At 44.6% G+C, this 56,053-nt stretch overlaps 2 protein-coding genes and 1 non-coding gene across 3 annotated transcripts in view; 2 read left to right on the plus strand and 1 right to left on the minus strand.

The window, feature by feature from the left end:
- Window positions 1-648: 648 nt before the first annotated feature.
- On the plus strand, window positions 649-25,070 carry ATP6V1B2 (ATPase H+ transporting V1 subunit B2). The gene is made up of 14 exons (XM_032143378.2): window positions 649-819; window positions 8,160-8,215; window positions 12,970-13,068; window positions 13,827-13,920; window positions 14,050-14,127; window positions 14,659-14,798; window positions 15,132-15,233; window positions 15,583-15,680; window positions 16,257-16,380; window positions 18,276-18,426; window positions 19,873-19,955; window positions 20,683-20,787; window positions 21,615-21,744; window positions 24,796-25,070. The coding sequence occupies exons 1-14, from the start codon at window positions 684-686 to the stop codon at window positions 24,933-24,935; spliced, it is 1,536 nt and encodes a 511-aa protein (XP_031999269.1). The 5' UTR covers window positions 649-683; the 3' UTR covers window positions 24,936-25,070.
- Window positions 25,071-34,604: 9,534 nt separating this feature from the next.
- Window positions 34,605-34,708, plus strand: LOC116462207 (U6 spliceosomal RNA). The gene has a single exon (XR_004246295.1). It is a non-coding gene; the product is annotated as a U6 spliceosomal RNA (small nuclear RNA).
- A 16,352-nt stretch (window positions 34,709-51,060) lies between these two features.
- The window catches only part of LZTS1 (leucine zipper tumor suppressor 1), a 58,610-nt gene continuing 53,617 nt past the window's right edge, over window positions 51,061-56,053 (minus strand). Inside the window, exon 4 of the mRNA XM_032143734.2 lies at window positions 51,061-55,269. Within this exon, the coding sequence (XP_031999625.1) occupies window positions 54,628-55,269 (642 nt within the window). The 3' untranslated portion in view covers window positions 51,061-54,627. The remainder of the gene's footprint in view (window positions 55,270-56,053) is intronic.

Consider the following 56,053-nt stretch of genomic DNA (forward strand, 5'->3'; position numbering starts at 1 on the left):
CATCATCATCATCATCATCATCATCATCATCATCATCATCATCCATTCCGTTGCTCCGGCCTCCAGCCTGGGCTGTCATCCTACACCAGTCCCACCCCTTAGACAGCTTCCAGATCTGCTCCTATTTTTCACACCGCTACGCACATCCTATAACAAGCCAATATATGTTTGTTGAATGGATACATGCGTGAACGAATTGGGTAGGGAATAAAGTGAACTAAATGATGCCACGTGTTAATAATCACTGAAACATGTTTTCCATTGCTTCTGTTTTTCAAAGCGGTTTTCACAGCTTGAGTTCTCTCCATTCAGCGTCATGAAAGCCCATTCGAAATGGATATCAGCTGACGTTGGCCTGCACGCGTTTGCCTTCCTCCCCTCACCCCGCTCGTGCGCCTCTCTTTCGGCTGGTTTTCCTGTCTCCTTCCATCTCCTCTCTTTCGCTTCCCTTCCCTCTGCGCCCGCGCCCGCCTCCCAGCACGCTGGTCAGCTCCTCTTGCTCGCAAGCCCGCCTGGCCCAAGCGGCGCGAAGTCACGAGGCTGGGGGCGGCCGGGCGCGAAGGGGGCGGGGCGAGGCCGGGGCGCCGCAGCGCGCATGGGCGGAGCCTCGGGTCCCGGGCCGCCTTGGTATATCTGCGCGTGCGCGGCGTCTCTGCTGGGCCAGTCGGGACCGAGGAGACAAGATGGCGCTGCGGGCGATGCGGGGGATTGTCAACGGGGCCGCACCCGAGCTACCCGTGCCCACCGGTGGGCCGGCGGTGGGAGCTCGGGAGCAGGCGCTGGCAGTCAGTCGGAACTACCTCTCCCAGCCTCGCCTCAGTGAGTATCAGAGAGTAATACGTCTCCGGTCTTTGCTCCGTAGCCTAGCCCTTTGCTCCCAGTCACCTGCTTAGCCAGCGGGTAGGGGGTAGGATTTGTTTTTCCCTCCCGCGTCTCCCCTCCGACCCTGACCCACTTGTCTCTTTAGAAGGAGATTTGCCTGTACCTAATATTTCCAGGAGATGGGCTGAGGGCAAGAGCACCAGCGGGAACTTTATCCTGGGGTTGGTGGGCTCCTGGCTATTGCCCTACCCCCTCCCCTCCCCAGCTTCCCTAGGCTGGAGCCTTCTTAGGCACTTGCTTCCCGTCTCCGAGGGCCACTTCTTGTCACTCCGATCTTAATCTTCCCCTGACTTCATTTGGATATCTAGGGGTCGAGGGAACGCCCCTTCTTCTCCCCTCCCCCTGGTGAGGACCTCAATGGGCTCTTCAACTCCTGCGGAGGGCAGACAGTAGAGCCATCGCTGACGTGGTCAGGCCTTTCGTGGATGGAGGTCAGGCCAGTAGCCAGGGGGAGATGTGGCTTGGTGTTTGGTGGAGGGGCTGCTCCACAGAAGGACACCTAGATATCAGAGAACGCTAGAGCTGAAAAGTACCTTGCAGGTCATCCAGTCCAACTTTATCATTTTACAGGTGAGAAGCCTAAGGTTCTGGAAGGGGTAGGATTTGCCATGCTTCAGACACTTAATTATTGACAGAGCAGGGACTAAAAATCCAGGTTCTTAAATTCCCACTGGGCCTTTTTCTACAGTTGCCTCTTCATTTACTGACCAGTTAACCAAACTTGGTTGAGTGCAGGGTTCTTTGGGGAAGCCAAGTGGCTTTGCCCATAGGTGGTGTGTGTGCATAGGCTTGTTTAAGTGTTGTGATTGTTTAAATAAAAAGGCCTTAATGAACTAGATTTAAGTGGATAGCTCAGCAATTCCAAAAGAAATGGTTCTCGATTACTAGAGAATGCAGTTGTGTAGCATCTAACTTCTTCACAGCTTTCTTGGGAACTGGCAATGAGCCCTCGAAATAGACTTTTTAAAAAACTGGGAAAAGCACATGATGTTTCCCCGGGTGGTGAGACTGCATTTTCACTGGTTAATTGCCAGAGTGTCTGTCTCTAGGTGGCCGACTGGTTAAAAAGAATTTCAGATGAAGGGTGTTAGTCTGGGCGATCTGAAGCCTGACTAATCCACATCCTGATCTGTCACTGGGTCATGTGATAGCACTGCAGTGTGAAGAAAAAGGAAAACATTTGATTCGGTGGATTGCTGAGATGTGCCTTTTACACTGGGAATTGTTCGAATTAGAAAATGTATGTTGGGGCGTAGCTGAAGTAGCTACTTCAGGAAATCGGCAGATGTTGCATTCTTATGCAAACCTTGGCAATAAATTTATACCTATGAATTACAAATTCTCTTATTAATTGCGTTTGTATGTATTGCCTTTCTTTGGGTAGAACAGATAGACATTAGTGGTGCCTCTCAAAAAAGGTTATAAAGGTGCAGTAGTCAGTTTCCATATAATTAATCATTCAGTCTCAATTCAGAGAATGTCAACTGAAATAATGTTGTTTAAAGAGTACTCCATGATTAAGATTGTAAACCTTTAAGAGAGATGAATATGATTTCTCCATGGTTTGTACCTACTTAGCCAGTTGCTGAAGGATTTTTCCAGACGTTATTCTTGACAAAACTGTTGTAGCATAGGGCTTCACACCGAACTGTTAGAGGTCAGGGATCCTTTTTGTGTCCCCACTGCCTAGCACAGTGCCTGACGCATAGAATGTGTCTTGTAATTGTGTAACTTGCATTTAAACTCCTTGCTCGAATAATTCAGTGGATAGATTGTGAAAATGGATGGAATCCGAGCAGGGACTTGAAATGCCCGGTTGAGTTGAGTTTCACTTATATATCCGTGTTATTCTAAAAAGCATAAATGATATCATACTTAGGCTAACAACTAACAGCATTTGAGTGTCTTCTTATTTTGCCATATTTTTTATTTTACCCAAAATTTTTAATTGCTTCTGAGTAAATATTGATTAACCTCTTAATTTTTGTGGGTTTTTTTTTTTTTTTGGAAGGTTGAGGTGGGGTTTTTGTTCTGTCACCCAGGCTGGAGTGCAGAGTGGCGCGATCTAGGTTCGCTGCAACCTCCGCCTTCCAGATTCAAGCAATTCTCCTGCCTCAGCCTTCCGAGTAGCTGGGACTACAGGCGCACGCCGCCATGCCCGGCTAATTTTTTGTATTTTAGTAGAGACGGGGTTTCACCGTGTTGCCCAGGCTGGTGGTGAACTCCTGAGCTCAGGCAATCCGCCTACCTAGGCCTCCCAAAGTGCTGGGATAACAGGCATGAGCCACCGCGCCCAGCCAACCTCTGAATTTTTGTAAATTGATTGTAAATTTTTGTAAATTGATTGATGTTATCATTTAAGGAGATATGTAATTATAGTTATTTTGTGTGTGTGTGTGTGTGTGTGTGTGTGTGTGTTGAGACAGGGTCTCACTCTGTTGCCTAGGCTGGAGTGCAGTGGTGTGAGCTCAGGTCACTGCAACCTCCATATCCCAGGCTCAAGCGATCCTCCCACCTCAGCCTCTCGAGTATCTGGGACTACAGATGGACACCACTACCTCCATCTAGTTTTTTTTTAATTTTTATTTTTTATTTTTGGTAGAGATGGGATTTCCCCATGTTGCCCAGGCTGGTCTGCAACTCCTGAGCTCAAGAGATCTGCCTGCTGTGGCCTCTCAAAGTGCTGGGATTACAGGTGTGAGCTACTGTGCCCAGCCTAAAGCTTCACACTGAACCTTTAGAAGTCAGAGATCCTTTTTGTGTCCCCACTGCCTAGCACAGTGCCTGACACGTAGAATGTGCCTTGTAATTGTGTAACTTGCATTTAAACTCAAAAAGTTGTGTTTTTTTGAATGAAGAAATGGAGTAGTGTTGACAGTTCCACTGTACAAATTAGATCCTTTTTAAAAATAGCTTCAAGATTATAGGACTTTTAAAAGAAATGGAAAACATACTCAGGCTTGAAATTAGGAAATTATCTTGAGCATTTTAGTTGAATTTTTGAAGTCACAAGGAATGAAAACGTGATTTTCTCTTAAAAGAAAAGATTCAACAACGTACATAGAGCTTTCAGGTGCTATATATTTTGAATTTGGTTGTCTCCATTTTTCTTGAGACCCTAGATCAACTGGCCTTAAGTTTCTTATATCATAAAGCAGAGCTAGCCCTGCAAAAAGTCAAAATAGGAATCTTCTCTTGCTTTTTTCCTAGAACCTCTTCTTCAGGTGCTCACTGCTCATCATGTAGATCTCTACTCTTCTTGTACAAGAGAAGATGATTGCTCTGGGTTTTTGTTTTGCTAATAAGGCAGAGGCTAAAAGGCTAGGACACTTATTATGCAATGGCTGTCAACTTTTTTTCTGAGTATTTCATAATCATTAAATGGTGTTAGTAGTGTTGAGCAAGCTCCTATCCTGCAGGAGGAAGAGGACATCGTCTGATAAAATATGTGCTCCTTAAAACCTGTGTAGATTTTGGGTTTTAGGTGTTACTTCATAAATACTTGTCTGGCTCATATGATAGTTCAGAATCAAAGCCAAGACATTTTGGTTGTAAAATATGTTAAGAAGGTAATATAAGCATGTATCTTCTGTGTTGTCAGAAGTTCTGATTATCCCCCATTCACACATCTACGGACTCAAATTCTTGTTCATTTGGAGAGGAGTGGTCAATATGTAGATAAATAGAAATATTTAGGTAATTTGCAAATGAGTTTTTGCCTTTTTTGAAGGGCAACTTAATGTCTTTGACAGCCATACTTTAAACTGGTATCTCTGTTTTGGGCTGTTAATGGTAATGGTGAGGAAGGCTAGATAAATCTAGAGATAAAAGGTAGTGTTTGTTATCATTCTGCTTGGTTTTCTTTGCAGATAGTTTCAGTACCGTGGAAAAGAGCTGTAGTTTTATACAAATTGTCTTTTTGTCCCCACTTGTAGTCCAAGTGCTAGAAGCTGTATGATCTCCATACTCTTTAATTGTACTGAAGACTAAGGCCAGAAATATTATAAGGGTCATAGAGTACCAATCCTAAGATTAAAGAAAAACAAAACAGTTAGAAGCCTGGCTCCCCCATTTAAAAACCAACTTATCAGGGCCTTAGTTTCCTTAGGGTGCATCAGCCTTGCCTACTGTGTTAGCGATTTTCTGCTCCTTTTAACAGAAAACCTGAAACTGGGTAATTTATAAAGAAAGGGAATTTATTTCTTAAAGTTCTGGAGTCTGGGAAGTCCAAAGTGGAGGGGCCGCATCTGGTGAGAGCCTTCTTTCTGGTGGGACTTGAAAGAGTCCCAGGGTGGTTCAGGGCATGACATGGTGAGGGGGCTGAGAATGCGGGGGCACTAGCTCAGGTCTCTCTTCCTTTTGTAAAGCCACCAGTTCCCTTCACACGATAATTCATTAACCCATGAATGGATTAATCCATTTATGAGAGCAGAGCCCTCATGACCCAGTCCCCTCTTAGAGGCCTCACCTGTCAGTACTGCCACATCGGGGATGAAGTTTCAACTTGTTTTGGAGTTTCTGAGGGGATGTTCAAACCCTAGCACCCACCTCGTTGTGTTCTGTGAAGATGAAATCAGATAGGCTATCAGAAGATGCTCTGTAAAAGCATGAAGCTCTTTCCAGCTATAAAGCTGGGTCCCATTTTTATCTTATTTGGACTATAACATGTCTTAGCTTAGTTTTTATGTCAGTTGAATTTAAACCAAGCATGTTTAACCTCTGGTTTGTATTGGAAGTGTCTCCTCATTGCCTCATGTTTTTCATGATTTTCAATGCAGGAAAACCGCTGAAACACCTCCACCAGATACTCCATTCTCTACTTAAACTCTTCCAGTAGCTGCGACTCCATTGGAAAAAGATTGTTTTGCGATAATGACAAAACATAGACACACGGAAATATTGCCTGGTGCATTAAACAGTAAAAACCTGTTTTGCATAGCTAAAATTGCAGGCTTGTGAAATTGTTTTGGGTGGTATCGCTTCATAATTCTTACAAGATACCATACCACAAAAAATGAACCAGTTCAGTTTTAGAATTTGGGCTGTAGTAGAATCAAAGAATAAGTGGCTTTGGAGCTAGAGTGTACACATTCAGATCCTTGGGCTGGTTACTTGTGTCCTTGGGCAAGATACAATAATTTCTCTGAGAATAATTTTCCGTTCTAAAACTTAGAATAATGATAGCTAACTCATATGTCTGTTACAGAGATTAAATGAGAATTCCTGAAAAGTACTTACTAAATGTATGTTGGTGTTATCAATTAACTTGCAAGGTTACTTACTGACTTTTTAAAAGGCTGGTTACGTTGTTGCAAATTTAGAGACTTTTGATGAAGTAGAATCTTGCCTTCTGTAGTAGAAGTCAACTGGATTCACTGTTTCCAGGAAAAGCTATGACTAGTGTTTCTTTTTCTTGGTCATACTTTTGCTCGTGACTGGCAAAATTTCATAGTTTGGAATGAGCTTGAATTTTAAACATGAGATTCTAAAGCATTATTGTTGTAGAAATTAGACGTATAAAGGAGATACAATCTTGTTGAAAAAATAAAGAGAATTTTAAGAACCTGATGTATTTTACTGATGTTGCATTTTATTCAAAACAGTTTATCATAAATCTCATTACCATATCCCCTCCCTCTCACCCCAGCTGTTTGGGAAAGGTTTTGGAAAGGTCTACGTTTCTGCATTTCTGAAAACTGGTTTCAAGAAAACATTTCTAATGTAGCTCACTTTCCATTTCCACTTGGCAATTTTAGAAAGCCATTGAAAAAAAATGCTGGGAGTCTTTTTAAAATGAGAACAACGAAGAAATCTTTTAAAGGGTTGGAACTATGTTTTTTAAGAGTATTCAATCATTTTAAAACAGTAGGGATAGTTTTCATAAAAGTGGTAGAAAAATGTGGCAAATGGGGTCTTTCTAGTAATCTAGTGGAATGATTAATCCTTTCGCATGACCATCCATCCAAGTAGCTTGCTTTTTATCTAAAGTGGAAAAAAAAATACACTTCATTTGGGGGGCCTCTGTTGAGACAGTTACAGTACAATTACTGAGGTATTCAAGCAAATATGTGATGTCTGGATTTAAATGTCCTGTTAGCAGGAAAGATGGAAGCCCTGACAGCGCTGTCTGCTCTGTCCCAGCATTTGTACTAGGGCTCTGGCTTCCCCGCCTCAGGCTGAAGGACGCCTGAGGCTGAAGGAATTGTAATTTTAAATTCCAAAGCCCCTTGAGTGGACAGACTGGTTAGTAAGTGGTTTCCTCATTCTTGGGAGTCCACATCTGTGCCAGGAATCTCTGTGCAAGCTCATTATAAGACCTGAAAAGAAATCAAGCAAGTGAAAAATTCCCAGTTGTTAGACAGCTTCATGTTAATTATTTTAGGCCTTATAGTAAATTTTCTTCAAAACTTTAGTTCATGTATTTTTTTTCAGTTGTTCTGCTTATGAAATTTAGTGAATTTTATAGGTGTCTGGTAGAATTACTCTCCCCTGAGTGTTCTTATACCTGATCCCCATTTCTCTTGCCATGCAGGTGTGATAGGTGAGGGCTTTGGGTAGGACCTGCTGGGGTAGAGTAGCAGTTTATTCCTAGGGCGCACTTTGTAGTGGAAAACAACAGTCTTTAACCTGGCAGTAACGTTTGACTTTTTTTAAAAGGATACTTTTCTTATCTTATTTGACCTCCTGGCCTTTCTTTCCATTGCCTACTCCCTCCTTCAAAAGCTCTTTTCACCTAGTTTTTATGACACCATTTAATTGTGGCGTTTTACCTTGCAGGCTATACAATTTCTTTTGTGACTTTTGTCACTTCTGCTTAACATTAAGGATTCCCTTTCCTCATCGACTTAGCTAAATGCAGCCTCCTTTATAAAGTTTTTACTTTTCTCCCTGAGGTGAGAACTATTCCCCTGTTTCTGCTGTACAGGCCATAGTTAGAGCCCTTATCTCATCACATTCTAACTCCACCCCCTCACATAAGACTGAACTTTTGAAGACAAGCAGAGTCTGCCCCTCTGTGTCTTGTTTTTGTATGCTGGGTTCTTACAACAATGACTTACTAAGGATTCAAAATATTTTTGGTTGGATGACAGTGGATTATGAAAAGTTGTATAGGCACAGACGTATTTTATAAATGCATTGAAAAATTTTGTAGCTATTTGAATGTACCGTATTCTAATAGATATGATAACGTAGAAAGGATTTTTGGTAATGCCAGAGAGCTAATTTAAGCTTTTGTGCTATTTGACTAAAACCGACTCTTCTGTATTTCTTTCCAGCATACAAGACAGTATCTGGAGTCAATGGTCCACTAGTGATCTTAGATCATGTTAAGGTAATACCACTATCTGTTTTGGTCTATTTATGTAGTTAAAAATGTGGCATTAAGTCCTATTTAGTATACTTTAAATTTTTGTTATGATTTTTAAGCCATACTTTAGACTGAGTGTCAGTCAGTCTAAAGCCCAGATACCCTGATACCCTGGGCTATCAGATACCCTGGGCTAAGCTTACCTGAGCTGTTTGACCAAAATATCATCCAAGAAAACAATTTCCATAATATGTTTTCTAGAACAGTAATTGTACATTGGTTAAGGGGGTGGGTCAGGGAGAGGCATACAATTACTAGTTTGTTGAGAGAGGTTAATGATGCATTTGTGCTTGGCATGTGACCCCTCTGGAAGCAGAAAATACATTGAGAAACATTTCTTAAAAGAAAGGGCAAAGTGCATTGCCTCTTCTGCTTTATCACTAAGGTAATATCTTTGTATATGATAAGGTACCTGTAGAAACTAATCTCAAGATGAAACCTAGCGAGTTGACCTCCTGACTACAGTTTGATACATGCTGCAGATTGATTCAAAGCCATAATCAAACTGAAGTTGTACAAGATTTAGGCAGGTGCCCATTAACGTTTTGTAAAAGAATACAGCCTCCTCTTTTGTTTTCTGAGGAAAATATTAGGAAGCTTTGTTTGTTTCTTTATATTTTAATTGTTTTCTATATTCTTTGTTAAATAAACTTTTGGACTCATTTTTAAAATATAAATTTTTTAATATTAGTAAGTATATTATTGAAACAGCTCAAAAAATATTTGGGCTCAATTGTGTTAAGTGCTGAGCCCAGTACAGAAAATATAATGGTGGACAATGAGAATGGGGTCTCCCCTAGTTGAGCATAGTGTAGTGGAGATACAGATATAGTATCAATGTCTAATTGGTACGTGCTGTGAAGAGTCAGTTAGGGTGCTGTGAAAGATGATACTGGGAAGGACTTAGAAACCGTCTCTGAGGAAGTAATTTTAAGAGACCTAAAAAAGTTTCATTGAATGTTACATTGGGTTGTAGTTATAGGTGAGGGAAGACTGGTAAATCACTTTTATGTAGTTGTAGAAAAATCTATTTAGACCATGAGAGTTATAGTGATTTGTTTTGATTTTAGATTTTGGCTTTTGTTTTTAACGTAAAACTTACAGGATCAAGGAACAGATAATCTCAGGCAAATTATATCAGAATAGAAGAAGATGAAGCACTGTGCCAACTGATTTTGTGAAGTTAGCATATCTTTGACTCCAAACCAGAAAAAGGGTAGTATTAGAAAAGAAAAATAGCTGTTCTCACTTATAAACACAGATTCCAAAATTCTTAATACATTCATGTTAGATATTAGCAAAATAACCTATGTAAAATATCAGCAAAAGTAGATAATTTGATATTAGAAAATCTAACAATGTAATTCAACACATTCATGGATTAAACTAGAAAAAGCTTATATTCTCGATAAATACAAAAAAAAATTTGATGAAATTACTCATTTTTTAAAAAGCCTCTTCGAAAATAAGGAATATAACAAACTTTTAACCTCTTAGTGAGTATCTACCACAACCTGCAGCAAACCACGTACTTAGAAGATTCTATAAACATTCCCATTGAAATCAGTGAAAGGAAAACAACTATTTCCTCTCTACTGCTGTTCTTAGTATGTACTTCACTTCTGACACCAGATGTGTGTGTTTTTTCCTATAACAATTCAATTCTTTGGCAAACACCTATTGGATGCCCTGTAATTTAACTCAGTTCTGACACTCACTGCAAAGAGTTGTGTGTACCCCATAGGTTAAGGGCTTAGTCCCACAAGACTGCAGTCCACTTCAGATGCCAATCAAAAGTAGTGGGTCCCCAGGTTACCCACAGCTACTGTCCAACTCGGCTACAGATTGAAGATTCCCTTCTGAAGTTCGATAATTTGCTAGAATAGGTTACAGAACTCAGGAAAACCATTTACTTACCATTACTGATTTAGGGTATATTAACATATTAATATTACTGTTACTGAATAAGGGTATATTAAAGGATACAAGTGAATAGCCAGCTGAAGAGATGATCATAGAGTGAGGTCCTGAAGAGTCCCGAGCACAGAAGCTTCTGTCCCCGTGGAGCCGGAGTGGACCACCTTCCTGGCACGTGGATGCATTCTTGCTGCCCAACCCAGAAACTCTCCAAACACCCTCAGGATTTTTTTTTTTGAAGACATAAGCATGACTAGGCAAGTCCTTAGCAGCAGTGATTAGTCAGTTTCCAGTACCACTACTCTGTCAGGAAGTCAGGGGATGGGGCTGAAATTTCCAATCCTCACTCAGCATCACTATCCATCTTTCTGCTAAAAACTTACCCAGTGCTATGGGGAAAAGAAATTAGGGTACAAAGGGATTAGAAGGGAAAAGGAACCACCATCATCATTTCTTGATAATCTGATTAATGAATCAGAAAACCCAAGTCATCCAGTGGCAGACAATTAGAAACAATGGTAGCAAACAAGGTAGTGGATACAGGATCAGTTTACAAAAATTTTTAGTGTTCTGTATGCCAGAGTAACTATTTACAGAAAACTATAAAACACTGTGAAAGACCATAAAAGAAGACCTAAAATAAGTGAAGATTCCATGTTCATGAGGGAAAAGACTCAATTCTCCCCAATTAACACAATCAGGGAAGAGTAATTAAAAAAGAGGATTTGGTTCAGTAATAAGCAGGTATAACAGTGCAGCAAAATATAGAGCCCTGAAATCAACTCTTCACACATGAGAATTCGACTTGGTAAATCAACATTACAAGGCCATGGGGGACACTGTGCTGCTCAGAATATTCTTAGGGCAATTGGTTTCCCATATAAAAATGAGGAACATAAAATTAGTTACCAAAAGTCCAGATGAATTAAAGATCTAAATATAGAAAAGGAAACATAAGTCTAATAGAAGACAATACAGAAGACCGTTTTTATGACTTCAGGCTGTTTTCCAAACAAGACACAAAAGACATAAATTCGTAAAGGACCACGGTGTGTTTTATTACTTAAAAAGTGTTGTGCACATGTATCCTAAAACTTAAAGTATAAAAAAAAAAGTGTTAAAACTTTTGTATGAAAGGATACCATAAGCAAAGTTAAAAGGAAGGAGACTAAGAGAAGATATTTGTACAAGGATTAATATAGAGAATCTATAAAACTTCTACAAATGAATAAGAAGGATTTACTTGATAAGTAAGAAAAGCATATTAATAAGCAATTCATAGGAAATGAAGTCTGACTTATCAGTAATATGAATGAATAATTGACAATGATAAGCATGGGAAGTTCCTCAATATTGGTAGAAGTCAGGAAAATGCAAACTAAAACGATGCCGTTTTTATTAAAAAGGCAAAAATTACATTTAAAAGCATAGATTGGCAAAGATGGAGGGAAAGGATACTTTTTTATATAGCTAGGGAGACTGTAAATTAATAACATTCCTTTGCAGAGTTAATTTGGCAGAAAATGGGCATGGCCTGTATGTGGCCCACCAAATGGCTTTGGGAAATTCTGGCATACTTATATGAGGAGCCCCATACAAGAATGCTCATTGTAACATTTTTGTGCTAGTGTAAATTTGGAACAACTTAGAACTCCACTGGTAGAAGAACAGCTGAATGAAATGCAGTGTAGTTATCTGATTTAACTATATCTGCTCTGTTTTAACATTAATTCTAAGGTGCCCATATCTCCAAAGCGTCTTAAACCAATGGCACATCATAGTTTAATTGGCAAGTTTCTCTTTTCACATCACACAAAATAATGATGCATCTTTCAATAAATTATGTTGGTAAAATAAGTATTAACATGACACAATGTCATGTTAATATCAGGTCACGTGAAAAACAAATTGCAGAATGATTAGTACATTGCCATTTATGTAAATCACCAAACTTCATTTTTTGGAGACATGTCTTTTTAAAGAGTAAAAATGGATTAGAGGAATATATATCTTGTTAGGAGAACTAGATTGAGGATGAGACTTAAGCATTATCTTATTATAATAGTAATTATTATTTAGTAACTTTTTTTTTCTTTTTGAGACAGCGTCTTGTTCTGTCAGCCAGGCTAGAGTACAGTGGCACGATCTTGGCTCACTGCAACCTCTGTCTCCCCAGCTCAAGCAGTTCTGCCCCAGACTCCTGTGTAGCTGGGATTACAGGCCTGTGCCACCATGCCTGGCTAATTTTTTATTTTTAAAAAATTAAAAATAAAATTTCACCATGTTGGCCGGGCTGGTCTCGAACTCCTGATTTCAGATAATCTGCCCATCTCAGCTTCCCAAAGTGCTGGGATTACAGGCGTGAGCCACCGCGCCTAGCGTATTTAGTAACATTTTATTCTTTTCCTGTCAGCCATATCTGGAGCACACAGTTGATTACACAGCCTAGAAAGCAATCATCAGTTCTAGGTGGTGGGAACATGTTTATCTGTACTTTTCTGTGGCCTCAAAACTATAAAATGTGCATGCAGAGGAAAAGCAATACATTTAATTCCCATGTTTTCATGGATTCAGGACCCTTCTTCTGTACCTTATGGTTTGTTTGCTGGTATATGTGACAGTGATGTTTGTTTTAAGGACTTAAACTACCTGAGGATATTGAAAGCTCTCAGCAAAAACCTGTGTCTGTGAAGAGTAGAGGGCTGCACATTCAGACACAACATGGGAGAGGCAGAGCATGTATAGTAATCTGGGGGGCTTGTAAAATGTTGGATATTGATCCTTTATTTTTTTCTCTTTAGTTTCCCAGGTATGCTGAAATTGTCCATTTGACCTTACCAGATGGCACAAAGAGAAGTGGGCAAGTTCTGGAAGTTAGTGGTTCCAAGGCAGTAGTTCAGGTAAGTTTCAGCTGGCCAGCTGAACTGTTTCCTAGTTGCTGACACATAGGGAACACTGCTTGTTTCTTTCTGTGATGATCATTGCATAAGTGTTTTTAGAGTCTTTAGAGATCGGTTACCAGCTGCAGGGAAAAAAATTATTATTGCATTTTTTTTGCTCAGTGTCATTTAGTCCAATAGCAACACTAGTAAATGGCTTTTTAAAAATGGATAAAAGTAAGTAGCCGTGTAGAAGGAGAGAGATGAAAAGCATAATTCACTGATGATGTGATGAAACCAAAAGGATATCTGAGTTTCTTCCTTTAAATTATCTCATACAGTTCCTAGTTTTAAAATGTTACCTCACTATGGCTAATGGCAATTTTCTGAAATAACATGTTCCCCTTAAAAATAGCTTAAAGCAGGGATTGTCAAGATTTCTGTAAAGGGCCAGAGAGTAAAGCTTTTAGGCTTTGTGGGGCCAACTAAATTTTCCTACATATTATTCTTTCTTTCTTTTTTTTGAAACAACCCTTTAAAAAAAAGTATATATATATAAAAACATGCTTAGCTTGCTGATCGAATTTGGCCTGTAGGCATGAACCCTTGATCTAAAGGTTGACAATTTGTTTTATTATCATATTTCTTTGCTCATTATATCAAAAGTAGTATACATTCATGTGTTTTACTTTATAAGGGCTGTTTAACAGACAAATAAAATGTAAATGCCCATGATCTAAATTACTTTTACCTTTCTGATTAATTCTTTTTCTTGATAGGTATTTGAAGGAACTTCAGGTATAGATGCTAAGAAAACGTCCTGTGAGTTTACTGGGGATATTCTCCGAACACCAGTGTCTGAGGATATGCTTGGTAAATGGATATTATTCATTCTAAGCCGAGATCTGTTTCCTTTTAAACATATTTCCATAATGTCTTTTTAAAATTATGAACATTTGAAAGTCAGCGTCTACTCTGTCCTGCCTTCTTACTGATTTCTAGGTCGGGTATTCAATGGATCGGGAAAACCCATTGACAGAGGTCCTGTTGTACTGGCCGAAGACTTCCTTGATATCATGGGTAGGGACAGTAGATGGATTGCTGTGTTTGGGAGAAAGTAACCTCTCTCTGTCTTGTACCTTTGCCAGATAGAGAGTGGTTTTTGTGATATCATTTAATGTAGATAGGCAACACGCTCCGTAGGTTATAAATTATTTTATTATTTAATTATATTTTCTTAGAAATTATCGTAAAATTTTATGTATTAATATCTTAAGATACTGTAAAATATCTAGGATATATCTGAAATGTAGATGGTAAAACCATGAATTTGAAATTAGGACTTCTCTCTTATTTGCTGTATCTTTATTTTACTTTAGGAACTTGAATTCTATTACCCTATGTTTTGTGAGTCTACAGAAGAGTAAAGGAAAAAATTATTTCAAGTTTCATATTTGAAAAATAACTGATTCTTTTTTGTAGTAAAGAGATGCTTTATGTAGTTCTGGTCTTCTGGTGCTTTTTCTTTTCTTTTAATTTGATAGGATGTCTAATTTCATTCATGAATAATGTGGCAACATGTTAAAATTTTCCCTTTTGGAAATACATTAGGTCAGCCAATCAACCCTCAATGTCGAATCTACCCAGAGGAAATGATTCAGACCGGCATTTCGGCCATCGATGGGATGAACAGTATTGCTAGGGGGCAGAAAATTCCTATCTTCTCTGCTGCTGGGCTACCACACAATGAGGTGAGGACTGGGATCGGTTTGCTATGAAGTTTAGCAGACAAGAATTTCTGTAATGCATCACTGTTACTGAGAAACCGAATAAAGCGTTTTCAAAATAAATACTCAGTGTTATTGTTTTTATAATCCAGTTACCTCACATCTTTATTTCTGCACGTCTTCTTGCTTATCCTTGCAGATCTTTGCAAAAAGTACAAAGTAGTTTTGTTGAATAAATCCCCTAAAACATCCTGGTTTCGTTTATGATTACTATTCCAAAAAGTTAATGGTAAAAGTTACTTTCTGGTAGAAATGTTATTTCAGATTTCAACTGAATTCTTCTGCTTTGTTCATCAGATTGCAGCTCAGATCTGTCGCCAGGCTGGTTTGGTAAAGAAATCCAAAGATGTAGTAGACTACAGTGAGGAAAATTTTGCAATTGTATTTGCTGCTATGGGTGTAAGTAGAAGTTATTTTTGTTTTAGTATGATATATAAAATTTTGCTTCTGTTATGAGAGCATTGTAAGCTGTACATATATAGTTGAATTTTTCTTTAGGTAAAGAATTTGCAATCTGGCATTTTGGCCAAACTGAGGAGTAAAATTTGGCATTTGACTAATTTGAAATTTAAGAATAATACTGTTTGTGCCCCATACTGGCTCTTTGTTCTCTTGGTTTTTGTGAAGACTTTTGATGTACTTGAGGTTTTAAAAGAAGGAACAATCTAAATCTGTAGCTTGGCTTTCATCAGAAATAAATGTTAAGGATTTTTCTTCTCCCAGCACTGATAAAGTTGTTGTTATTTAGGTAAACATGGAAACTGCCCGGTTCTTCAAATCTGACTTTGAAGAAAATGGCTCAATGGACAATGTCTGCCTCTTTTTGAACTTGGCTAATGACCCAACGTAAGAGCTGTTTCTTTCTGTGACTCAGACTCGGGATCAAAAGTGTTTCTTAAGGTTGGGGAGGTGAAATGTGGTAATAACAGCATTTGGACCTAGCAATGAGGTAACCCTGTATTTAAAGTCTAGCCCTGCTTTTTGGTAGTTATCTGGCACTGGGCAAATAACTTAGGTTCTGAAGCTCATAAAATGTGACAGCTGATACTTGTCTCATGGAGTTGTTTTGCATATTAAATGAGATCATACTTATAAATTGCCTAATACACAATCAACTCTCTGTAAATGATTTTTTCCTCTTACCTCAAAAATCTGGCTTTCATTTGTTTCCTCTCTCTCTCCTTCCTACCTCCCTGCCCCACTCCAGTGTTGAGAAACCATACAACTGAGAAATTTGGGACATTTATAAGTAACTGTTAATACCTTACTTAAGAATTTATAAAGTAACAATTGCTTTACTCTCCTCAATTTATTTAAAACTTTAAAAGGGGAATTGTACTGTTATTTCCAGAATCATTTCTTTTTGTCTTTTCTTTTTGGTCTTTTGGTTTGAATGGCCTAAGACTTAATGTTCCCTTTCAGTATTGAGCGAATTATCACTCCTCGCCTGGCTCTAACCACAGCTGAATTTCTGGCGTACCAATGTGAGAAACATGTATTGGTTATCCTAACAGACATGAGTTCTTATGCTGAAGCACTCCGAGAGGTAAGGTTTTTCCCTCAGTTAAACACAATTGGTTAATTTTCAGGGTTAGCTTGTTGCTTTGCAAGTTTTCATTCTTTATGGTTTTTTAATTCCACTGTTCATATATTAATAGAATGCCTTAATAAATCAGAAAGGAAAATACTTCCTTTTTGTCAACTTGGTAGAAGTGATTAGAGGATAAGATTTAAATGGTTAGCCTGTTTATCATACTGTCACTATCTCCATGGCTTAAGAAATGATTGTAAAAGGGAGTAAATAATTCAAGCTGTTTACTCAGTTACTCTCCCGGGAAGTTCTGTTTCTGTCCAGACTATTAATTTTTAAACCTTTTTGTAATTCTATTTTTAATGATGTTAATATTTTATAAAGACCCTGCTCTCACAGTACTCTCTTCAGCACTTTTTTCTTCAGAAAACCCAGTGTTTATTTAGGAACAATATTAAGATTCTAGCAGGCTGCGCACAGTAGCTCATTCCTGTAACCCCAGCACTTTGGGAAGCCAAGGCGGGAAGGTCACTTGGGATCAGGAGTTTAAGACCAGCCTGGGTGACATAGCAAGACCCTATCTCCATAAAAAAATTAAGATATTGGCTGGGCATAGTGGCACACACACTTGTAATCCTAGTTGCTCAGGAGGCTGAGGTGGGAGGATAGCCTGAGTCCAGGAATTCGAGGCTGCGGTGAGCTATGATGGTGCCACTGCACTCCAGTCTGGGTGACAGATCGAGACCTGTTTCTTAAAGAAAAATTATAACAGTTACCCCTAGAAGTTTTGGGGTATTTGTTCTAATACAAGTTACTGAAATTTTGAGTAAGTTACTTTTTAAAGCACATAAAAAGACTTCTGAAGAGACAGGCTTCTTAAAATTCCCTCAGTGCCCTCACCATACCTTACTCTGCTGTATTGCTGTTTCAGACTAACTCTAGTCAAGGACTAGTTTTTCTCCCCCATCCATCACAGACCAACACTCTTGTAAAATGCAATAAAAATGAGTTATTAGAAAAGTGAAATTTTAACTATATATATAATTTACAAATGCAGATTTTAAAATTGTTAGATTCAACAGGCATAAAATTATTCCGCCAAATTGCCCTGAAAGTTTCTAAATGCTTATCTTGCTTTCTGTGTGATCATTGCATGTTGATAACAGTTGGTCTGCAGACCGCACTGTGAGGAGCACCACTGTAGCACGCTCCTTTGAAGATGTCAGAGTAGCACTTAGAAGTTGCATTTCATAATGCTTTAGGGTTCTAGTTGATTGTAGGTTAACATGCATGCCTATAGTCTGGTATCCATGTCTCTAAGGGAAAGATCGTTTATTACCATTCTTATTTTGTGCAGTGGATGGACTCTTGACTTTGTGACCTTCAGAAATTGTTTAATTTTTCTGACCCTTGATTCCAACTGTAAATTGGAGGTAACACCTTCCTCACAGGGTTGCTGTGAGGATTAAGTTAAATAATGTTGTAAAGTGCAGCAGATGATTCCTGGTGTACATTTCCTTCCCTTTTGACCTTTTTGGGATTAGGTTGGATAAATATGGCTAGTTCCACCACATGGAATAAATCTTGTGAACCAAGAATCTTTTCTGTTTTAAAATTAACTTCCTTTGATTTATAGAATTGCAAACAGATTTTCTTCTAGCAAACTATTTGAAAACTTACATTATGGCAATATGATTTTAGCAAAAACCTTCTGGTGCCCCATTGTCAACGTTTTTGTTATAGAATACTTTGCATTTACATTGCCGGGAGATTTTTCTAAATCATTCTCAAGGACAGTATTTAAAATGAACATGATGGGATTTTCAACTTTGGCATGTTCAAACAAACATGTTCTAAGCAAGCTTGTTATAATATGGTATGTGATACTCTTCTCCTTGACTTGCTGTCAGGTTTCAGCAGCCAGGGAAGAGGTTCCTGGTCGACGAGGTTTTCCAGGTTACATGTATACAGATTTAGCCACGATATATGAACGCGCTGGGCGAGTGGAAGGGAGAAATGGCTCGATTACTCAAATCCCTATTCTAACCATGCCTAATGATGGTAAGTTTTGGTATTTGGATTATAACACACCTAATCATTTTAAGGAGAGAGAAGACCCATCTACCTTTTCGAGTTGAAGTTATTTTGAGAACACATCCCCTAAGAGTTTATCTTGGTTATTTGCCTAAATAAAACATTTTTCATTTGAAAATTACCCATAGTTACTATCCTATTGTGGAGGAAAAGCAATTTTCTTCATAATTTAAGTTTTTAACTTTATTAGGTACTGGTGAGTGCCTGCTGTTTGCAGGACACTGTTCTAAATGTAAAGAATTTTTAAAAAGAATTTATGGTCTCTACTTAATGTAAGTTAGTCTAATTGGGGATGTTTTTTATGTGTGTGCACCAGTAATTTAAGATGGCCATGTTCAGTGCCACATGAGGAGTACAAGTGGTAAACTCCACAAAACTTAGAGACAAATTTTTTAACCAAGGGCTGGTTAAAAATGACTTTCCAATGCCTGTCTGCGTGTGTGCCCAGGGTGGCTTGTGGGGTACGACTGTTCAGAATTCCTCTCCTGTGTTGCCTTTTTGTCCTTATTTCAGTTTTTGAACAACACTTTTACAAAATATGGTAAGTTATTACTTACTGTAATTGAGCACTGTTCTGAGTGCTTTATAAATATTCACTCATTTCCTCCTCATAGCAACTTTGAGGCAGATGCTGTTTGAGGCACAGGGAGGTAAAATGATATGTTGAGATTAGCAAGTGATAGACTTAGGACCCAGTTTGAGTTCATAACTCACACCGTTACTCTGTACTGCCTCTGACGTGAAAATGATTTGTTCCAAGGGAGTAGGTACAAAATGATGTAATTTAACAGATTTGGAAGTGTGGTGTTTTGTGTGACCTTTTTGGTGCAGCCTGTGTAGTGTTGTTTACTTGTCTATGTGCCTGCGTTTTGCGTGGTGAAATGTTGTGTATCCATCCGACATAGCTTATGAACTAAGAATGTTCTCAGTATACATCAGGTTGGCAAATTTCTATAAGGGAACTTTGGGTTTAAAATGAAACTTTACTTATATTGAGAGGGGAGAGCGCTTACCTAGGGGAGAGAGTATTTTTTATGAGTGCAGCCAGTTTACCTCATAGAGCCAACACACATCTAACTGCTACAACCAAACTAAACTGGCCAGTATGGTTGCCGCTAGCCACATTTGGCTGTTTAAGTTCAAGTTAACTAAAATAATTGAAATTAAGTTTTTCAGTTTTGTTAGCCACGTTTCAAGTGTTAGATAGCCACATTTGGCTAATGGCTACCGTACTGCACAGCACAGACACCGAACATTTGCAGCATCACAGAAAATGACTCTAAGAACACTCTTCTAAGTAATGTTATAGGTAGTACAGAGGGACTTCTTGTGGGTTTGGTTCTGAGAGATGGCCACTTTAAAACTCATAACCTAAAGATGCCATGCTTAATGCCAACTGTCTTCCTCCGGTAGATATCACTCACCCCATCCCGGACTTGACTGGCTACATTACAGAGGGGCAGATCTATGTGGACAGACAGCTGCACAACAGACAGGTACTAGACGTGAGCAGTGCTGTGAAGCTTGCAGACCTGCTCATCCGTTATTCTTTAGTGACTTGGATTTTGCTCTTAGGAATTGCTTTGCTTAGAAAGTATCAACTTGAATTGTTTTTAATATGGTTATAAAATTGTCGTTTCTGTTATCTTCAATTCTGGTGTCGGCAGAGCGCCAGAATTAAGAATTTTCTTAACACTTTTCTTTATTGTGTCTTAAAACGGAGTCACTTGTCTCCAAGAACTTTTTTGGGAATTCTGTTCCATAATGGTATCATCTACCAATCTTGTTATTAATAGAAAAAAAATGACTTTTCCATGCTTTTGTAGTAGACGCTGACTTCTAAAATCAGCTTTTAGGAATTATTGTTAATTTTTTTTATTTTGTGTATAATTTTTTGAGTCAGAGTTCAGAAGACCATTTTGACTTGATAATGTGATAGTACTTACCAAACAGATGTGAAAGTTGAGTTTTTTAAAATAGTCTTGTACAGTGTTATAGATGACACTTTTTTGGATTTGATTCTCGAAAGAAATGCTATGCTATAAAGTGTTTCTTACTACCTTTTCTTGCCAGGAAGAGACAGTAGGATTCATCTAGGAGACAAATGCAGCAGTTTTCTGTGATTTAAGTTGTAATAATGAGTTTCAAATGTTTTTTTATTACCAGTAAAACTTGAGTTTTGTACTTAAATATAGTATTTTTTCCCCTCTCATTCTACCCAAGATTTATCCACCTATCAATGTGCTGCCCTCACTATCACGGTTAATGAAGTCTGCTATTGGAGAAGGGATGACCAGGAAGGATCATGCCGATGTATCTAACCAGCTGGTACGTACATTCTTCTAAGAATGGTGTTTGAAAATATGGATACGTTTCTGCTATCTTACACCTCTTGTCTTTCACCCTTACCACTTTTCTCTTCCCCATCCACATGGAATTTTAGTGTAGGCTTGATGTGGAATACATCATCATTCATTAGAACCAAAGCAGCCTTTTCTCATAAGGATAGATGCAAATGATCAAGATTAGCTTGAAACCCATGTCTAATGCTATCAAGTTTCCAAATAAAAAGCCAAGCAATGCGGTTGTTTAAACTTTTTATTAGCAATTTTAATGTTAATTATAGAGTATTCCTGAAAGGCTACTCTGACCTATTTCTTGCTTGACATATTAAGCCATCACCAGAACACTAACATATACAGTTTTATGTAGGCTCTGAAATCCTTGATTTTTATACTCATATAAGATTGTACACTAACACAAATAAAGAAAAATACTATGGCCATAAAGTAGAAATGGTAAACTTAGCGACATCACAGATTTTTTTTGAATAGAACTTCAAGACGGATTTCTCCATGGTTTAACTATGAGTTCTGATTTTCAAGTGCTCTATAAATTTTGAGCTCATTAACATGTTGAAGAAGTGTGTCTTTTGTAGAGCATTAGGAGTGTCTGTGTATTGTATGCCTGAAGACTCCTTTCTGAGTGAGAATGCAGTCCTTCTGGTACTTTCATATGAATTTTATGTGAATTGTTTCTGTAAATTCCTTCTATGGGTTCTTGTAAGGAGAACTAGAGCAGTACATTCCTATATCCCAGATGACTGAACATTTTGAGAGCTTCTCTCTGCTGATAGGAGCCTTTTTTCTCTTTAGTATGCGTGCTATGCTATTGGGAAGGATGTGCAAGCCATGAAAGCTGTCGTTGGAGAAGAAGCCCTTACCTCAGATGATCTTCTCTACTTGGAATTTCTGCAGAAGTTTGAGAGGAACTTCATTGCTCAGGGTAAGATGACCGTTGTCTTACAAACATAAAAAGCCTCATATGTAATTTTGAAAACGCTTTCCAAGCCTAAGAGAATTCTCGTTGGTTTCTATATAGTTATTTCTCTGGTTAGAGAAGAGGCTCTGTCACCTGCCTGCCTTAACCCTCTGGCTTCTCCTCTGCCTTCTAAACATCTTGGGAAGATCTTGACTTGATTTTCCAGTTACTCAGCTACCATCTCACTGTTTTCCTTCTTCCATCTCCCTTCTGAATCCTCCTTCCAAGGCCCTCTGCGGTGCAACTTCATTGCCACTTCTCCTTGCTGCTAACTTCTTAGCAATGATCTGCTTTGACATTTGGGGCTTGGGACTTTGCTGATTCATCTATATTCATCTCTTTTTCTCATTTCTTACCTTCCTGCCTCTTAATTGTTAATAATCCAAAAAGCTCGGTTACCTGTTCTTTCTGCTTTCCCTCCCAGTGTCCACTTTTCACTCTACTGTGGGCCCTATGATGTGTGGACCTTTACCCACTGTCCAGACCTCTGATTCCACATCTCCAGCTGCCTTAGGAACACCGTTGTTGTTTATGCCACCACCCCCTCAGGCTTAGTGTACTCAGAACCAAAGTTTTTTTTCCAACTGACCTGCCTAGCAATGCCCTTTCAATTTTTATCTACCTCTGGTATAATCATTGTCCCAGTTAACCCAAGCTCAGTAACTGGGCATTATTCTTTTTTTTTTTTTTTTAATATTATTATACTTTAGGTTTTAGGGTACATGTGCACAATGTGCAGGTTTGTTACATATGTATGCATGTGCCATGTTGTTTTGCTGCACCCATTAACTCGTCATTTAGCATTAGGTATATCTCCTAATGCTGTCCCTCTCCCCTCCCCCCACCCCCCAACAGTCCCCGGAGTGTGATGTTCCCCTTCCTGTGTCCATGAGTTCTCGTTGTTCAATTCCCACCTATGAGTGAGAACATGCGGTGTTTGGTTTTTTGTCCTTTTGATAGTTTACTGAGAATGATGTTTTCCAGTTTCATCCATGTCCCTACAAAGGACATGGACTCATCATTTTTTATGGCTGCATAGTATTCCATGGTGTATATGTGCCACATTTTCTTAATCCAGTCTATCGTTGTTGGACATTTGCGTTGGTTCCAAGTCTTTGCTATTGTGAATAGTGCCACAATAAACATACGTGTGCATGTGTCTTTATAGCAGCATGATTTATAATCCTTTGGGTATATACCCAGTAATGGGATGGCTGGGTCAAATGGTATTTCTAGTTCTAGATCCCTGAGGGATCGCCCCACTGACTTCCACAATGGTTGAACTAGTTTACAGTCCCACCAACAGTGTAAAAGTGTTCCTATTTCTCCACATCCTCTCCAGCACCTGTTGTTTCCTGACTTTTTAATGATGGCCATTCTAACTGGTGTGAGATGGTATCTCACTGTGGTTTTGATTTGCGTTTCTCTGATGGCCAGTGATGATGAGCATTTTTTCATGTGTTTTCTGGCTGCATAAATGTCTTCTTTTGAGAAGTGTCTGTTCATGTCCTTTGCCCACTTTTTGATGGGGTTGTTTGTTTTTTTCTTGTAAATTTGTTTGAGTTCATTGTAGATTCTGGATATTAGCCGTTTGTCAGATGAGTAGGTTGTGAAAATTTTCTCCCATTCTGTAGGTTGCCTGTTCACTCTGATGGTAGTTTCTTTTGCTATGCAGAAGCTCTTTAGTTTAATTAGATCCCATTTGTCAATTTTGGCTTTTGTTGCCATTGCTTTTGGTGTTTTAGACATGAAGTCCTTGGTAACTGCTTATTGTCCAGTGATCAATTATTTACTAATTTGTGTTGTTTTCCTTTGAAATATCTTACCCTATTCAGTTTTTATTCCCATTATTATACCTTAGTCCTGTGTTTCTTAAACTTTAATATGCTTTTGAATCAGCTGGAGATCTTGTTAAAATGCAGATTCAGATGTAGCAGACCTTGGTGGGGACAGAGATTTTGCATTTCTGTGAATTCCTGGGTGATGTTGAAGCTGCTGGTCTCTGACCACTCTTGAGTCCAAAGGCCCTAGTCCAAACCTTTGTCCCATCACCCTTGGCCATTGGTGCCAACTTTTTCACCAATCTCCTTGACTCCCTGTGTGCCATTGCCAGGGTAAATATATTACTAATTTTATTGGTTGTCCCTCTACTAAAAAATCCTATAATGGTTTTTGTGACGTAGCATAGGCAGGATTTTCAAGCTGTTTTGCTTGGTCTCTCCCATCACCCCTGCTAATGCTAGAGATACTCTAACATCGGTGGTTACAACAGGTGCGTTTACTTTGGAATAAATGCATCAGGCTGTACACTTAGGATGTGCACCTTTCCAGTTATATGATACATTATTAATATTCAAATCCCCAAAATATTCACGATTGTTGGAATTTTTTTAATGCAGAACCTGAATATCTCAAACAAAATAAAGTTTTCATCTAGAGAAAAGAACCCAGACCTCCAGCTTTGGAATCAAAGAATAAGATTTATTTGTGGGGATAAGGATGATTCTGCATCAAAAATAATTTTAACAACTTAGAAAACCACTGACCTTCAGATAATGATACTCTGGAGAGGGTTGTGTGTATTCAGGTGCTTGACTGGCATTTATGGCCTTCTGAGCATCTGTGTTAGTCACCTTCAAATTCAGCCATTTCTCTTTGTTTGAACCTTCTGTGCTAGGGAGACTTTTCTCACTAATCTCTGGACCAAACATTGATTCTAGTTTCCATTGCTCAAGTATTCTACCCAGTTGTCAAATCTCAGATCTGTCTCACCATCCTCTCCCGCAAGACTGCTCCCTGTCTCAGCCCAGCCGCCCCTTCCTCATCTCTGGTTCCTTATGATACTCACCGTCTGTGCCTTCTTTTCCTCAATCCTTCTCATTTAGTCTTGGGAGTCCCAACTTTTTTTTTTCAATATCTATTTAATACACTGCTAGTCATATAACAATACATACTGGATAACACTGCTAGGTTGGAAGTCATTTGCACTTATTAATTCAATCTCAATTTTTTAAGGTCCTTACGAAAATCGCACTGTCTTTGAGACTTTGGACATTGGCTGGCAGCTACTCCGAATCTTCCCCAAAGAAATGCTGAAGAGAATCCCTCAGAGCACCCTCAGCGAATTTTACCCTCGAGACTCTGCAAAGCATTAGCTGCTGCTTCCGCATTGCTCCGCGCTCTTGTGAAATACTGGTTCTGTTTTCTTTGTTCCTTTTGCGCTCCCCAGTTCCCACCTTTGTGTTGGAGTTTACCGTGTTACCCTGTAATTAAAAACAAAGAATAGGTAACATATTGTGCCAGTGTTGCAACATTTTAAACTGCTAACAGACCTTAAAATATCTCCTTACCTGGGTCCTCAGTGCTATGTTTAAAGTGCTGCAGGGATGGAGTGGCGTTTTCTTATTGCTGTATGTATTGTACATAGTGGAGTAGTTAGTTACCTGGTAACGGTCTCATTATTTGGGTCTCTTAGACCTTACCTCTCAACTCCCTCAAGAGTACCAGTCTCTGAAGTTATAATGCTTTGGTCTCTACATTAGGGGCAAGATCCAGTCTGAAAGAAGTCTCCTTTGAGAAGGGCCAAGAGGCTCTTTCCTGAGTGTTTGCTTTCGGTTTGTTGGTGTGCCTGTATTGCTGGGCTGTGCTGCTGCTCGAAGCAGATGGTTTTGACTGTCTACTTGCTCTTTCCTGTATAATGAATAGATGAGTGAAAGGAGTTTTCTTTTTCTCTTTCGTACTTATGTATTGGGATTCCTGTGTCTTACAGCTCTCCCTCTCCAAATAATACACAGAATCCTGCAACTTTTTGCACAGCTGGTATCGTCTGGTAGCAGTGAGGCCCCTTGTCTTGGTGATCCTCACTGGGTTTCCAAGCAGAGGAGTCACGTGATTACAATCGCCAATAGAGTTGTTATTTGGGGTACAAGATGAGAAGAAAGAAAAACCTACAGCCTTTCTACATTCTGACATGCTAACAGTGGTTTAAGTTTCTAAAGTGTTTACCAGATGCTGAAGGCAAGTTGAGGGGAGTAGAAGCACTTATGTTTACGGATATTTTAAACTCTGTTAGAGAGCAGCCTTTGAAAATCCCCAATTCGGTTCTGCTTTTTCACCTCTCTCTACCTTTTCAGGGTATTCTTTGTGGCACAAACGATAGCATTTCCAAGCTTTAGAGTTTTCTGAATTCTTGCGCCTTCCTGATGTGAGCCCTGAGCGATCTTCTATGCATTTCTGCCGTGTGTCCTGTTGGTCTCTCTGTGTTCGTTGTTACTTGGGTGCAATAGCAACTTCCCTACACCGTGCATTCCATCTTTCATGTTGTGTAAAGTTCTTCACTTTTTTCTTTGAGGGGTGGGGGTGGGGGGAGTCAGCATGATTATATTTTAATGTAGAAAATGTGACATCTGGATATAGAATGAAAATAAATGTTAAATTAAATGGAAGTGAACTAAAGTGACTGTGTATCTTCTAACAAGGAAAGCAACAAGCAAATATGTAATCACGCATCTCTTCAATTCACAGCTCTGAGCATCATAATCAGGATTGGGAACCAGTCCTTGTGTTGTAGGGACATGGCTTCCAGACTGCCCTTGTCGTTCTTTTCAGTACTGTCCCTTACAGTGTGCTGTAGTTTCATCCAGGGCTGAGCATTCCTACAGGTGCTCCCCAGCATTCCTCATTTCAGGCCTTGTCAGGACCTCTAGAGCCCATCTGCTGTGAGCAAAAGAGGGTGCTAAATAGTGAAATACAGCTTGAAGCAAGCCAAAACTTGTTTCACATAAAATCTCACATGGATGGCCGGTGTATAAAGAAACCTGGTGAAAGCACGGGGCATGCTGTCATGGAGCCTCCCATTTCTCCCCACTCCAGTTCAAGGCAACTTTCAGGAGATGGAGGGGAAAAAGCTTAATCATAAGAAGAACTGGGTAGACCTGAGTTCTCTTTCTGTTTCTACCAGTACTATATGGTCTTGCTTAATCATTCAACAAATTCGAGTCTGGTTGTCTGCTTGTATGCCTTTTAGGGTTATTGTAAGGGCTGGAGATTTTTGTGTGTAAAACACTAGGACAGTGCCTGGTCCATAGCAGGCCACTGTTACTAGTAAACCTTTTTTAAGATGAATTTGCCTTATTACTCTTACATAATACTTAGGAATTGTTGGTTATGTAGCACTCTTGTTAGTTTGTAACTTATTTTTTAGTGAAAACATTTTCTTAAGGAGCCTTTTTATATCAGAATAAGACCTAATGAAAAGACCTGTTATGAAGCCAAGTGTCCTCAAAGGTCAGGCTAACTAAAATGACTCATTTGGCATTTGTTCTTGCAGTTGACTGCCACTTCATTGTGTAAGATTTCATGTAAGTGAAAAAATATTTTCAGACTAATGTCATAAATACCTCGCTAAGATGTTTTATTTTCAGCAAGTGTGGGGGTACAAATCGTCTGAGGTCAACAAAGCATCCTCTGCTCTTGAAATTTTTTGTTACTCTCATAAGGGAAAGTTAGCTTAATTCAGTATTAGGAGCCAACAGAAAATAGTTCCCCAGACTACATTTAAAATAGCATTTAGAGACTACAACAAGATATACTTAGTAAGGCAGTTCTTGAGGGAAAATTATCCTTTGTGGGAAAACTTAAGTAGAAGGAAGTGGGTTTTTTTAAAATGAAACAGAAACAGTCATGTTCCTTAACTCAGCTACGAACTGTAGTTTTATTTGAAGCCATTTTTCCAGTTTGGGGTTGAACACCTGCCTCACACTCAGGCAAACCATGTGGTGTCCCCAGCTGCCCCCTCCTCCATATGAAGCCCTGCAGTGGTAACAAGGAACGGGTGACTGATGTTTGGAAACAATGAGAAATCACTTCCAGTCACTAATGGGTCACAGAGCTTTGTATCCTCAGCTAGTGGCAAAACTCGTCCAGAAAACTTAGTAAATGTTTTTCAGACACGTGTGAAGGCTAGGAATTGTGGGACCCTCCCTGAACAGTCTGCCACATTTCTACCTAAGGGAAAAGCAAAGCATCTGACCATGGCTATCCCTGAGGCTGAGGCACACATGAACAATGCCTAGGTCTCCTTTGTAGGAGCCTGAGGGTCCCTAACCTAGAATCAAGCCCATGGCTGTTTGCTGTGGTTAGCAGCTGCAAGTAGTGCACATGTGATATGCCACTGTTCTCCAAAGAATTTCATCTCCGAACTCCTAGAGCACTTTCTAAATCTAATAAATTATAGCATTCCAGGTACCGGTGGTCATGTAGCCCTTTATCCATAGATGCAGCTGGAAAATGACTTGTCCAGGATTACAAGGGAATGGCAGAACACGAGCTGGAACCTGGGTCTTTAAGCCTGGGCTAGTGCTCTTCCCACAGCACAATGTTAACATCCAAAGGCCACTCCATGCATCAAAATGGTGTTCACAAATGTCAATCTCGCTAGAAACCAGGATTTTGTATTGTGGCTAAAGTTCCGTATCCTGGTGGACAGAATTGTAGCGTGAATGTAAACCAAAGGCCCTGACTATCTGGGCCTAAGAACTTCAGGGCTCACACTAAAAAGTTAAGCTTAGGGCTCACTTAAAATGTTAAGCTTTTAGGGGAAGGTAAGATGGGAATGTGTGTACAGACAATAGCCTCCAAATGCATCTAGTTTCTTTTCTAAGCAGTCGTATTCTTCATTTCCACAAGAGGGCAGCAGCCCCTGAATGGTGTGGCAATGGCTGTTTAGTTCCAGAAACATACTCAATGTTTATTGAGTTCCAGAAACAGACACTTTCGGCTCAGTGACTGGCAATCAACAGTTCACTGAATCAAATAGTGCTTTTTTTGGAGCTGCATGTTAGCCTGGGGACTATAGGGGAACATGCTCTGTTAAAAATAAACTGAAATCGGTGTAAGGAGCCCTGTACTGTGGAATTGGGAAGTCGGGGTAGAGAGATGGCAAGGATGATCTGGTCCAGCCCTTTCCTGATAACTGAAGGGCTTTCTGAGCATCTGAAGCAGGGAGATCCAGCTTCTGGTGACGGTGGGACAGTGTCAGGAGGCAGTCCACTCACAGATGGGCATCTCTGGTAGTTGGAATAATCTTCCTAAACCAAGAAACTTGCCTCCCTCTAACTTCACGGAGGGGTATCCTTGGGCTGTCCCCTAGGGCTCTCCCAGGTGTTGACCTTCTACCATTCTGAAGATAGTTGGCCACTTCTAAGTCTTCAGTCTAAATATTTCTAGTTCCCTTAACCATCCCTCTCTTTATGAGTTAGGGAGTTACTCATCTCTCTGGTAACTGAACAGGTTTAGAAGTCAGATCTAGCCTCCTCACATAGTACTTTTGTTATTGGGTCTGTGCTGTCCATAGAAAATCTTCAAAATCTAGAGGCTCAGCTCATGGAAATCAAGGCCTCTCCCAAGCGGGAAACTGGAGCTGGAGGTGGGCACTGACCATGGGCCTTGGGACCAAGTCACAGAGGCTGGGACTCTGATTCAAGCTTAGGTTACTGGAAACCTCAATATACTCTAATGTAAGACATTCTATTCTCTGGTTCTACTATACTTTTCCCCAGGATCTACTATTCAGTAGCACTCAAGTGTGGCTGTAGTACCAAGGAAGCTTCATTAGTGGTTTACCTACTAGATGTTCATTGTTCAGATAAAACTTGGAAAGTGCAGGTAAGCATGAAGAAGAGAGTTCCATAATCCTATGACTTTGAGGAAATTTAACACTTTATCATATAGAACCTTTCAACAACCATGACTTTACCACCTGCGGCTTTGCCCTTCTGTCTTCTTAAGTCAAAGCCCATGGCAATTCTGGCTGCTTTCTCCTGAGGACCACATATATATAAGATTATGGGAATCATGTCAAGAAGAGATGTGTTTAAGGTGTAAACTTTCAGTACATGAGATTACAAAACAGCCGTGTGGTTTAATCTGAGGGGTCCGTTGAAAAAAATAATTTCCAAATAACAAAGTTCTATTGAATTCCTTAGATTACATGTGCCATGAGGGGAATTGTGGTCCTTTAGCAGTAGTTCTCAAAAGCCCCTTTCTTCTTCTTTTTTTTTTTTTTTTTTTGAGATGTCTCACATTGTCGCCCAGGCTGGAGTACAGTGGTGCAATCTTGACTCACTGCAATCTGTAACCTCTGCCTCCGGACTCAAGCGATTCTCTTGCCTCAGCCTCCTGAGTAGCTGGGATTACAGGTGCGTGCTACCACGCCTGGCTAATTTTTGTATTTTTAGTGAGACGAGGTTTCACCATGTTGGCCAGGCTGGTCTTGAACTCCTGACCTCAAGTGATCCACCTGCCTCGGCCTCCCAAAGTGCAGGGATTATAGGCGCGAGCCACTGCACACAGGCAAAAGCCCCTTGCTTCTCATGGGTCTGCTGCTGTTTCCTTCAGCCACTTTGGTTTTCAGGGAGGGTTCAGGAAACCATCCTCCATTGTGCTTCTTTCTGGCCTTTGCTACCCCCATTTCCCATCATGAGACCCCAGGAACTGAAGTGGCAAGGGTGAATCCTGTGAGATGATGAGAAATGAAACCAGGCTGAAGTGTTAGATGCAGTAGCCCTCCTCCACCTCCACCAGAAGGCAGGGGCGGAATAAGGGCTGAAAGGATTGTGTGCACATTTCTGGGTTATCCAGAGAGGGAGGGAGAGGGAGAGAGAGAGAGAGATGGGGCCTAGGTGGCTTACTTCTAAGTGCTTCAACAACCTGTGAAAATACCAGGGAGTTACCCATGCATTTTTCTAAGGATTCTGGAAGATGAACGTGAGTGTGGAAGATATATTTTAAGCGAATAAGGGCTGGCATGAAGAAATGTAATAACAGATTCAGTCTGCATACCCTGATTACAGAAGAACCTGCCTTAGTAGATGATGTCTGAAGCATGGAATGTGCGCTGAACCATTGAAGGTGATGCAGAGAAGAGTTACGTGTGTGTGCATGTGTGTGTGTGTGTGTGTGTGTGCATTTAACAGCTTTACTGCAATATAATTGATATACCATCCAATTCACCCATTGAAAGTGCCATTCAATGATTTTTAGTATAGTCACGGAGTGTGCAGCCATCACAATCAATGTTATAACATTTCCATATTCTCTCCCCACCCTCAAAAGACTGTACCCATTAGAAGCTACTCTCCATTTTTCCCCAACCCTACCAGTCCCGGGCAACTACTGATCTTTCTGTGTCCATGGATTTACCTGTTTTGGATTTTTTTTTTTTTTAGATGGGGTCTCATTCTGTCGCTCAGGCTGGAGTGAGTGGTGTCATTTCAGCTCACTGCAACCTCCGCCTCCGAGGTTCAAGTGATTCTCATGCCTCAGCCTCTCGAGTAGCTGGAATGATAGGTGCACACCACCATGCCTGGCTAATTTTTGTGTTTTTAGTAGAGACGGGGTTTCACCATGTTGCCCAGGCTGGTCTTGAACTCTTGACCTCAAGTGATCCGCCCTTCTCGACCTCCCAAAGTGCTGAGATTATAGGCGTGAGCCACCGCGCCTGTCCTGTTCTGGATATTTCTTATAAATGGAATCATACAGTGCTTCCTTCAGTTAGCATAATGTTTCCCAGGTTCATCCAGGTCATAACACATAATCAGGCTTCATTTCTTTTTATTACCAAATAATATTATATGAATATACTACTTTGTATGTATCCATTCATTGGTGGACAGACATTTGAGTTGTATCTGCTTTTGGGCCACTGATACTGCTATCAACATTCATGTACAAGTTTTTGTGTGGATGTATGTTTCATTCCTCTTGAGTATATCCCTAGGAGTGGAATGGCTGGGTCATACAATAACTCTGTATTTAACCTTCTGAAGAACTACCAAACGACTTACCAAAGTGGCTCCCCCGTTTTCCATTTTCACTGGCAGTGTGCAGGAGTGGGGTTTTTTATAATGCCCAATAATCGGATTTATTCAGGAAGCAAGTAGCTTCCAGCTTATTTATTGAGCTTTTAAAGATATACTTAATGTCGTTTCTTAAGAAAAACCAGGTCTTTATTTACTATGAGACTCCATGTGCTTTAATATAGTTGAAACTAAAGAAACATAAATTTTTCATTCTGCCTCTTAATTGCATGGGAAACTGCACTTATTAAGCATTCAGTTTAATGACTATATAACACTTTATCATAAATATACCCATATTTTCTCTGTTGTTTAACATTTAGCATATTTTCAACTTTTGCTTACACTGTGATGAATTTGTTGGTACATAAATATTCATCTGTGTTCTGGGATATTTAAGAGACTTCCAAAAGTATAGGACAAAGAGTATGAACACTACCAAAGCTCATGACTTATATTGGCTCCACTGCATTAAAAAAGATGTATGGGCCGGGCGCAGTGGCTCATGCTTGTAATCCCAGCACTTTGGGAGGCCGAGGCGGGCAGATCACGAGGTCAGGAGATCGAGACCACCGTGAAACCCCATCTCTACTAAAAATACAAAAAAAATTAGTCGGGTGTGGTGGCGGGCGCCTGTAGTCCCAGCTACTCGGAGAGGCTGAGGCAGGAGAATGGCGTGAACCCAGGAGGCGGAGCTTGCAGTGAGCTGAGATCGCGCCACTGCACTCCAACCTGGGTGACAGAGCGAGACTCCGTCTCAAAAAAAAAGGATGTTTGACAGCCTTGGTCTCACCATGATTTCATTGCTCCCTCTCTAGCACTGGGTGTTCATTCTTGTTAAAATGCTAAAACCAGAAACACCTTAATTTTAAGAAAATTTTCCATTAGAGTAACATACATAGAAAACTGCACAGATCATTAATGTGATAGCTTGATACATTTCCACAAAATAGACACACCTGTGTAACAAGACCAACGTTACTAGACAGGACATTTCCAGCCTCTCAGATGTCCCCATCCTGTCCCCTTTCAGTGACTAACCGTCTCCCCTTTCTCTCCAGAAACCACCATCCTGACTTGTAATAGGCAAAAAAAAAAAAAAAAATCCTTGCTAATTTAATGCATAAAAAAGTATACTGTATTAAACCAGGTTATCACAGAATTCCAACATTTTTAAGCCATCTGTATTTCCTGTGGAAATCCAGGCCTAGCCATGTACTTTGCAAAGATAGCTTTCTTCATTTTAAGGTCCCCAAATGGGTAGAGGACGGGGCCCACATGATTTCTACAATCCAGGAAATCTGACTCTGGCCTGCGGCCAGTGTGCCCTGGCGGTGCCCAGGATCCCTCTTGGGCCGCACCTGGGACTTCTTTCTTGCCATCTTGTCTAGGTAATGATGGGCTTTTTCCTGTCCCTCCTATATCACCAAATCAAACTCCAGGGGATGCCAATCCAAGACTGAAAGCCAGCAGCAGAACTTTTACACGATGAATGGACCATTTCACCCAACGCAGGACACTGCTAAACTCACCACTTTACTCCTGATCAATTTTTCTAGAGGTGGTGAGTTCCCTTTCTAGAACAGGATAGAATAAATACCTTAGGGGGCCATTGCTCTTTGCCCTACAGACCTGTACAGAAGCCTGGAATGGGAAGCTCTGGCTTCTCAGCTTGAGGACAACAGGATCTTTTTCTTAGATCAGACCTGGCACTTTTCCCCAGCTCTGCCTCTTGGGATCTGTTCCTGGTCTTCCCCTTGCTTTGGAAAATACAAATACCAACATACAGGAAGTGACATTAACACAAATTCAAGCAACTGGAGCTCTCTGGGGAGGCATTTAGTACTCTGCTGCTGCCATGTAAAAAGAAGGCATAAGGAATAGAATTTTCCTCGAGCCTGAAAGATTCCAAGTGCATTGCTGTTCTCGGCACGAATCCCCATGCCCACCTCAGCCCACTATCCTCTAATATTGAAGACAGGGCAGGGGGAACAAATACTGCCCGCTACCTGAGGTTCAGGGAGGCCAAGTAACTGACCCAGATTTAGTGGAAGAACCGGGATTGGAAGTTGGGAATGCTGAAATCTAGTGGATTCCTTCTGTCACTCTGTGTTCCTGCTATGCAGAAAGGTCCTCAGATTGTGGTAGCCTAACATGGAAAATCATGGGCTTTGGAGAACAGCAGATCCGAGATGAAATCTGTGTTCTACCGTTACATTATGAGAATTTAGACAAGTTGTTTACTATCTCTGACCCTATTTATCATATAAGTGGGGACAATAAACTGTTAAAGATTAAGAGAAAACACTACAAAATATCTACCAGAGTATCTGGGTTTGAATCCTGGCTTTGCCTTTTTCTAATTGATTGCATGACAAATGGCAGAAATGTCATACAGTAGAAATGAGAGATGAGAGGTCCTCTGGGTGAGTGGGGGAACTGTTTAATCTCATCGCCTCCGTTTCTACATCTCTAATAATATACGTAAAAAAAAAAAAAAGCCTAGGGGCCAGGTGCAGTGGCTCACACCTATAATCCCAGCACTCTGGGAGGCCAAGGCAGGAGAATGACTTGAGTCCAGGAGTTTGAGAGCAGCCTGGGCAACATAACAAGACCCTGTCTCTACAAAAATAAAAGTGAAAATTAGCCAAGCCTGGTGGCTTGTATCTGTGGTTCTAGCTACTTAGAAGGCTGAGGCAGGAGGATCTTTTGAGCCTAGGAGTTCAAGGTAGCAGCGAGCTATGATCATGCCACTGCACTCTAGTGTTGGCAACAGAACCAGACCCTGTCTCTAAAAGAAAAGGAACAACAAGTCATATTTTTATGATAAAATGAGTTCACAGCTTTGAGAGATTCAAGGCCCATGCCTCAATGACTATGTCATTTAGCCTTAGTTTCCTTATCTGTAAAGCAATCTGAGCAGGTATTATCTCTCTATCACCGGGTGATTGTAGACATCCAAAGTAGGTGCTCACTTCAGCAGCACATACATTAAAATTAGAATGATACGGAGAAGATTCGCATGGCTCCTGCACAAGGATGACATGTTTAAAAAAAATTCTTTCTTCTTTAAAAGAAAAAAAAAGGAACCAAAAGTAGAAAAATAGATGCAAACTATTTTATGATCTCATGATCTCAAAACAAAGGGAAAAGAGTAAGATTCCATGTCTCCTAGAAGAATTAGTGATCTTAAGTTGCCTTGAGTGTCTAGAGGAAGCTAATGTTTTATTGTGTCTCTCATGTGGCTAATGAGAGACGTTCTATTAATGATGCCAGTACTGAAGCCAGATGTTAAGTAACTTGCCCGAGTTCACATAGGTAGTGTGACCAGCCTGGCTTTAACTCATAGCTTGTTCTCCAAAGACCGTGGTTTTTTGTTTGTTTTGTCTTTGTATTGTAGGGTAAGAAGGTTATGACCAGGCCCTTAAGTGTTATCAGAGAAATAAGGTCAATGGCTATAAATGTGGGTATGCAAAATTTCTTAGTAGGATGGCTAACCTTAGGGCTACCAGAATTGTATTCCTAAGTAAAACTATTTCAGGAAAGACAGGCTTGGGATTGGCACCCTTTTCATAAGAGCAAAATAAAATACCAAACTCTTCTGACCTTGTACTATCTTCTCTCCACGTCCACCACCACGACTCCTAACCATATTAAAAGAGAGGCCCCCAGAGAGCTGCCCTGAGGGTGGTCGTCATGGCAGCTGGAAGGTCTGATGCACCCACTAACCCAGAGGACCTCTCATTTCTGCTGTATGACACCCAGCAACGAGCAGGTCTCAGAGGACGGGGATGGGTAGTTACTAGAAAGCTCTTACAGCCTGAGGACAAGACAAGATCCTGTGGCTCCTGAGGGACCCGGGAAGGCACAAGGAGCAGGTGTCAGCTCCAGAAGCCTTTCCCCTGCAGGTCCCTGAGTCTTCGTGGCACAGCCCTGTCCCATCAAGGAGTGAGTGCCCTTCCCCAAGGAGAAGCTCCAGGGAAAGCAGCCCTGGGCATCACCCCCAGGCAGCAGCTGCTCATGTGCGAGAGAGGGAGCCCACCTTCCCCAGCTCTGGCTGCACCCTTAGACCCCAAGGCCCAGCCACCACTGCTCAATTTGGTCATTGACGATGCCTAGAGATTGTGTCACCAGAGAGCAAGAATTACTTCTCAGCTCAGTGCCCAAAAAAAGGAGAGAGGGCTTGAATCCTAATTCCTAGATAGGTGATTAAGCACGTCATGGCATCTCTAGGAAGTGCTAATTTTTGAATAGATTTCTAGAAAGGACCAGATGTGTCCTTCTCAAGCTGTTCTCTCTTCTTCTCTTCCTCTTTCTCCCCCTCCCACTTTCTTTCCCCAAATCCACTCAGGTGCTCAGAATGACGGAGACAGCTGTGCTGTAGCCCTTTGGGTTCGCCAGGGCCACCTGGGTTTCTTTGGCTAGTTGGAGGACAAAGTGAGGGCATATTGTAATCAAGTAGCAGCAACAGCTTCTACTCTAGAGATTTTTAGGCCCAGAAAGGACTGACTCTCCCCTCCCCTTTTTTTCTTTTGTTGAGACAGTCTCACTCTGTTGCCCAGGCCCAGGCTGGAGTGCAATGGCACGATCTCGGCTCACTGCAACTTCCGCCTCCCAGGTTCAAGCGATTCTCCTGCCTCAGCCTCCTGAGTAGCTGGGATTACAGGCGTGAGCCATTACACCCGGCTAATTTTTATATTTTTAGTAGAGACGGGGTTCCACCATGTTAGCCAGGCTGGTCTCGAACCCCTGACCTCAAGTGATCTGCCCACCTCGGCCTCCCAAAGTGCTGGGATTACAGGTATGAGCCACCGTGCCCGGCCTGACTCTTTTCTGAAGCCTGCCCTGGGACTGACCGGGCCCTGAACAGAAAGAAGATGCCCAGCAGCAGCAGCACCATCATGGACCCCAGCATAAAGCCCTCATAAGTTTCAGGTCTGTGTCAGTTAGTGTACGTGGGGAAACTTAGAGTAGCCATAGGTGCAGGTATCTGTGTGTCTGAAGAGGCAGCAGTACGTGTAATCCTGTTACAGAAGTAAAATTAGAAGAAAAAAACACACACACAAAAAACTTTGCAACTCTTGCTGCATTTCCATTATTTACCATCAGGTGTCAGTAGACCACATGGGAAGAGGGAGCTTTAAGAGCCGGGGTGCTCAAGTCCGTGCCTGGGGAGGCAGCTCCTCCTCCGTATTCCTGTGGATCTCTTAGTGGGAGTCATACTAGGCACCTCCTTTCCCCGTGCCCTCTGCCCTTGTTCCACCCCTGGTCTGGTCTGCCCTTGTATTCCCAGCAATTCTACACTGTAAGATGCTTTCTGTGTTCTCTGCAGGGCATCCCTCCCTGACTCAGGCTAGCAATGGCCAGAATGAATGCATCTACTGTGTGCCAGCTTGCCCTAATCATCTGATTTACTTATCAAAACAGCTCTCTGACATAGGCACAACTAGTTAGGCAGATTGACAGATCAGGAAGGGGCCTGGAGAGATGAAGGGCAGCTTCGTGGGATGCAGGCATGTGGACTTTACCTGGGTGGTTTCCCCAGAGGCAGAGCCATGAGGCAGAGGTGTGAGGCCACTCCTCTCTCCAAATCGTGCTAAATCACTGGGCTCTAAGTCAGCTCACAGGACAACTTTCAATAGTTTCTGCTACCTCATGGCAAAGCCCAAAGACTGACTTAATTCTTCCCAGCACATTGCACAGGCAGAGGAGAGATAGCGATTCTGCAGGAGGGCAGCCTCCTTCCTGCCCCAGAGGCCCTGGCCCCAAGCACACCAGTTTTTTTGTCTTCTCCCAAATAAGTCATACTGGAAAGCTCTCTTGCCCTAGATTTAGGAGAGCAAATATCAGGAGGGTGCTACTTCTTTGGTCACAATCCAGCCAGGCGTGGTGTCTCACTCCTGTAATCCCAGCACTTTGGGGGGCCGAGGCAGGTGGATCACTTGAGGTCAGGAGTTTGAGATCAGCCTGGCCAACATGATGAAACCCCGCCTCTCCTAAAAATACAAAAATTAGCTGGACATGGTGGTGCACGCCTGTAATCCCAGCTACTTGGGAGGCTGAGGCACAAGAATCGCTTGAACCTAAGAAACAGAGGTTGCAGTGAGCCGAGGTCGGACCGCTGCACTCCAGCCTTGGTGACAGAGTGAGACTCTGTCTTCAAAACAAACAAATCCTACTCTACACTTAAGTCCAGTTTGAGTAGTGTCCCCTGCCAAAAACTATATATTTAAATCCTAACCGCCAGTACCCAGAATGTGACCTTATTTGGAACTAGGGTCATTGTAGATATTAGTTAACATGAGGTCACACTGAAGTAAGGTGGGCCTCTAATCCAATATGACTGGTGCCCTTATTTAAAAACGGCCATGTGAAGACAGAGGCCTGTGTGAAGATTGGAGTGATGTGGCTACAAGCCAAGGAATGCTGAAGGTTGCCAGCAAACCACTAGAATCTGAGGGAGCTGCAGGAAATAGATTCTCCCTCACAGCCTGCGGGAGGAACCAACCTTGCTGATACCTTGATTTTCAGACTTCCAGAACTGTGAGAGAATATATTTCAGTTGTTGAAACCACCTGGCCTGTGGTTCTTGGTTACAGTACCCCAGCAAAGGAATATAGTTCCTATTCCAGTGTCTCCTCTTCAGAGCCACGAGGTCTTCCCTGTGGCAGGTCAGGACTGATGTCCCTGAGGGGCCTAGAAAGGAACAAGGAGCAGGTTCCAGCCCCAAGAGGCCTTTCCCTGTGGGCTCTAGAGTCTCAGGGGCACAGCTCTGTCCCCTCCAAGGAGAAGCTTTGGAGAAGGCAGCCCTGGGCATCACCCCCAGGTAGCAGCTTTGCATGCCCGAGCCCACCTTCCCCAGCTCTGGCTGGGCCTATAGACCCCAGGCTCCGGGTGCCAGTGCTGGGGATTTGTTCACTAGTGGTCGAATGTCCAGAGCACTCACTCAGCGAACATTGAATTTTAGGCTGTCTTGCTCAGCCTAGGTGCTGTTTAGATTGGCCTTGTTTTATCTCAGCCAAGACAGATCTGCCTCACTAGGGCCCTAAAAGAGGCAGGTAGCCCAAGACGTAACATGGTCACGGCTGAGAAGGGACAGATAAAGGGTTTGGAGGGAGAAGAAAGAAGGAAGCCATCCCTTCTTGAGCAAGGTCTGAGCACCAGGAGGCCCGGAGGGGGCTACCTGGTGTTTTTCTCTCACCTGACCTTACCCATTTTTTGGGGGAGCAGGTGCCAGGACTTAACCCTTTCTAGAGGCACCTTGGGTCTTAGTGAGTAAAGAGTATGTTGAATATTATTGACAGGTGTTTTACATACACTTTCTCATGCCCACCCTGTAATGACTGATTCCTGTTTCACAGATGAGAAAACTGAGGTTTGGGCTAGATAAGCAAAGTCCGACGGCACGCTGGGTCACACCACCAGTCTCCGTAGCTGCTCCTGCTCCGTCTGGTTCCCAAACCCCAGCTTTTAGAACAGAATCCTCCTGTTTATGGTGTTGGTTTTGACTTCTCTTGTGGAGAAGCTCTGGGGTTTAAGGTGGAGCCTCATGGGTGACCCTATAGCAGCGAGCTGGGACTCTGCCACAGGGGAGCCTGGCGCTAAGCATCCTTATCACCAAGGTCACTGCTGATCGTTATCAAAACCACCAAATGCCCCATCCTCCTCCTGCGACCTGCCCAACAGCCTGGGGCTCCTGTAAGTGAGCTGCTGTTAGACAAAGGGCTGTTCGTGCCACCCTCCCCCCTACCCAGGGCCCAGTGGGGACAGCAGGTATCTAAGCAAATGGGAGCGGAACTGCAGCTGCCACCCAGCACATTAAACACTCTGTTTTCTTAATTCCCCCTCCCTGCTAAGTGCTGATTACTGGGTCTGCCTGGGGCCTGATCCTTCCAGCCACCTGACTTCAGCCAGTGGGGCATCCAGAGAAGGAGAGCAGCTGGCGGGTCGCACTTCAGGCAGGGCAGCAGATGCAAGACACTGATTATTCTGGGAGGGCTGCACCCAGGGGCCGGCATTTGCACTTCAAAGGGGGCGGGCCCCTGTGCCCCACTCTTGGGACCTGGGTCTATTCTGGGGAAAATCATGTTGCTTTGAGTGAGTTACCCACCCGGGCCCCACCCCCTTCTTAACAGAGGGCGGTTTAAACAACCTCTCGGAGTTCACGGGCACTCGCTAGATACTCCCCGGGACCCTCCCCCCTCTGGCAGCTCTCCTTTTCATGGGCTTTGCTCCTATCTGGACGGAGCAGGAGGGACTCGGGCATTTAGCAAGCCCCAAACCTGTGCTTGCACCCTTGAATCTCAGTCCTCCCAATGCCCCTTTTTATGGATTGAATTGTGTCCCCCCAAAAGACATGTTGATGTCCTAACTCCCAGGATTTCAGAATGTGACCTTATTTGGAAATAGGGTAATTGCAGATGTAATTAGTTAAGAGGAGGTGGCTCTTAATCCAATAGGACTGGTGTCCTTATAGGAAGAGAGACCCAGAGGGGGAAACACCGCATAAGGACACAGAGACAGGGAAGAGGTAGCCATGTAGACAGAGGCGAAGATGGGATTGATGTGACTACAAGCCAAGGAACACCTGGGCCACCAGAAGCTGAAAGAGGCGAGGAAGAAATCTCCCCTGGAGCCTTCTGGGGGGAACGGAGCCCTGGACCAAACACCTCGATCTTGGACTCTCAGCCCCTGGAACTGGGAGAGAATTAATTTCTGTTTTTATAAGTCACGTGGTCTGTGTAATTCATTATGGCAGCCCTAGGAAACTGACAGACCCCTGAACTTCGTGGCAAAGCGTCACAAGGATCTCGCTATGGCGTGATGCCACCCTGAAGCATGGCTGCGATAACCAGCCCTAGGGCTCGCACCCCTCACCCACTCCCCATTTCTCTCCTCCACCGCCCCCACCCTTGTAGTTAAGCCCCGAAGTGACTAAGGAGTAACCAGTGCCCTGAGACCCCATCCCGAAATGGACAGATTGGACTAGATGCAAAGACCACCCCTTCTCTCCCCGCAGGGCAGGCGTTGCTGGCTTCCCTTCCTCTCAGAGCCTCTAAGAGAAAGCGGGGCCTGTCACTGTGCCCACCCTTCCGAGGGACATAAAGCAGGGGAGACCCCACCTCTTGCTAACCCTGCTCCAAGCTCCCCCACTCCCAGGGTGCTGGGGGTCTTCACGGCCTCCATGTGCCTCATTGGGCTGTGGCAGGGAAAGCCCTCAGCTCTCCTGGCCAACTCCCCCATGGTCGCAAATCTTTTCTCTCTTCTCTCTGTCGAGTACAGTAGCCTGGAAACAGCCACTTTCTCTGTCATTTACTGCCTAGAATGGTCTCGCCAGGCAGCCCAGGTCCTTTCTGGATCACCATGACCCTGTGGGTAGGAGGAGCTGGGCCCCTGGAGGTCAAGGGGTTTGCTCAAGGCCAATTGGGAGAACTGGCCACAAGTTCCTAGGAAGTCTGACTCCCCATCCAGAGCCCTTCCTGCCCTCGTACTGAGCACCTCCTGGGGCCAGTGGGTGCTGGGTTGGCTTCTGGGGCCGATGCATTGAAGGGTAAGATGGGGCCACCTGTCAGGGGTCACCTACAGCTGAGCTGGCTCTCAGTAAGGAGCCTGGCTCTTGGGCAACCCACAGAACAACTACAAGCAGCCACCTCCGCCCTAGCCCTCTTCCCTCACCAGCCCAGACTCTGGCTGGACACCGAGGCACATGGGAGACATTCAGGCAAGGTTCCGTCTCCCCGACAGTTTGCTTCCTGGTGGCGAGTGTCCACAAATCTCTACACAGTTGGCCGTGGGGCAGGAGGAGGTGTGTGAATGTAGCCCACACTGCAGCTTGGCCCGGGATGTGCAGTTTGGTTTTGATGCCATCCATGGAGGGCTTGGGGGGTGGGGACTGGTGAGAGACTCTGCCACATCCATTAGGCTTTGGTTTGTGGGGCAGGGTTCAGAGGCTGGGGGCGTGGCAATGATGAGTGCAGAGAAGAGGGGAGAGAAAGGAGGGCGTGGGGGGACTCGGGGGTGACCCGGATTCCCCTCCAGGGTGAGGCTGTCACTCCCCAGCTATCAAGAGTGCAAAGCTGTGTCCCTCATGGAGGCTTGCCCTCAGCTGGAGAGAGCTTCCTGGCGCAGGCACACATCCATCCCAGCTTGGGGAGGGGGCCCAGGCACTGGCTGGGTGTGGGGTTGGAGTGAGTGTGGAGACGTCAAGGCCTAGCCCTCCTACCCCACCCTGGGTGAGGAGCAGCTGAGCCCTCCGTTGTGACTGCCCTGTGGTGAACTCGCCTCTCTACCCATCCTTCTGATTTCTTTTCCCCAAGGTCTTCCCCAAGGTGTAGCCAGAAAAGCTTTCCTCAGACAGCTCTATACCCAGAAACTTCTTCCCTCGGACAGGTCTGCGCCCTCATCTGCATTGCAGGCACTTCTGGGAGGTTAGCAGGTGCCCTGGTGCCTGTGGGGGTGGGGATAAAACGAAAGAATGGAAGGAAAGCAGCACGTTCCATATGTGGACACCCTTCAGCCCCTCCCCCCACATCCACACATCCCCACACACACACACACACACATACACTCACACCTACCCTCATGTATACACACACATACACACAAATGCATACACACATACACATATACATATACACACACAGGTATGCACATACATATGCATATACCCACACGCACACTCACACCTACCCCCGTGTATACACACATACACACAAATATATATATATACACACACAGATGCACATATGTACACATACACACACACCCCCATGTATACACACAAATACATACACACATATACATATATATACACACATACACACAGATATGCACGTATATGCACATACACCATACAGGCACAGCTACCCCCATTTATACATGCACATATACACATATACCTATACAGATATACATACGTATACACACAGATATGCATATACATACATGTACATATATACACACACCTACCCCCATGTATACACATGCATACAAATACACACATACACATATACATATATATACACACAGATATACATACACACACACACCACCCCACACACATACATACACATATACATATACATATGTACACACATACACATATGCACACATATACATATACACATATACACACAGATATGCACATAATACACATACACACTCACACCTACCCCCATGTGTACACAGATACACACATACACATATACATATATACACATACACATTCACATACACTCAACCCACCCCCATATATGCACACAATTTACATAAACATATACATGCATACACATATATATATACATTGACTCACACCCACACATACACACATGCATGCACTTACATATGCACACTCACACATATACATGCAGACATACACATGCATGCACACATACACTCACCCCCATATATACACATGCACACATAAACATAGACTCACATGCACAGCTATACATATATGCATACGTGAACACATATACATACACACGTACATACACAGACACACATACAAACACATGCATGCACACACACAGACACCTCTGAAGCCCTAAGTTTAAAAGACATCTAGAAGCTAGAGAAAAAGAGCAGTGTGTGTGTGTGTGTGTGTGTGTGTGTGTACAGGAAAAGCACATTTGCTTGATAGGCTTTTTCCTTTTCTGATATAGCTGTACCCTTTGGAAGTCTATAAGTAGGAAAATCCTCGATCAAACTATAATATTGTGAGACAGCAGCAGGAAATTGGGCCTGAGCGCGTTCACTGCTCTTGGGCTCAGGAAGCAGGGGGAGGTAGGGGGTAACCGGATTGGGTGGTGGGAGCGGGACTTTGAGTGGGGTACTTCCCTTTGGTTTTCTGCAGCATGAGTCTTGGGTGATGCCAGCTCTCCCTGGAGCTGGCCCATTGGCACGGCTGTGTCCTCTCCCACTTTCTAAGTATAGTCTTGGAGGCCCAGCCAGATGAAGGCTGGAGCCAGAATTTCCCTGGAAAGCGTTTACTTCACAGGGGAGGGGCCTGGGAAGCTGATGAAGGAGGCAGGTGAGGTTGACAGTGGGCAGTGGCGCTCAGGCCACTCCTTTCCTCTTTCCGAGGGGTGGGCGGGTCCCAGGCAACCCCCCTGCTCCAGCACGGCAGCAATCCAGGTGGGCAGAGCAGGCCAAGCACCTCCCGACTCAGATGGGCGTTTTTCAGGGGCCAGAAGAAATGGTGGCCTGGGAGAGCTGGGCCACTTTGATGCATAGTGTGGGAGGACAGCAAGGTGACCCTGACCACCTCTGTGACTTTTGTCCACAGCTGTAGCAAGGCTGGGAGGAGGAGGCAGCCCAGCAGCAGACCAAGAGCTTGTGCCTCGGCCACAGTCAGGCCTGGGGCCGCGACTTTCCACTGTGCACAGGACAGTGTAGAATGCAGGGCTGCTGTGAGGGTTAAATGCAAGTGACAGGATTGAGAAGTCAGCCAGCACCCAGCCCAGTCAATGCCAGGGACTCCAGGGCACTTCCCTTCTATCTGGTATGGATAATACCCGCCACCCCCAGCCTGCTTTGCTGAGCCCCTGGAGTCTCTGCCTGGAAAAGCCAGTGAAGCAAAGGGAACCCTGGACCTTGAAACCCCCAGGCTATGTGTGCATGGCCCCCGCAACCCAAGAGGGGGCCATCTGAGTGACGGGCCTTGGCAGGCAAATCGTCCTTTATTTTTGGTGTAAGAAATTTAATTTGCTTCACATGTCACTGATTACAACTGCTGTCATGAGCCTATTTACCTCTCAATTAGCTGTAATTGAGGCAGTGGGGGGGGCAAGGGGCAGAAGGAGAACGGGGGGCTGCATGTGTGCATGCTCGTGTGCGTGTGTATGTGTGTGTTTGTGTGTGTGCGCGTGCGTATATGCTCAGGCTGGCACTATGTGGCAGAGCTGAAAGAGGAGGGAGAGGGAAAGAGGTGCCAAAGGTGGTGAATAAGGATTTTAACCAGCTCCCTTTCGGCCGGGGGTTTTGGTCAGTGTCACAGTCACGGGGTGGCCCGGCCCAGCCCTTCTCCACCACACCCCCCTGCAAATCCTTCGTTGTTCCTTTCTTTCCCCCGCCTGTGCCCTCGGTCCCAGGGGCATACCCCCATAAGGCAGCCTTCTGGTATTGAAACCTGGAGAGAAAAGTTTGCAGGGAGCTGGGGAGATAGCTCATCAGAGTAAGACCAGTTGTTTCCACGGGGTAGAGCTTCGCCAGGCCAAGGGAGCCTGGGGCACCACTATGGCTCATCTTGTCTTGAAGCAGGGACATTTTGTTAACAAATACTAATAAGTATCATGTCGCTAAATTGTGGTAGTCATAATAAACAGTAGCAATACTTCAACTTTTATTGAGTATTATCTCATATAATTGTCAAAACAACCCTCTGAAGCCCAGAGAGTTTAAGCAATTTATTTATTTATTATTATTATTATTATTTTTTTGAGACAGAGTCTCGCTCTATTGCCCAGGCTGGAGTGCAGTGGCATGATCTCAGCTCACTGCAACCTCTGCCTCACGGGTTCAAGCTATTCTCCTGCCTCAGCCTCCTGAATAGCTGGGTTTACAGGTGTGTGCCACCTGGCTAATTTTCAACATTAGCTCCATCAACAATGAGGGATTTTTGTTGGCTAATTTTTTGTATTTTTAGTAGAGACTGGGTTCTCAACATGTTGGTCAGGCTGCTCTCGAACTCCTGACCTCATGTGATCCACCCGCCTTGGCCTCCCAAAGTGTTGGGATTACAGGCATGAGCCACCACGCCCAGCCTAAGTAACTTATTTATTTTTTGAGACAGGGTGTTCCTCTATTGCCGAGGCTGGAGTGCAGTGGCACCATCATACCTCACTGCAGCCTCAAGCTCCCAGGCTCAAGTGATTCTCCCATCCCAGCCTCCTGAGTAGCTGGCACTATAGGCGCGCACTACCGCGCTTGGCTAATTTTTGTATTTTTTGTAGAGGTGGAGTCTCCCTATATTTCCCAGGCTGGTGTCCAACTCCTGGTCTCAAGCAATCTTCCCGCCTCAGCCTCCCAAACTGCTGGGATTATAGGAGCGAGCCACCACACCTGGTCTAAGTAACCTTATCTCAGCAGCAGAGGAGTTGGGACGCTAACGTGGCCAGCTGATTCTCCAGATGAAGGACTTAACCTCTGTACATGCCACCTCTTGGAAGGTCTCAGGTAGAACACAGGACTGGGCAGCAGAGGGGGGTCTTTTCATAAAGATTGTGATGGACAAGAGGAATCCCTCATTGTTGATGGAGCTAATGTTGATGATAGATGTGATGTTTTACGGAATGCGCTCTGGCCCCTCCCATCAGATTCAAGTTTGCAGAGGCGGGTGTTGGAACCCCATGAAATGGAGAGCCCTGAAAGCCAGCTAAGAGGGCTGGAGATGATTCTGAGGTCAGTGAAGTGCCACTCAAGATTTTGGGCAGGGCAAGGTTATGATGTCAGCAGCACTGGAGGTGTAAACCGGACTGTTGTGTGTGAATGGATTTAATGGGCCAGCGTGGGGGCAAAGAAACTAGTAGGGTTATTAGAGCTGTCAAGGAGACCAGGTTTGTCATCAACTAGCTGTGTGACCTTTAGAAAGCCCTCTTGTCTTTCTAGGTCTCCCTTTTGTATGTCTATAAAATTGAGATGGTGAGAATTAGAAGATGTCTAAGGTCTAAGATGTCTTGGACATTTTGCAATCCTTTTGATGACCTCAAATGAGCTAATAGATGTAGAAAGAAAAGAGGGTGGTGGGGAGGGCTGTGAGGAGTGGATAGAGCCTGCAGGATCTAGGATCTGATTGGACAGAGAGGATAATGGAGAGGCAGGAGTCAACAAAGGCTCCAAACTGCAGTGAGAGATGGTAGGATAGAGTTACCTGGGGGAAAATCTGGATTATACAGTAGGCAGAATAAACTTGTGCTCGGAGCCCCAGTAAACACATCCCTCCCACCAAAACAAACAAAAAATATATAGATAAGTTAGCTGGGCATGGTGGCTCATGCCTGTAATCCTAGCACTTTGGGAGGCTGAGGCAGGAGAATTGCTTGAGGCCAGGAGTTTGAAAGCAACCTGGGCAACATAGTGAGAACTCATCTCTACAAAAACATTTTTTTAATTAGCTGGATTTGGTGGCTAGTAGCTATGTGGGAGGCTGAGGCAGAAGGATCACCTGAGTCCAAGAGTTGGAGGCTGCAGTGAGCTATGATTGTGCCAGTGCACTCCAGCCTTGGTGACAGAGACTGTCTCTAAAATATATAGAGAGATAATTAAAGCTGAACATTTTTTAATTAAGTTACCTAGAAACTATTTTAATTTCAGCATCTCTATAAGAATTGTGCCATTTCACAAAATTTTGTCTTTAATTTCATATGTGAGAAGAACAATGTTTAATGCTTAAGGCTTTTCAAAGGTCTTTATTGGGAGGTGGTGGGAGGGGTTTGTTTTAGATGGAGAGGAAGGTAGAGATGTCCAGTGGGTGGGAACAAGAAAAACTGAAGTTAGGGAAGAAAAGCTGCAAGTCCCCTGGTAAGATAAGAAGGTGTCTGCTGAGGGCTGGCCATGGCAGCTCACCCCTGTAATCCCAGCACTTGAAAGCCTGAGGCAGGTGGATCACTTGGGCTCAGGAGTTCGAGACCAGCCTGGGCAACATAGTGAGACCCCGTTTCTACAAAAAATACAAAAATTAGCTAGCCATGGTGGTGTGTGCCTATAGTCCCAGCTACTCGGGAGGCTGAGGCAGAAGAATTGCTTGTGCCCTGGAAGTGGTGGAGGCTGCAGTGAGCTGTGATCACACCATTGTGCTTCAGCCAGGGTTACAGAGTGAGACCGTCTTGCGTGCCTGTGTGCTCATACACACACACACACACACACACACACACACACACACACACACACATATCTACTGAGACCCCCAGAAAAGAGATCTCTTTTTTTAAAAATTTAATTTTATTTTATTTTTTGAGATGGAGTCTCACTCTGTCATCCAGGCTGGAGTGCAATCTCGGCTCACTGCAACGTCCGCCTCCTGGGTTCAAGCAATTCTTCTGCCTCAGCCTCCCGAGTAGCTGGGACTACAGGCGCCTGCTACCACGCCTGGCTAATTTTTGTATTTTTAGTAGAGTTGGGGCCAGGCTGGCCTTGAACTCCTGACCTCGTGATCTGCCCATCTTAGCCTCCCAAAGTGCTAGGATTACAGGCGTGAGCCACCGAGCCTGGCCAAGAAGAGATTTCTAAGAGAAAGAACTTGGCATGGAGGGTGGGGAATCCACGTTAGAAAAGGACAGCATGTGCTGTCAAGATAGTGACATCAGGTGATATTTGTGGTTCTCCAACTTGCCTTTCACTGTACCAGTTTCCCCACTTCACTCACTCTGCTCCAGTTATAGCACCTCCAGTTTCTCCACAGACAGCTTATATCATCCTCTTCATTTCCTTTGTAGCACTTATTATAATGGAAAATTATTTATTTGTTTTCTTCCGAAGTGCAAACTTCATCAGGAGAAGGGACCTTGACTGCTTTGTTCATCTCTGTATTTCTGGCATCTAGAACGGGGCTGGCAAAAAGTAGGAGTCCAGTAAATATTTATTGAAGGAATACATGCATGCCTGCATGAAATTGTGATATTTCAGGCCTTGTGGCACCTGGGTTGGGGAGATATTTGGGGACAGTGTGACCTTCCTTAAATAACTCAGAAAACACCTGCTGCTGTGAATGCCTAGGGATGATCCCCAACTGTCTTCCTTCTCACAGGCTCAATTGTGCACTGAGTCCGTCTGGGGCTCACTAAAAATATTCTGAGACTGTGCAATGCGTGCGGTGGAGGCTGAGGATTGAGCTGCTTGTTGTCAAGGAAGAAGGAGTCTCTCTCTGCTTCTTTCCCTTTTTCTCTGTCTCTTCTCTCTCTCTCTCTTTTCCATTTTGTTCTATTCTTTTTCCTAAAGTAATAAGCAGAGGGCTGAATGGGGTGGCTCATGCCTGTTATCCCAGCACTTTTGGCGGCTGAGGTGGGAGTATTACTTGAGGCCAGGAGTTTGAGACCAGCCTGGACAATATAGTGAGATCCCATCTCTACAACAAAACAAGACAAAAAATAAAACAATAAGCATGTTTGGGAGCCTCCAGGAAGGCTGTTTCCTAGGCAGGGCTCTGGAGGAAATGGGGTCAGGAAAAGCCCTCATTTCTCCACTCTTTTGCCCCCTTGCCTCGCCGCTGCCCTTCCAGCTGGAATGGTCTTTCCCACCGCTCTGTGCTTTTCTTTATCTTTTTTTTTTTTTTTTTGAGACACAGTCTTGCTCTGTTGCCCTGGCTGGAGTGCAGTGGTGCAATCTCAGCTCACTGCAACCTCCGCCTCCCAGATTCAAGCGATTCTCCTGTCTCAGCCTCCTGAGTAGCTGCGGTTACAGGCTTGCACCACCATGCCCAGCTAATTTTTGTATTTTTATCAGAGACAGGGTTTTGCCATGTTGGCCAGGCTGGTCTCGAACTCCTGACCTCAGATGATCTGCCCGCCTCAGCCTCCCAAAATGCTGGGATTACAGGTATGAGCCACCGTGCCTGGCCGGCCCTGTGCTTTTCTAGGGGTGCTTTTTTATGTCATTCTGAGCCCTTTGGATGGAGAGAGGCTTGGCAAGTGGCAAGCAAAGGAGCGTGCTGATAGGCATTCTGGTGATGTATTTTTATGCCATGTAATAGATCCCCCTGACTTCAGTGGCTTAAACACATGATCATTTACTGTGCTTAGGAATCTGAGGGTAAGGACTGTGGCAGGGCAGAGTGGGGAACAAGGCTCTGCTCCCCATGGGGTCGGCTGGGTCTTGGGTAGTCAGTCAGCTGTGCTTAGCTGGATACGGGACCTAGCTGAGACTCTGGGACAAGTGGCCCCTCCTACCCTACATGGCCTTTCCAGCAAAATGGGAGGGTGGGCTTCTTATGTGGCAGCTTAGGGCTCCTGAGAGTATAAAAGTGGAAGCAGGCCAGGCACAGGGGCTCATGCCTGTAATCCCAGCACTTTGGGAGGCCAAGGTGGGAGGATGGCTTGAGGCCAGGAGTTTGAGACCAGCCTGGGCAACATAGTGAGACCCTCCCATCTCCAGAAAAGAAAATAAAAAATGAGCCAGGTATGGTGGTGCATGCTTGTGGTTCTCGCTACTTGGGAGGCTGAGGCAGGAGGATTGCTTGAGCCCATGAGGTGAAGGCCTCAGTGGGCCACGATCGTACCACTGCACTCTCCAGCCTGGGTGACAGAGTGAGATCCTGTCTCAAATAATAGAATAAAAGTAGAAGCCGCTAGACCTTCTAGGCTTAGGCTAAAACTGGCAGAGCATCACTCCTGCTCTATCCCATTGGTTAAAATGAGTCTCTGGGCCTGCTGGAATTAAATAGGAAGGGGTGACCCAAGGGTGTGATTAGTGAGAGGCATGTTTTAGTGAGGTCACCAGCCTGGACCAGGTCTAGGAGGAAGACGGGGAAGAGTTACCCCAGGTCTGACATGACCCTTTTGTCCCAAAGCTGGGGCTTATATGTTAATCAGAATTTGGCTCCTGTCCTGGCTCAGTGAGTTGAGCTTCTGCGGGGGCCCCTGCACCCTGGCCCTCCTGCCTCTCCAACACCCAGTGCTGCTCTTTTCCCATCACAGGTGGGCAGGGAGCTGTGTGAACACCTGCCCCGGAGACATGTTTCTGGTCTTTTCCTCCCTCCCACTCCTCTTGTGTCCTACCCTTGCCCCAGGTCTTCTCCTGCCTGCATCTCCCCGGACCCCCCAGTCTACACTAACCTTCCCCACCTCAGAGGCCTTGTCATCTGCCCCTTATGTGCCCCCTAGGCTGCCTTGCGTTTTCAATTTCTTCGTAACATGTCCCTTCTGTCTCCCGCCACCTGAGCAGCAGCCCTCTGGGCCTAGGCTGTGAGCCCAGGATGGTAGGGAAGGTTGTCAAGGGGGCACCAGGTAGGCTGGAACCAGGTAGGCTGGAACCAAGAAGGCTGGACAGATGGACATGGTGGTGACTGCACCTGCCCCACCAGGGGGCCCTGGGGCAGTGGCAATTGTAGCCAAGCTGGTCTTTTGCCAAGAGGCCATATGCGGTAGACCCAGGAGTTGGCTGGTGAGGTAAGCAGCCAGTGGGGCATGCAGTTTGGGTGGGGAGGGGCTGTCTTTTGGAGAGGACGCTCTGACTCTACATGGACACCTGTCCCTGGGTCCCTTTTCCTCTCATTTCACAGATAAAGCCCCGGGGTAGGTGATGGGTGCAGGAGCCAGCTGAAGCCTATCTGACCCCTGGGGCCCCTTTCCCACTGCCCTGTACTGCCTTCCTCACCCCCCTCGCTGGTGGAAGGGACATCATCTTTCCTGTTCCAGGGGGAGAAGTCCCAGGGAGCTGCCACACCGCAGCGAGGGGAGAGGAGGGCAGACACACGTGGTTCTAGAGGGCGTGAGAAATGGCATTCTTTATTCATAAATAAAAACATAAAATTGCCACAAATAGTTTACATGGCCAAAAAGTGACATCAAAAATAAAATGAAGCTGTCAAAAGCAAACCAAACCAAACAAGAAACCACAAAGAGAAAATTAACTATGTACATCTTCCAAATGCTGGTCCGTCCCAGCCTGCCTCTGCTGGGGGCTCCAGGTCTGCCTGCAGGTGCAGCACGAAGTCCACCTTGCACAAGAGGTGAGTGAGCAGCCCTGCTGGCCCAGGGGTGCAGCCTCTGTCATGGCAGCACCCACCGCATGATGACTTGAGGTCTGCAGGGAAATCCCTCTCCCAAAGCTGCTGCTCCTCCAGCCAGGCCTGGCTTAGTTTTGGGCAACTGTCTCACCTAAGAGATGGCCCAGGCTGGGGCCAGGCACAGGAGGCTCACCGAGTGCCTCTCTGGGGAAGAGATGCCCCCATATCCCAGTCCCATGTGAGCTCAGTGCTATAGGGGCTGTGTGTGCCTGGCAGGAGTTCATTGGGAGAGCTAGGAGGGAACCCCGTGAGAGTCCAGTCATTCTGAGGTCCAGGGGCAGAGTCCGATCCTTGGTGAGGTGGTACGGAGTGCTGCTCTCTCCTGCAGGCATCCTTTGGGGACAGAGCAGGTTGGTCCATCCGAGTGGGTCAGTGGGTTGGCCAGCAGACGTGCCCAGAGGGAAGGGCAGGAAGCCCACCCTGTCTGGGGCCTGGGGCCAGGCTCTGTGCTTGGAGGCTTCTGCTGTCCAGAGCCTTTTTCCAGAGAGGCAGAATCTGGCATGGTCCAAGAATAGTGAGGGCGCTTTTGGACAGGGCAGGAAAGAACACCCACAGGAAGGTGAGGTCGCGAGGTCTCAGGACACTTGCATTCTAGTGCCACTGTGGGCCACTCTGGGGCCGGGGCTGGTGGCAGCCCAGGGAAGACATCTGCCACCTTGGACGTTGGACAAGGCCTGGGGGGGACACGTCTGGGCTGGCCTGGGACAGGGCCATGGAGATATGGAGAAGTCTGCACTCCCCTGTGTATGGAGGGTGCCGGGACACCATGGCGGAACACAGCCTCACGCCTCAGGGCCTTCCCCTGGGTGCGGCAGCCACTTCTTCTCAGGCAACGTCTGAGGGCAGAGCGCTGGACTCTGTCTGCTCTTTCCTGTGGTTGGGGTGGGGGAGGTTCTCCAGCCTGGGGAGGGGGAGCCAGCCCTTTCCTCTCTCTCCATGGGGCAGTCTCACTGGGAGGAAAAACTCAAACAAGGCACAGCCTGGTGGAAATGAAGGAACTGAGGGCCGGGGGGCAAGGAATGGGGCATCTTTGACTTAGGTCTGAACTGTGCCCAATGGAGGGTACCGCCCTCAGGCAGGGAGGGACTTTTGGCTTGTAGATTCCAGGTTTAAGCCTAGCTTGGGACTAAGAGCAATGGTTTGAAATTCCAGAAAAGCTCCTCTGTCGTTTGAGGATGGCAGGATGGGCACCGTTTAACCCCAGGGACAGGAAGGTAGAGCCAGCCACAGAAAAGGTGACTCTGGCCTCAGCCCGCACTCAGGGAAGGGCTAGGACCCATGAGGGCAGGGGCCAAGGAGAGAAGCATCTCCCCACCCCTACCTCGGGGTCCCTAAGGGCCAGCGGTGGGCGAGGCAGAAATGGGGACTGGCCTTGGACTCGCAAGTTCCCAGACGCTCCCCTCCTCATCTCAGCAGGCAGCAGGCACAGGCATGTGGGAAGGGCTGCTGTCCTGAGAACAGCAGCTGTGGCTACAGTCAAAAATAGAACATGGAACAGGCTGCTAGGTCTGGCTTGCTTCTGAAAAGACAAGAAAGCAAAAAAGAAAAAGAAAGAAAGAAGAACAAAAGAAAAATCTGGCCAGGCACGGTGGCTCACATCTGCAATCTCAGCACTTTGGGAGGCCAAGGCAGGTGGATTGCTTGAGGCCAGAAGTTTGAGACCAGCTTTGGCAACAAAACGAGAGCCCGTCCCTCCCTACAAAAAAAATGAAAAGTTAGCCAGGCATGGTGGCGTGCACCTGTAGTCCCAGCTAGTTGGAAGGCTGAGGCAGGAGGATTGCTTGAGCCCAGGAGTATGAGGCTGCAATGAGCTATGATCATGCCACTGCACTCCAGCCTGGGGGACAGAGCGAGACCCTGTCTCATAAAAATAAAAATAAAATCCCTGAACCAAACCACAGAGAAACTGCACCTTTTATCCTTCCCTACCACCGCCTCCAGCTCTGCACATCTGCCGAGAAACTCTGGACTCCCTGGGGCACTGCCCAAGCTCCTGAGAAAGGGAGCTGTGTTCTGGATCCTTTAGTCTCGGACAAATGGGGGTCTTGAGGTGGAGGGAGGATGGCTGGTGGCCAGGCTATGCACACTGCTGTGTATATGTCTCTTTTTCTTCCTGCTTGGGGCTCTGGCTCCCTGGCACTCTGAGGAACCGTCCTGACCTCTAGAAACCCAGAACTCAGCCCTGAAGGTGCTAAGGGGGAAAGGTGTGCCACTGAACCTGGCTGTAGGCAGAGGAAGAAAATGCCCAGATCACATATATGCCATCTTAGTGATATGGGCTCTTCTGGATCAAGCAACAGCTTGATTCTCGGGAGGGAAAAACATTCCAGAGTAGCCACCGGCCAACAAGAACCAGGTAGGGACTCCCAGCCTCTGGCCCCAGCTGGACAGATGGGGAGGCTCCCCGAGGGCGACTGGAAAGCCACACCCTCTGGTTCACACGGTGGCTTCAACCCTCCCTTCCCAGTACCCAGCCCAGGGCCTCAGGGTCTATGGCTTAAAGGAGAGTGGTCACTGAGGTCAAAGGCCACCAGCTGTCCACAGGCTGCTCAGCTGCCATTCGCAAGAACCAGTAAACAGGGGCTGGGCCCCAGGGGCTGGCCATCACCTGCCACTGGCTCTCAACCCTTGGATTCTCTCTCTGCCCTCCTCTGGCTGTGGCAGGGTCTCCACACTGCCGGGCTGCCTGTCTCTCCCCTCCTTCCTGTGGCTTGCGGGGGCCTGGACAGCCCTGAGGTTTCAAAGCCAGCTTCCCCACAGCTCATTCCACCCCTACACCTCTGCGGCCAGAGGAAAGTAGCTCAGGTTCTGATGGGGCTTGTTCCAAGGCTTCTGGTCCTATATGGCTTCTTTCTATTTCCAAGGCATTCCAATGTGCCCAGGAGGAAAAAGAGGTTGGGATGAGAAGCAGAGGGGAGCCGCTGTACTTGGTGTGGCCACCTTCCCTGGAGGAGGGGGAGAGGATATCTATTTTGAACAAAGGCCAAAGTTTATGGAGCCCTTAACCAAAGCAGACAGACCCCTGGACCCATCTCCTGGGAAATCCAGAGGAGTCAGGGCCTGAGGTCTGGTGGGCTGCAGGGCTGGTGAGCACTGGGACATCAGGGAGGGAAGGAAAGGCCATCCTGCCCTCGCCTCGGGGGTCCTGGGTCTGTGTGTCAGGGAGTGGCGTCTCTCAGAGGGGTCTGAGTTGCTGAGCAGCGGGGGGATGCACGGGAGAGCCCTGCCTCCCGGTGCCAGGTCCCCAGACTCGCCGTCCCAGGCAGCCCCTCAGATCTCGGTGGCTATGATGTCCTCGTAGGGGATGTCAGCCCCTTCCAGGTCAACCTCCAAGGGCTCCCCGGCGCTGTCCCCATGTGCCAGCTGCTGCAGGGCCTTCTCCAGGCGCTGGTTCCGCTGGTACATGGCCACGTAGCTCTGCTGCAGCTGTTTCTGGTACTGAATCACCTTCTCCTTCTCCTCCTTCCACACCAGCCGCTCATGCTGGAAGCCCGAGGACATCTGGTCATGGCCTTGCCGCTCCTCCCGCAGCTCGGCCCGCAGCCGCTCCAGCTCCCGCTGCAGGGCGGGGACATCCTCGGGGAAGGTGGGTGGCCCCATGTCGCGGGCCAGGGCGGCCTGGGCCCGCAGCTCCTGCAGCTCCTGCTCCAGCAGGTTCACCTTCTCCCGCAGCAGCTCCGCCTCGTTCTTCTTGCGCTGCAGCTCATTCTCACAGACCTCCAGCTCCAGGCCCTTGGTGCGCAGGGCGCCCTCCAGGTCCTGGGTCCTCAGCTCCAGGCCCTCCAGCTTGCCCCGCGTGTCCTTCAGCTGTGCCTTGAGACCCAGGATCTCGCTAGCCTTGGCGTTCACCTCCGTCTGGGACTCCTTCAGCTGCTGCTTCAGGAGGGAGATCTCGCCTGACTTCTGGCACACCTGCCGAGGGTGGGGTGGAGACAGAGTGCCAAGACATGAGTGTCCTTACCCAGCTCAGCTGCCTAAAATAACCAAGCCACTCCAGATGCGGTGGCCTGGTGTTAGGCATTCCAGCCTTTGTCCAGTCTGAAAGTAAGCTGGACATTGCTGTGGCCTTTTCCCCAGGTTATCAAGCTAGGCTATATAGTAAAATGATAAAATAATAATCATCATGTATAATGACACATAGTATATTATTATTGTTATTATTTGAGAAGAAGTCTTGCTTTGTCACCCAGGCTGGAGTGCAGTGGCGTGATCTTGGCTGACTGCAACCTCCGCCTCCCCTCTGATTCTCCTGCCTCAGCCTCCCAAGTAGCTGGGATTACAGGCACCTGCCACCATGCCTGGCTGATTTTTGTATTTTTAGTAGAGACGGGGTTTCCTCATGTTGGCCAGGCTGGTCTCGAATTCCTGACTTCAAGTGACCTGCCTGCCTTGGCCTCCCAAAGTGCTGGGATTGCAGGTGTGAGCCACCACGCCTAGCCACACATAAGTATATTATTATAAACATACTTTCACTAATAATTTATCATGTTATTAAGTGCCAAGCCGTACATTTGCTCATCTATTCCTTACAACCCGATGAAGTAGGTACTATTAGTAATCCTCAATTTACATCAGTGAAACTTAGGCACAGAGAGGTTATGATAGCAAACAGCTGGTGAAGTGACCAGCCTGAGGGCTAATATATATATATATTTATATATATAAATTATATATAAATATATATAAATATATATAA

This window comes from Hylobates moloch, unplaced genomic scaffold, assembly GCF_009828535.3.
Source record: "Hylobates moloch isolate HMO894 unplaced genomic scaffold, HMol_V3 SCAFFOLD_22, whole genome shotgun sequence".
NCBI classification, from domain to species: domain Eukaryota; kingdom Metazoa; phylum Chordata; class Mammalia; order Primates; family Hylobatidae; genus Hylobates; species Hylobates moloch.

Bases quoted from the DNA above. Each gene is read 5' to 3' on its own strand.
- ATP6V1B2 (XM_032143378.2), top strand. From the start codon at position 684: ATGGCGCTGCGGGCGATGCGGGGGATTGTCAACGGGGCCGCACCCGAG. The intron at 820-8,159 runs GTGAGTATCAGA...ATTTCTTTCCAG, and splicing joins CCTCTCCCAGCCTCGCCTCA to CATACAAGACAGTATCTGGA. The intron at 13,921-14,049 runs GTAAATGGATAT...ACTGATTTCTAG, and splicing joins AGTGTCTGAGGATATGCTTG to GTCGGGTATTCAATGGATCG.